At 41.1% G+C, this 60,948-nt stretch overlaps 2 protein-coding genes and 1 long non-coding RNA gene across 3 annotated transcripts; all 3 read left to right on the top strand.

Annotated features, from left to right (window-relative positions):
• Nucleotides 1–2,292: 2,292 nt before the first annotated feature.
• On the top strand, nt 2,293–26,952 carry LOC308083713 (C-C chemokine receptor type 6-like). The gene is made up of 7 exons (XM_080426031.1): nt 2,293–2,332; nt 17,226–17,284; nt 17,728–17,924; nt 20,118–20,267; nt 21,899–22,186; nt 24,079–24,379; nt 25,039–26,952. Exons 2-7 carry the CDS (start codon nt 17,240–17,242, stop codon nt 25,282–25,284), a joined length of 1,227 nt encoding a protein of 408 aa, XP_080282157.1. The 5' UTR covers nt 2,293–2,332; nt 17,226–17,239; the 3' UTR covers nt 25,285–26,952.
• A 7,700-nt stretch (nt 26,953–34,652) lies between these two features.
• Nucleotides 34,653–35,572, top strand: LOC308084233. Its single transcript, XR_013933066.1, has 3 exons — nt 34,653–34,768; nt 34,870–35,020; nt 35,528–35,572. It is a non-coding gene; the product is annotated as an uncharacterized lncRNA (long non-coding RNA).
• Nucleotides 35,573–35,812: 240 nt separating this feature from the next.
• LOC308083434 (uromodulin-like) lies at nt 35,813–39,650 on the top strand (the record flags this gene model as incomplete). Its single annotated transcript, XM_080425749.1, has 8 exons — nt 35,813–35,900; nt 36,548–36,646; nt 37,128–37,324; nt 38,109–38,257; nt 38,658–38,900; nt 39,054–39,213; nt 39,313–39,388; nt 39,510–39,650. 8 exons carry the CDS (start codon nt 35,813–35,815, stop codon nt 39,527–39,529), a joined length of 1,032 nt encoding a protein of 343 aa, XP_080281875.1. The 3' UTR covers nt 39,530–39,650.
• Nucleotides 39,651–60,948: the final 21,298 nt, after the last annotated feature.

Here is a 60,948-nt window from a genome sequence, read left to right as displayed (position 1 = left end):
ACAACGTTATACGGTTATAGTTTTATGTTTTTCATTTGTCTATTTATATTTGTCATTCATGTTTATGTTTAAAAAAATCCACTTCAGTTTAAGTTCAGTTTAAATATCTCAGTTCCAGATTGAGATTCAGTTTGTTTTCAGAGTGGCTTTGCTCATTTCTAATTAGTTTTTGTTTAAAACAAATAGTTTTAGTTTCAGTATTTATGTTATATTATTATTATTATTATTATTATTATTATTATTATTATTATTATTACCCTTATTATTATTATCATTATTTTAAGGGCGTATTTGTCATGGGCAAGACTTGAAAGGGTTATTTCACTTATAAACAGTGGTGGAAAAAGTACTCACGTTTTTTACTTAAGTAAAAGTATCAATACTGCAATATTCAAAAACCTTAACAAGTAGTTTTTACATTTTGATCTTGTGTGTTCTATTTTTAGCTTGTATTTGCAATACTTTTGTATTATCTTAAGTTGTACTTGTAGCCCTACCATGCTGCAGTTTTCCCGACTTCGCTCACAGCGCATCACTTTGTGCCGCGTTGCAAGCTTGTAAATCTGCTATTTTGGAAAAAAAATTAACACAAATCTTCTCTTCTGGGGGTACCTGGCACAAGACATTTTCAGATGGGGGTTCCACGGTTAAATGCATATCATTTTGGGGGGGTCCTTGGCACGAAAAAGTTTGAGAACTACTGATTTAGAAGGCATTTTGTAGAATCGGCCTCAGGTCTTAATGGGTTAATTCAGTTCTCAGAGAACACAGTCATGTCATGTATTTGGTAGAAGCCACGGGCTATATGGAGTAATACATTCAAAGTCACCCCCCTCCACCTACGTCCCAGCAGAAGAGTGTTACTTACCAGCTATGAATGACAGTGTTTAGCAGTACAGTTCCCTAGAAAGGGGAACAGTTCCCTAAAAATGGGAAAAGCTCAAGCCTCAGAAAGGGGAACTATGAGTAAGCTGGAACAGGCAACCACAAGCAGGGCCCATGCCAATTGCAAGTGCAAATACAAATTCTGCAAGTTAAAAGATCAGTGATTATGAATTAACATATTGATCAGTGTAATAATGCGGAGACTTTGTTGTGGGAGTTTATAAGTGGGGGGTTTATCTGGCTACCCCAGATCAAAGTTGAGTGCGCCTCTCTGCTAGGGTGCACAAAATGTATTATTTACATATACATTTTTTCCAGTTTTCCTAACTTCTAATCCTTACTCCAACCAGGTATTACAACTGTTATGTTGCACTGCTTATTACCATTTTTTTTAAAAATTGTTAATACAACCCTAAGGGCAGGGGGTGATCCTGGGTCCATGTGAGACTGCCTCAGGGTCCCAATGTGAACCCCAACCAATCATATCAATTATTAGTCCAGGTGTGTTAGATGATATTTTTCAACCACAGCTAATGAGACGCAACATCATTAGAATGAGTTTGGGAACAGACGCCATGAGTCAAAACACATACAGTTAATTATGTTTTAATTATGTGGAATGGGAAGTGTATTTGTCTCATTATGCAGCAGTGGTGAATAAAGGGAACTTGGAAAGACATCTCATGACAACCCACAAATCATGTGACAATACAAACAAGAAATAAAGCAGGAACTGGAATATCAGCCATATACAGTACATGTTTAGCATGCATGAAACTGGATAAAGTGCTGTCATCAGTATTTTATTTGTCTCGTCAACAACAACTGCACAACGTTGGTGAAGAAATACACATTCGGACAAACCACAAATCATTTGACTAGGAACTGACAGTCTGGAGTCCAATAAATCATGTTTGCAGTATAGTTTGATGTGCATGACACTTTTTCATAATTTGTCCATGCCTTTATTTTTCATATTAAACTATTGACGAATTCTGTTAGCATTATTTTATATATTGACATCTAGAATGAGCCTTCGAGGGTTCACTATTGCTCTGGGACACAAGTAGTTGCTTATATTTTACCTGTTCATAAAATATAGCTCTATTATATGGGCTCTTTTTGGTTAAGCTTCTGTAATTCAGGGTCATGCTCTGGAACAGTAGGTCTCAATTGGCCCAGTTTTCTAGAGGACCCCCCTGACCTTTGGGCCCTCGTGGGTTTTAGTTGTAATCTTTACATTTTATAGACATTTTAATGTTTAAAATAGAACTTCACACAAGTGAGGGAACGGTGTCAGGATAGGTCGAGGAGTTAGAGGGAGGTACAAAGGAAGTCATAATGGGCAGAACTTAAATCTGTCCTTAAAACACCTCCTACTTTCAAGTTGTATTCAGGCGAGGAGAAGTGTGATCAACTTAACATCATCCGCTCCAAAAGACAACAGGTAAAAGGATAAGGGAAGCAAAGGAGAGTATTTAGAGCTTACTTTTATTTGAATGCATTACTGGAACTTTTAATATTGTCTTACTTACTACTTTAGATCTTTCAGTGGGACTTTTTAATCAGTAATATTTGAATGTTGTTAACAATTTGACTGTTTAATTATTATATTGATTATGTAATAAATGTATACAGTATACATATATACTGAATACATACTTTATATTGATGCACTGTTGTTTGATACTTTTTTTGTTACCTTTCCTGCATGAATTGTTCTTTGACACCTAAAGAAATAATGTACCTGCTCCTGCTTTTTTCCCCTGCATGCTAATATTTTAAAATGACAACGTTCTAAATATCTCGTATATCAGTACTAGTATAGAGGCTTTAAGTGTATAGATAAGAAGATATTTCTTGAGGGACTCCGCTCAACAACATAATGGGTTTTAAGTGGTTAAACATCGGTATACTGCTGTTGCCTCCCACACCCCAAAAAGTAGAAATAAAAAGTAGGTGAGGAGTAAATCATATTAAAATAACCCATTAAGACCTGAGGCTGGTTCTACAAATGCCTTCTATATCAGTAGTTCTCAACATCTTTCGTGCCATTTAAGGACCCCCAAATTGATATATATTTGTCCGCGAATCCCCATCTGAAAATGTTTTGTGTCAGGGACCACCAGAAGAGAACATTTTTACACTTTAAAGATTTGACAAAAATGTTCAAAAATAGCAGCTGTACAAGCTCGCAGTGTAGCACAAAGCTTGTATAGCTTGTAGATATGCTATGTTAATAGCTAAGGCTAAAATCGAAAATGATACAGATACTTACCCGGTTTTAATGGGTTAAAGTGAGTGATAATAAGCATGATATTAAAACAGAAGCCTATCACAGAATGTTTGGTCCATGTTTATGAAAGGACACATCACCATGTTGGTGACATGACATTAAAAGTAGAGAGATAAGAGAGCTACTAAAGTGTTATGTGACATGTTACCTTTTGCGGTAAAATCCTCAGTGTTCATTTATTACACACCTGTAACTCTGAGAGTGTAAAACATCAAGCGAGTTAAATGAGCACTCTGGATTTACTTTGTATCTGCTCTTACGTAATCTGGGAACCCATCCCATAATTTTGTTTTTGCCTCTGGGGGCGCCACCTCCTTTTTTGAGTAGAAACAGGAACTCGGTTTGGCTCCTCCCCCTTCTTAGTCCACTTGTGTTTGTTCCTACTAACAACAACACAACATGTTTAGGGCAGTGGTGCCGTCTGTCTTGAGAGATGAGCTCTTACCTGACCTTATCCCTCCTCAACCCCAGTATGCGTTTAGTGTGTTGTCTGGTCCTCTTGCTGGGTGGGTTGCAGCTGGCCTGTGCTCTGCTCAAGGTGGGAGCCTGGAACATTGAAACATTTGGACCTACGAAGGCCAAAGACGCCACCATCATGGGTCACATCGCCAAGGTACACTTCCGGTTTCACACTATTTCTCTGGGCAACAACTACATGTGGCAAAATAATTGACCTGACACAAATAGCCTGGGTTCTTAGAATGTTAATTTACAACTAGAAATATTGTTCCTGAAGAAACAATGTGGGCTTGCTTTAAAGCCAAAAAACTGTAGTTATAAAAAGTACAAATTCAGTTTGACTTGGTATCTCTGTCTTTGTGTTGTGTGTGGGTGCAGACTTGCCTCCGGTTGATCAGATCGGGAGCACCGGTCATCATTCTCCTAATTGTCATCAGTTAAACACCTGCTTGAATAGCTGATGGTAGTAAGGGGATGGAGGGGTATAGGGGGCAGGAGTGATGGATGCGGGGTGCTTCCCCCTGGCTCCAGTGAGCTTGTAGATTAGCTATTTCTGATGGTTTACAGTGTGTGTGTGTGTGTGCGCGCGCGCGCGTGCGTGTGTGTGTGTGTGAGAGAGAGAGAGAGGGGGGTATGGGGTGTGGGGGTGGGGGAGTTATGTTGACCAATACACGCCTTTAGAGTTGAATTGGAGCTTGAAATTTACAAGATTATTGCTATCAAAATCTCACCCTTTTACACACACTGATGGTGGAGGAAACCATGCAAGGCACCAACCTGCTCATCGGGAGCAATTAGGGGTTCAGCGTCTTGCTCAATGACACTTCGACACTAATTCTGGGGGAGCCCGGGATTGAACTGGGAACTTTGTAGTTGCCATCCAGCCACTCTACCGGCAACTCTACCCCTGAGCCACTGCCACCCCCTGTACTCACACTTTCAAAAGACTGTCAAGGTTTTTCCAAAATAGCAGATCTACAAGCTCACAACGCATCACATTGTAGATCGGCTTTTTCCAAATAGTCAAAGTATGACAGAGGGAGGGGTGTCATGTGGTGTGGCTGGTGGGGGGGAGCGGTGGAGTATGGGGTGTGTGTGGGGGGGTGGTAGTTTTGGAGCTTGAAATACACACGTTTTAGCATCAAAATATACTTTGAGTACCAAAGTAAAAGTACTTACATTTTCAGAAAATAGCAGATCTACAAGCTCATCACGCATCACATTGTAGATCGGCTTTTCTTTTGTATAGTTTGTATGACAGAGGGGGGTCATGTGGTGTGGGGTGGAGTATGGGGTGTATGTGTGTCTGTGTGTGTGTGTGTGTGTGGCGGGGCGGGGCGGGGCGGGGGGGGGGGGGGGGAGTTTGGAGCTTACAGTGTACCAACGTTTTAGCATCAAAATATACTTTGAGTACGGTAGCGCTGTCGCCTCACAGCTAGAAGGTCCTGGGTTCGATTCCCGCCGGGGACGCTGTGGTCTTCTCCTCCGTGTCATCAGCGCCCATACCCTAGGTGGGGTTGGCGAAAGGGCCTACTCTGTGTGGAGTTTGCATGTTCTCCCCGTGTCTCCTAGGGTAGTTAATACCCTCACAAAAACATGTAGTAATCCTGGTCGCTATACCGCCTCCCCCATGACAGCCGGGGCGCCTGATGGAGGGGAAGGGAACTGGTTGGAATAACGTGTTCCTTCCACGCGCTACGTCCTACCGGGGAAACTCTCCCCTGTCAGGTGACAAGAAGGTCAGTTGGCTCTCATGTAGTGAAGGAAGCATGAGCTCGGCCCTGGCCTCCCTGGCTGTGGGGGACTGGTGTAGCGCTGGTGTAGGGCTGGTGTAGCGCTGGTGTAGCGCCCAGGATCACTTAGGAAATTGGCACCGGGTGAAAAAAATGAGTTACAAAAATCGCGGGATTAAAAAAAAAAATATATATATATATATATACTTTGAGTACCAAAGTGAAAGTACTCAAATTTTCAGAAAATAGCCGATCTACAAGCTCATAACGCGTCACATTGTAGATCGTCTGTATGTGGTTACTGTAGGTTTTGTATTAATAATAAAATCTGCAAAGTAACAAGTAACTAAAGCTGTCAAATGCTGTCATTGTAGTAGCAAGTAGTAGCAAACTGAAAGTAGCAAAAATGGAAAGGAAAGTAAAGGACCTCAAAATTAAACTGTGCATGGTAAGCACTTGCATAGTACTTGAGTAAATATGCTTAGTTTGCAGCACCACTGCCTGACAGCCAATGACTGACATATAAAGTAGCACCAGCTGCAATGATTGCTAGAGTGTTTAGGTCCGGGTGCACCTCTCTATTCATAAACACCGCCATTCCTACCATTGACTTCTATTATTCGGAATGGCAGTGTTTTCCATTTTGTTATAAAACATTGCTATTCCGAAATGAAAGACACCGCCATTCCTATCATTGACTTCTATTATTCGAAATGGGGGTGTTTTCCAGTGTTCTATAAGGCCCTGCCATTCCGAAAATATTATTTTTTCATATTTGGTCCCTGAGTCCTATGAGACTATAGACAGCTCCATAATCCCCAACCAACATCAAGGTTTTTGACTCAAATCCCCGAAGGCAATTACAGATGCGCCCGTTGCGCACAATGTAATTTCACCGAAAAGTTTACGCACCCACTAACGGGGGGAAATGTTTTGATATCAAGGGCACTATAACATGCACAACCAAAAATATTAAATACCTGCTAAAATGCCCATGCGGTCGAGGATATGTTGGTAAGACCGACAGGGCGCTAAAGACACGCATTTCCGAACAACACACACACACACACACACACACACACACACACACACACACACACACACACACACACACACACACACACACACACAAAACATATAACATTGTGGTTCTCTACGGCAGCATTAGCCTACATAATTGCAGGCCATATTAATCATATAATTTACATTTATCACTCACACTTCTGAGACCCAAGCGGAGTGGCCATAATGTTGATTATTTTTTCTTTATTTTAATTTTATTTATTTTTTGGTCGTAAATGGCGTGGCGACGACTCCTGCACTTCTGTTATTACAATAACTCTGCAACATAAATTACCTTTATTTATTTATATGTTGAAAAGTTGTCTGCTTTTCATGTGTTTAATGTAAAATAAAGAGTCTCCTTTATACATTGTAATGGTTGTAACGTGTCACAAGCCTAGTCTAGTGCACCTGACGTCAGTAGACAGCAGCAAGACAAGACAGCAGCTGACAACAAGCTGCGTACATGCACTAGTGAAGTTAAACAGTCATCTGATTGAGGTGATTGAGATGACATCATGATTTCTCCATGAGTCTTTCAACAACTTTGCTTTCGAGGAAAAAAAACAAACAATTAAATAGGTGTTGATTGCTTCAGTCAATGAATCAACAGCGGTCGTTAACTCCCCACTGGGAGATCAGACACACTTGATGGCCCATTCGCGCACACAGAAAAGGTGATTAGGATCAAAGGCACTTAGTTTGTAGACAGACGCACAAGGCATGAATGGATGCCAGTGATCGTAGGTTTCGGTGACTGTCGGGAGGTTTGTAGCGAGCTGTGTGCGGCCGGGGAATGAGCGGCCATTAAATTATGATTATTATGATTATTATTATTATTATTATTGTCATAAAATAGCTAAACAATCCATTTTACGCACAGCAGCCCAAATACATGTCATGGTCCAGGTCCGGACAGTTCATTCTTCAAATAGGCCAGTAACATTAGTATTTATCTGATGAAGGTAAATACTATAAGAACTATACAGTTCTTATAGGCTATTAAATAAGGTGTTTAGGCTATTTCAATGGCATTCGTCCTGGGTTGTCAAACAGAATGATCACAACACCGTCACCAAATCTAAGACAAGTGGAGTTTACTGGCGAGCTCAATAACAGACATATAGCATATTCCTTCTGTAAATGGGGTGTGGTTGGTTGGTCAAAGACGCACACAGGAATGAGTAGGAAAGTTGGCAGTGTTAAAAGTTCATGTCAGTCCAGTCGCTATATAGTTCTTATACCATAAGAAGCGCACACCTCTCTCTCTCTCATATGACAGTGATTAGGTAAAAAATAACGGGTGCGCAAGGCGCACTGTGCCGCGAGCTTGACCCAGTTGATCCAGTTGTCACTGTGCCTGCTATGTTATTTGTTATATGATGGTTGCAGTCACGCGTAATTGCGCATGACACATGCGTGCTGGACAGAAAGATATATTCAGATGTGCCGTGCATGCTGCGTGCAGATACATAGATGGACGGACAGACAGACAGACAGACAGACAGACAGACAGACAGACAGACAGACAGACAGACAGACAGACAGACAGACAGACCGCTTACCCGCTTGCCTCAAACGTTAACTAGGTGTCCGGAGTATTTGTGCAATATATTAGGTCATATTTTCAATAAGTATTCAAGTCAGAAGTTCCCAATTGGCGGTAGTGACGGGGCGCATCCGGTGAAAGCCGGAATTACACTCAATGTAAACAGGAATGAAACGAGGAGGGAAAATGGCGTTCGTCCACAGACGGGATTAAAACACTTCTTTATTGAAAGATATGGACTAATACATTGCACAAATACTCCGGACACCTATTTAACATTTGAGGCAAGCGGGTAAGCACCTTATATTTTGCATTTGTACATGTTTGGAGAAAAAATAATCACATTTAAAAAACGATTACTCGATTTTTAAAAAAAAGTTCGAATCTTGTGCCATCGAACGAAGCTTCGAATATTCAAGTTATTTGGGTCAGCCCTAAACGGATTACAATAATATAACATTCCCTGTAATCAGTAACATGTAGGTGAACATGAGGGCTCATCAATTCATTCGGTGAGACGGTTATTTTTATGTTCTGTTCAGTTGTGATTCTATTTGTCTGTTTGATTACTTATTGGACCAGGCTGTATGCTATTTGGATTGTTATCTATTTGTGCTTGAAGGGGGTGGATTTTGGGCCTATGGGGGAAGTACAGTTTAGCAGCAATCTTTTTCTGTCACTCTTGGGACAATTAGCAGCATTTTTTCTCAAAACGATTCAAGTAGTTGTCTATACAAAAAAAGGCTCAGATTTGTATCTATAAAACAACAAGGACTGCTTATCAATAATAATTAAAAAAAAATGTCTTCAACAACACACTGTCCGATAATCTGTGATCCGCACCAAAGAATAAAACGTCAGCACTATTGGACAGCGAATGAGGATCTGCTGGGTACAGCACTTGAGTAAATGTACTCAGGGCATGTTTAGAGACATTTTAACTCATTCACTGCCACTGACGTAAAAAACGTAATTTGTCCCGTTTACCAATCCTGCCACTGACGTAAAAAACGTAATTTTTTTTTTTTGAAAAAAAATAATTTTTTTTTTTTTTTTTTTTTTTTAGTTTTTTTTTCAAATTTGACCCAAAGACCAAGGAGATATGATTGTTTAAAGATCTACACTCCCATCCACTTCCTTGTTAACTTAAAACTTAAAAATTCTGTATCTCGGCTCCTGAGTACTTTTTTTTTTAAATGAAAAATCTCTGGCAGTGGGCAAACGCGGCCAGCAATAATTGTGGCAGTGAATTAACTTGGATTATGCAACATAATAGCCTATGTGCATTCATCATGTTCTTTATTATGGTGGAGAAATTGATGCTAGTCAAGGATTATTATTATTTTAATAATAATATCATTATTCGTTGTGCACCGGTCCAATACAATACAAACCAATGCGCTGCAGTGCCTAAACACACACACAGCCTGGCACACAACATTCTATCTTCTAATTCTCCAGGAATGTCTGATTATAATTTTCCTATTATCAGCAGATGTGAGAGTGTCAATTCCTTGTGTCAATTGTGTTTATATAAGATGATAGTCTATTCAAAGAAGACAATTTGTGCTGCGCAATGCCATTCGCTCAAAATGACACACTTCAGTTTTATTCATCGATTATGCAGGAAATAAGGAACTGATTACAATAATATAAAATACTCACAAATCAGTAACAGGTGATTCATATGTCCATCAAATATGGTTTTATTGAAAGGCAATCCAAGGTTATAGAGCGAGGAAACCAACCTTTGAGGAATGTCAGATGGTTATTATTATTACATCCCCAACCACAGCCCTATAAACGTTGGCTATTTGAAAATAGCAGATCTACAAGCACACAATGAGTCACAATATGAGGCGTTGTGAGCTTGTAGACCGGCTATTTTCAGAATAAATAAATATTATTATACATTTAGACATAATGATGATAACTTGTGAAACGGGACACTCTGCATAACAAGTACTTTTACTTTTGGTAGCCTACTTTAAGTATATATTGATGCCAATACTTTTTGTACAATGTAGACTCAAGTACATTTTTAATTTTAGGCCAGCGGTATACATTGCTGTCACCTTAGCGCATATAAAGACAGTGAACTGATAGTCTTGTATGAGTTACAATATATATAATGATTTGTATATTTACACGAGTAATGATATGACAGACTGATGAAGACATGACACTGCTTACCTTATGTAAATGGAACAATTAACATCGGGAGGTTCCCAGCGCGCGTAATGACGCACATAATACATTAGTGGATTTCAAGTGCAAGCTGTAGGCTAACATTACATAGCCTACAATACACAACATACTGTAGCCTACTGCAGCCTATATTAATTAATTAAAGCTCGCCCAAGCACTGTCTATTGCGCTGCTTTCTGCGTGTTACCAATGCGCTCTGAAAAAGCTGCTGGTGGGAATGGTTCTGATATCTCCACAAAATAATGCACGAACACTCATCTGTGTTGTTCGGTGAGTCAGAAGCTATGGGTATATATGCCTACAGACTAACGGGACTAACGGGAGGTCGACCTTTGAAACTAGCACATGTAGGCCCTACAAGGTCACAATGAATCACATTGAGTATTGTATTGTGTACTTGTAGATCGGCTATTTTCAAATAGCCAACTTATAGGGGTGAAGTGGTTAGGGATGTAATGATATAAATCTACATTGTAACTAACGTTTTCAAATAATTGTCATGGATTAAAAGTAGCTACAATATCTCTAGCCTCTGAGATGTAGTAGAGAAGTAAAAGTATAGAAAAATGGTAATACTAATAAGGTCTATTATTGCAATGGTAAGGTCTATAATAATAATGCATACACACATATATATATATATATATATATATATATATATATATATATATATATATATATATATATATATATATATATATATATATATATACATATACATACATACATATATACATACATACATACATACATATATATATATATATATATATATATATATATATATATATATATATATATATATATATATATATATATATATATATACATACATACATACATACATACATATATATATATATATATATATATATATATATATATATATATATATATATATATATATATATATATATATATTTAATAATAATAAATAATTATAATATATAGCTGCAATATTTAACACATTGAAGAACAATCAACTATAGCTATGTGAAACATGCCATTCTGTACAGAGTTTCACTGGTGATGCTTTTGCTTTTGAATGGAGTTTTCGATATAGCCTTCAGTTGATACATAAGCCTTTATTTATAATCTATTGCCATTCCATCGTCACTGTCTGTATACAGACTATCAGTGGATGTATAGTGATTGTAATGTGCAATAGTCTGTACACAGCTACAGATTTACCAAGCAGATTATGTTAATAACAGTGTACATGGTCCTGGATGCACCTTGACACACCAGCTCATTGTAGAGGGGTGGGAGGGTTCATCAGGATATATCTTCCTCCCGTCTGCAATCACCTCCAGATTGTCAAAGTTAAACTCCAGGTACAATTAGTCTTCATCCCCAGCTTCTTCAGTTACTGATAACAATGTCAAGACATCTTACACCTCTGGTAAATAGTCAACCACAACAAAACCTTCCTTCCATGCAGTTGTGATACTTTATGCTTAGATTTGTTGGAATAGTAGATCTAACACAAGTCATTCCTACTCACTGTACATGCTGACATACTCAAACCTTGTATGATAGTACCACATTTGATACTGCAATTAAAAGGCAATACAAACCAAAGCAGGCACAGAGGCAGGATCAAAATCACAATGTACTTTATTGTATTAGATTACCAGACACATATTTAGCTCAGAAAGGCATTCATCACACTGCATTTCAGTCAGAGAGCTATCACACTGTATATCACACTGTATTTCAGAAAGCCATTCATCAAAACGTATGTCTATCAGAAAGGCATTAATCAGATGGTATTTATGTCAGAAAGTGCAGTCACCAGACTGCTATTTCTATCAGAAAGCCATTCAGCACACTCTTTCTTTCAGAAAGCTACGAATCACAGTGTATTTCTGACAGAAAGCTATTTATCACACGGTAACACTTTATCATAACTATCCGTTGTAAGTAGTTAATAGATCATTCATAAACTGTTGGTTAATGAGTTGTTAATGACTTATTAAGCATTTGGTAGTAGCTAGTAAAGAATTCATAACGATGCCTTATAACTAGTTAATAGATAATTTATAAATCATTAGTAAATTAGTTATTCATGTTTTCTAAAATATATATTAATATATAATAAAACAGTTAAGGAGTTATAACTATGCTTTATATGTAGTTAATAGATTCTTCATAAACTAAATATGTTTTATAACATACATCACTGTCAAAATATTAGTAAACTGACTTATCAACTGTATGCTAATCCTTTGAAGAGTTATAAGGCTGTTATAAATCATTAGCATACAGTTAATACGTTGGTTTACTAATAGTTTGTGAGTGATCAATTGGCTATCTACAAGGTATATTTATAAATCCTTAAGAAGCTAAAATAGTTTAAAGATGGGGTGCGTGATTTTCAGTGCTCCCCCCCCCCCCCAAAACATAATCATCAGGTATGGTTATACTAGGAGGACGATTGTTTTAAAAAAAAAGTGTACAGAAATTGTTAAAATTACGTTTTTATGTGGACACGCCTCCAGTTCTTTAAAGGGTGGTGCCATGGTTTTGCACTTTTTCTGTTTTTCATGTGTCTATGAGGTTGATAGAACTTTATTAAGCCCCCTGGTGGTGTTTTTATGGTGTTTTATGTCTTCTCTGACTACTTTGAGTTTCTTCCTGGAGGCTGAAACCTTGAGGGTCAAACGTGCCAATAGAAAAACACCCTATGTCACTAAAGGACAATTTTTCTATTGGCACGTTTGACCCTTAAAGTCTTACTGTGCAAATTTCAAAATAACGACTTTTAGCAGCCTCTGCTGGTCATTACCGTCACTGCAGGCCGAAAGTGAAAGTGGGTAAAGTTGGGTGGGGGTGGCTGGAGGTTGGGAAAGTGGTGAATGTGGGTGGAGGTGGGTTGAGGTGGGTGAAAGTGGGTAAAGTTGGGTGGGGGTGGGTGGAGGTTGGGAAAGTGGTGAATGTGGGTGGAGGTGGGTGGAGGTGGGTGGAGGTGGGTGAAAGTGGGTAGAGCTGGGTGGGGGTGCGTGGAGGTTGGGAAAGTGGTGAATGTGGGTGGAGGTGGATGGAGGTGGGTGAAAGTGGGTAGAGGTGGGTGGGGGTGGGTGGAGGTTGGGAAAGTGGTGAATGTGGGTGGAGGTGGGTGAAAGTGGGTAGAGGTGGGTGGAGGTTGGGAAAGTGGTGAATGTGGGTGGAGGTGGGTGAAAGTGGGTAAAGTTGGGTGGGGGTGGCTGGAGGTTGGGAAAGTGGTGAATGTGGGTGGAGGTGGGTTGAGGTGGGTGAAAGTGGGTAAAGTTGGGTGGGGGTGGGTGGAGGTTGGGAAAGTGGTGAATGTGGGTGGAGGTGGGTGAAAGTGGGTAGAGCTGGGTGGGGGTGCGTGGAGGTTGGGAAAGTGGTGAATGTGGGTGGAGGTGGATGGAGGTGGGTGAAAGTGGGTAGAGGTGGGTGGGTGGAGGTTGGGAAAGTGGTGAATGTGGGTGGAGGTGGGTGAAAGTGGGTAGAGGTGGGTGGGGGTGGAGGTTGGGAAAGTGGTGAATGTGGGTGGAGGTGGGTGAAAATGGGTAGAGGTGGGTGGGGGGTATAAGTGGGTGGAGGTGGGTGAAAGTGGGTAAAGTTGGGTGGGGGTGGCTGGAGGTTGGGAAAGTGGTGAATGTGGGTGGAGGTGGGTGGAGGGGGGTGAAAGTGGGTAGAGGTGGGTGGGGGGGTAAAAGTGGGTGGAGGTGGGTGGAGGTTGGGAAAGTGGTGAATGTGGGTGGAGGTGGGTGGAGGTGGGTGGAGGTGGGTGGAGGTGGGTGAAAGTGGGTAGAGCTGGGTGGGGGTGCGTGGAGGTTTGGGAAAGTGGTGAATGTGGGTGGAGGTGGATGGAGGTGGGTGAAAGTGGGTAGAGGTGGGTGGGGGTGGGTGGAGGTTGGGAAAGTGGTGAATGTGGGTGGGGGTGGGTGAAAATGGGTAGAGGTGGGTGGGGGGTATAAGTGGGTGGAGGTGGGTGAAAGTGGGTAGAGCTGGGTGGGGGTGCGTGGAGGTTGGGAAAGTGGTGAATGTGGGTGGAGGTGGATGGAGGTGGGTGGAGGTGGGTGGAGGTGGGTGGAGGTGGGTGGGTGGAGGTGGCTGAGAGTTTATTTTTCGGAACGGTGGTGTTTCGGAATGGTGAGGACCCACCATTCCGAAACCCCACCGTTCCGAAAAATACATTTCGGAATGGTGGTGTTTCGGAATGGTGGTGTTTCGGAATGGGGGGGTTTCGGAATGGGGGTGTTTCGGAATGGAGAACTGTCCCCTTTAGGGGTATGGGTTTATATTAATGGTCTTAACTAAAAATGTGTACATCACACAGCTTAGATCTTTGAATTAAATCAGAGAGCAGACCTGTGCGCACTTGGTGATGTAAAATAAATATCTATAGTGAAAAAAATGTGGCCATAGTGACTTTACGAAAACATGGGGCATTTCTCCTCTGTCCTTCTCTCTCCCCTCTAGCAAAACCCATTGGAAATGCATTTGCTTAAAGTTAAATATTTCAAAAACTACAAATTATTTCAAAAAGAAAAGTGCAAGCACATGTGTCCACAGTAAGCTGGATTTTTTAAAGTTTGAATGGAGTTTCTAAGTGAAAGTATGTGGGAGTAGTTAGGTGCCATACTTTTGGGGGAGAATAAAGAAATAGTGAAGATATCTATTTTAAAGAAAACATTTTAGACGAGTCGATATGTATCTTTCCCATTAAGAAAAACAAAACCATGTGAATGTGTATTCTCTGACCTTCAGCACGCTGCAGGATCTGCAGATCCATTTGTACATTTTAGAGTTAAACATGTAGTAGTTGTGGATCTGTTTCACTGCATTTTCAAGAATGAGGAACCGCATGGATTGTAGCCTTTATCAGCATATCTGACAGGAAGTACCATCTACTTCAGTGGTTCTTAACCTGTGGGTCAGGGGGGTTCCCAACCACAGGTTTTTAATACCACCAGGTTTTTAATTCAACCACAGGTTGGGTTTTTAATACCACATGTTTTTAATTCAACCACAGGTTGGGTTTTTAATACCACCAGGTTTTTAATTCAACCAACCACAGGTTGGGTTTTTAATACCACAGGTTTTTAATTCAACCAACCACAGGTTGGGTTTTTGATACCACAGGTTTTTAATTCAACCACAGGTTGGGTTTTTAATACCACAGGTTTTTAATTCAACCACAGGTTGAGTTTTTAATACCACAGGTTTTTAATTCAACCACAGGTTGGGTTTTTAATACCACAGGTTTTTAATTCAACCACAGGTTGGGTTTTTAATACCACAGGTTTTTAATTCAACTACAGGTTGGGTTTTTAATACCACAGGTTTTTAATACCACAGGTTTTTAATTCAACCACAGGTTGAGTTTTTATTACCACAGGGTTTTAATACCTCAAAAAAATAAAAGAGGAGAAAGAGAAGGAAAAAAAAGACCATTAGGGTGCGGTCACACCGCAATTTTGTTTTACCTGGAATCTGCCAATGCTTTTTCAATGAGAATCGCGTGGATTGATGGTCTTGCGCATCTTTCCGCGTGTCACCCTCGTTTATGCGCTCTATGCTGCTTTCCCCCTCTGTCCAATCGGGTGAGTCGAAGGCGGACCGTCCCAAGACTCAGGAAGCGACATGGTGCTTGCGATAGAGCAACTGGTTGTAGCTGTTGCATGGGAGGGTCCTGAATGTGAGTGACAGGTGCGGGCACAGTTTAACAGCGGGCAACCATATTTTGGTGTGACCGCACCCTTACTGCATCAAAAGTAATCAACAAACTATACTATAAAAACTGGTCAAACATTGGCCAAATTGTCAAATAATAAGAAAGAGGCAAAGATTTTGAAAATATTGCTAGGCGTTGTGACCTTGTAGATCAGCTATTTTCTGTATCTGTGGAACCGAGTCAAACTAAATGAAATGCCTCAACTCCTACAATTCCAAGTGCTTGTCAGTGTGGATGGTCCCCAGTTCAAATAAGATTATTTTGGGGGGGTGGGGGTCCCAGTTAAAATATGATTATTTTGGGGGGGTCCCAGTTAAAATATGATTATTTTGGGGGGTCCCAGTTCAAATATGATTATTTTGGGGGGTCGCAGCCTGAAAAAGTTGAGAACCACTGATCTACTTCACCAAAATAAGAAGAGAGGTGATGGACCCTATAGCTCTGCTACACTGCTCCACTCACCCCCAGGTCAGTGGTTCTCAAAGTGGGGTCCGGGGACCACAAGGGGTAATTGAATGGGTTCCAGGGGGTCCCCAGCAAAATGAGTTAATATACCATAGACCAATTATTTGTTTACTAACACTGAGACTGGACGCACAGGTGATTGTTTCACGCAATCAATTCCCAACCTGTTGTTTCGGAGTGCGCTGGTTTCAGCGCACCCCAAACCCCTCTTGTGTGTTGGCTAGTGAGGCGTGTCCTACGGAGACCTGATAGAATGGGTTTCATTGCGCGCATACTGGTTGCACGCATACTGGTTGCGCGCATACTGGTTCTTGTGTGACGTCGTCTGTTAAGGGGTCTATAGAAATCAGTTTAACCACTTTAACCCTATATACATTGGCTATTTGGAAATAGCCGATCTACAAGCTCACGACGTGTCACGATGTGACGTGTTGCGAGCTTGTACTATTTTCACCCCAAAACGGGTTTGCAAGAGGGAAAAGTGGGTGTGCCATTATTCCGCCAAGGAGTGGTTTTGATGCTAAATTAATACTTGGAATGGATTCAGAATAATGAAAAACCCCCAAACGGGATAGTTCACTCAAAAAAAAAAAATTTGTCCTATCGATTAGTCGCCATGGAGACTTGAATTCATTGATATTTTTTTGGTTTTTGTCACATTCCTAAGCCAATAAGCAAACTGGGGGTCCTTGAAATTAAAATGGTTGAGAATCACTGCTAAAGCCGTAAAAATCTTCTCTTATGGGAGTCCCTGGCATATCTTTTCAAATGGGGGTCCACGGGCTAATAAGTGTCAATGAGAACCACTGCAATAAAGTATTCAATCAATCAATCAATCAATCAATCTCTCTCCCTCCACAGCTACAAGGGACATAATGTTCAGCCTATCAGGGGCCAGCGGCTCCAACATCAGCATGGAGGTAGGGCGACTACAACCATTATGACATTTTACTTGACAATTGATTGTCGCACGAATAATTACGATTAACAATTTAATTGTGTTTTTGTCGTTGAACACTGGAGCATAAGAATAAAAATTACATTTCTGTACATTTGTATTTCTGCTTTTAGCCTTTGAAGTTGTACAGGGCCGATATGACAAATAACCTAAATATACAAATAAGTAACTGGCATAATTATTTAATAACATCAAACAAAGAAAAGAAAAAAAAATGCCGATCTACAAGCTCGCAACGCGTCGCGAGCTTGCAAGATCTGCTATTTCCGATTTTTTTTTGCAAGTTTGGAACTATATGGACGTTTTTCAACATGGAAACGATTACGACGATTATACAAAGAATAATTGCGATTATCTCAAATAATTGCGATTAATCAGACGATTATTGCTTAATAATTGTGACAGGCCTACACGGAGGACTACAGACCTGACTACGAATCTACCGACTATCCCGACGATCCCGTATACGATTACGAGGAGCCGTGCGAGATGAGCGCCAACCGTGGGGTGGAGGTGGTGGTGGGACCCTACATCCACTCCGTCATCTGCGTCCTGGGTCTGATCGGAAACTGTCTGGTCATCGTCACCTACGCCTTCTACAAGTAGGGCTTGTCACGATTACAACATTTAACCACTTAAACCCCATATGGAGAGCTGGAGTCCCTCAGGGCTCCATTCTTCTGCCTACACATACGTCATGTCCTAGTATAAGCGAATAGGGGAAGGGGATCAATGTCACTTGATGCCTTTGTTTAGCCCAAAAAAAAGTCAGCTGTCCCGAAATCAGGCCAAACAAAGGTGCTTATTGGTCAAAAACCCGGATGTGTGTCTCAGAGAATACTAGTGTATTTTCTGTTTTCTCATCGGCTGAAAATAGCCAATCGAGAAGCTCACAACGCAACGCAAGTCGCGTTTTGAGCTTGTCGATCTGCTATTTTCAGCGAAAGCTTTCCCCACAACACCGGTGCTGGGGTTTAAGTGGTTTAGTTGATGAGTTTTGGGCATTGCATTATTTTTTTTAGACTTCAAAAATCACAAATGGCACAGGGGGAGTTATTATGACAAATAACTTAAATATAATTAGAAATTACTGACATTCAATCTTTTTTTTTAAAAGTGGGGTGTCGCTGGCCTAGTGGTTAAGGCTCATACCGCATGTAGGCTCTAATGCTTCACGAGCCTGACGACCGCTGCTGCTTGTCACTCCCTGTCTTTCTCTCCTGTTTCCTGTCTCTCTCTCCTGTTTCCTGTCTCTCTCTCTCCTGTGCTGTTTCCTGTCTCTCTCTACTGTGCTAATAAAACATCAACTGATGCACAAACTTGGACACATCATCAGTGTTGTTTCCTGGAGTCACTGGGTGTTTGGGGTCTTGCAACAGACACCCTCCTCCAGGCGACCCCACCGAGGCTGATCAGACCCCGGCCTGTGTCCAAGTGTCATGCTACTGCCCCCACTGTCTCTTGGGGGTTAGAGACAGACAGTGCTAATTAGGGGGTTAGGGTTAGCCTGGCACAAGCCAGACCAACAACACGGATCCACTCACACATGGCAGTTTGTGAGTGAATCCACGCCATCAGTCCGTCCGATGCCAGGCCAGGTTAGTTGAGATGTTGCAGCTGGTGTTGGCGACACTAGGAGGCTATAGGCGCTGTGGGTTGCCTCCGGGCCTGGCTCCTCCTTCGTCTGACCAGAAGTCGGGATTCTCTGTGCGTTGCGTCGTCGTTGCTGCTGGGCAAAAACATCTCATTCTGCCTTGATGGATTAAACCCTCCCTGCAGGTTTCACCGCAGCCTGTAGCTTTTGGTTTTTCCTCACGGAAGAAGTGGTTTGGGGGGCCAACCCTCTCCACCCCGGCCATCCTCTGTCTCTCCATGTGTCTGTCTCTCCTCTGTGTACTATCATTAAACGCAGAAAAGCCCCCGAAAATATATATATATTTTAACTCTTTGACTGCGGACGACGCGATAACGCGTCAAGTGCTACTTTGTCCAGTTGGCTGTCGACGCGCTCGACGCGCTGGACGCGCGTTCATTGTTTAATCTCTGATTGCGCTATGCTGCTTAATATTCAATGTTATTCTCGAGTTCCACTTACTTCACGGACATCTGCATCCGGTTTCATGACCTGGATTCCGTTTCCGGTTTTTGATTCTTTTCCCCAGTCATTTTCGTCCAAAATAGGTAAATAAACGGTCTTTCACACGGTATGACGGACAAACGGACAGTTTCTCTTCTTTAATCTATGGTCTGGGTGACGATCAGTCATCGCCGTCGTGTATCACGACGGCATTTTGGCGATCAAAACAATCTGGGACGACGTCACTTCCGTTTTCATGTTTTTCCCTGTCTAATCTATCAAGAAGGCTGAGAGAGACCCAACGACCTGATCAAGCAGTCATGTGCTGCACTCTAGTGGCGGATTTGTGCTGGGTCTTTACATTATGTCCCCTTAAATTATTTTCATGAGAAAAATTCAAAATATAAAAATAAAAAAACACGAAAATTGCTGGCACTGGGGGAGTACTTTATGAAAATACTCTGGCAGTCAAAGAGTTCAAATAACTAATTATCTACAAGCTTATAACACGTCTTTGACAGTTAAAAGTTATAGTATAACTGTATTTAACAAGTTATAGGCTTGTTAAGCTAGTTACGCTATGTTTTGGAAAATGTGAACATGCAAGAACATTTTTCTACACGTAAAAGATTATGACGATTATGCAAAAATAATTACGATTATTTCAAATAATTTTGAATTTGTAATAATCATGGCGAGCCTCTACTACATCTACCAGGCGTTCCAAGTCCATGACGGACGTGTACCTGCTCAACGTAGCGCTTGCAGATCTGCTGTTTGTGGCGGCACTGCCCCTCATCATCTACAACGAGGCGTGGGATTGGACCATGGGCCCTGTGGCCTGCAAGCTGCTCCACGGCGTCTACAGGTTTTTAAATTGTTTTTTTACTATTTAAACAACGGCTAAAACAATTTTTTTTTTGCTGCTGCCTTTTATTGAGATTTTAGTTTTATCACGTCTTCTGCAATGTAATTTGTTTCTCTTATATCCTGTTATGTTTTAACGTGGTTTTTCTTTTACTGAATTCAAATGCCCTTTTACCCTTTTATAATTTGCTTAGCAACTTAGCGTTGCCCTAGCGTCCCTAAAATAGAAAGACCGACAAGCCCTATGACATGATGCAATGCAATAGCTCCTCTGTGAGCTTGTTGATCAGCTATTTTCAATAATGAAGAATGTTGGTGTAGAGGGGAAAAAGTACAGGGCCTAGTACAGACCTCTGGGGGACACCGGTCAACAAAGTATACAGGGGTCTTAGTGGTTAAACAACAAAGTATACAGGGGTCTTAGTGGTTAAAGTTTGATGTGAAGCATGTTGTTAGTGTCTGGGTAGCTCAGTCGGTAGAGCACTCGCCTTTGGACCAGTGTTGATTTTGACAGCTAATTTTGATTTAGTTTTAGTCATACTCTTTTTTTTTTTTTTTTTTTTTTTTTTTTTTTTTTTTTTTTATTTAAATTTTTATCCCACGATTTTGTAACCCTATTTTTTACACCCAGTGTCAATTGTCTATGTAATCCTGGGCACTACCTTCCCTCTGCCAACCTAGGGAGGCCAGGGCCGAGCTCATGCCTCCTTCAATGCATGAGAGCCTACTGACCTTCTTGTCACCTGACAGGGGAGAGTTTCCCTGGTAGGACGTAGCGCGTGGAAGGAACACGTTATTCCAACCAGTTCCTTTCCCCTCCATCAGGCGCCCCGGCTGGCCAGGGGGAGGCAGTATAGTGACCAGGATTACTGCATGTTTTTGTGAGGGTACCTACCCTAGGAGACACGGGGAGAACATGCAAACTCCACACAGAAAGGCCCTTTCGCCAACCCCACCTAGGGTATGGGCACTGATGATGCGGAGGAGAGAACACACCCCCAGCGCCCACAGCGTCCCCTGCGGGAATCGAACCCAGGAACTTCTAGCTGTGAGGCGACAGCACTACCGACTGTGCCACCGTGCCCCTTTAGTCATACTCTTTTGAATAAAATTCTATTTTGTTTTAATAATGTTTTAGTCATCTGAAATGTTTTAGTTTTTGTCTAGTTTTAGTCGACTAAATATTATAAGATTATAGTCGACTAAATCTACAGTTGATTTAGTCAACTAAAATGTATTTTGGGGCGGTGCCTTGATGGCGTCGTAATGGCTGATTTTAAACTTAGTTTCATGCTGAAAATTGCCGATCTACAAGCTCACAACGTGTCGCGCTGCGATGCGTTGTGAGCTTGTAGATCTGCTATTTTCAAAGCGCAACACCCGAGTGCAACCAAACATAAAATGACTTGTCTTTTAGTTCTACTGGATCTCTTCTCCAATAGTCCCTCCCTATTTAGTCTAGTTGTTATTTGTTGGCAAAATTGTCAATATATTTAGTCCTGGTTTTAGTCGGTGTAGCTTAGCTTTTATTTCGTTTTCATTTCGTTTTCGTGAGTGAAAAAAGGTAGTCGACGGACATTTCTCGTCATAGTTTTAGTCGATGAAATCAACACTGCTTTATGCCTTCCACAGCGTCAACCTGTACTGCGGCATGCTGCTGCTGGCCTGCATCAGCACCGACCGCTACGTGGCCATCGTCCAGGCCAGGCGGAGCTTCCGGCTGCGCTCCGTGTTCTACGGCCGGGTGGTCTGCGGCGTGGTGTGGCTCCTGGCCCTCGCCCTGTCCTTCCCCACCTTCTACTACTACGACACCTACCAGCCCTCGCACCTGGAGGAGTACCATTTCCAATTCGTGGTGCCCGAGGACTACAACACGACGACGGCGGGAACCGGCGCGCCGACGGCGTCCGACGAAGTAGGGTACGTGCGGTGTCGGGAAAACGCTCAAAAACGATCTTATCGCAGAGATTTCGTATTTATCGTGAAACTGTCCTTTGTCGTCATACACTGGGATCAGTTCACTTTTGCTGAGCACCATCCGGTCTAGAGAGAAATTAAACAGCGCATATGTAACTGGTCTGGTGCATGCATGTAGACTACTGTGTAGTGTGTGGAAATTACGAGCGCACGTGCGCACACACACACACACACACACACACACACACACACACACACACACACACACACACACACACACACACACACACACACACACATACTGTACATATCAGTATAAACTAGAAAAAGTGCTCCTCGGAGCACAGTTCTCCGCCAGGTCAGGTAGGTTATTGTGGCCTCCTGGTGGCGCTATAATAGGCCAATGTTTAAAGGGTACCATTTGTTCTTAGGCCTTGCACGGCAATCGGACACTGCATTCATGGTTTGAGGCATTTTGTGCATTTTTTTTGTGCTAAATTAGACCTGCTGGTGGCGCTATAACAGGCCAATGTTAAAAGGGTGGCATTTGTTCCTCAACATAGTGTGAATGTGCGTGCAAAGTTTGACCGCAATCGGACGGTGCGTTCATGATTTGCGGAATTTTGTTCAAAACAAGCCACTACTGCAAACTTTAGATGTCAATCTTAGCCAATGAGGATGGAATATGAAAAATCAAACACATCCGTCGTGATCACATGACTATGGTATCATGTGTACCGATTTGCGTGAAATTTGGATAAAATCGGAAGGAGTAATATAAAGAAATGTGTTTTACATAAGTCGGCCTCCTGGTGGCGCTATAAAAGGCAGATGGGAAAAATGCAGGGCAAAGGTTTTTCCTTGACCTCTAGGGAGTGCACATACAAAGTTTTACACAGATCGGTGCAGTTATAGGTAAAAACATGAATCGGCCTGTTATAGCGCCACCATGAGGCTGATTTGAAAATTTTCAAGTGGCATTTCTTTCTCGGCATAGTGGAAATATGCGTGCAAAATTTCACGGAAATTGCATGCTGTGTTCATGATTTGAGGCATTTTGTTGAAAATGGAGCACTCCTGCAAACTTTGGAAGCCATTTTTAGCCAATCAGGATGGAATATGAAAAATCTGAAAGAAAAGTTTTGTTTAATGACTATAGAGATACTGTGTACCGATTTGCGAGATTTTTGGACAAAATCTGTAGGAGTACTGTCAAAAAATATGTTTTGCACAAATCGGCCTCCTGGTGGCGCTATAAAAGGCCCATGTGAAAAATTTGGGGCAGAAGTTTGGAATTGGCATCCAGGGAGTGTGTGTGCACAGTTTCGCTGCGATCAAGCCAACGGTGGCGGAGATTAGCTGGTGACAGACGGACACACACACACACACACGGACGGACGGACACAGACGGACGGACGGACACACGGACGGACAGACGGAGGGTAAAACATACTCTCTCGCCATGCCTTTCGGCCTGGCGGAGACAACAATGTTCACAAATTATATCCTATTCCTAAAGGACAACTTCACCCATTGTTTATTTTATTTTTTTAATGCAAGAACAATGGCTTCCATTATAGCATGCTAACTTTCCAGGAATAGAAAGCCTGCAGTTTCTATTAGTTTGGATTCCCCATCGATGATGTCACTGGTAGGCAGGTTTCTGAACTGTCCACTGCCCTCTTCTGGGACACAGACAGAGTAGACACAAATGGTGTCATGAGCATTAGTGAGGACCAATTATATGAAGATAGGTTTTGAAATGGGTGAAGTTGGCCTTTAACAAAAGTGGCATTTTAAGAGCTTTAAGCATATTTTAACCATTGTGGTAATATCGTTAATCACAATTACAGTATTTTGGCCCCAATAACATATGGTCCCCGTCCCTCCTATAGGTACGTGTGCGAATTTATTTTCCGGGACAACGTGACGGCTCGGCAGATGAAGGTCCTGGTGCCCAGCACCCAGATGGCGGTGGGCTTTTTCCTCCCCCTGCTGGTGATGGTGGTGTGCTACAGCAGCGTCATCGTCACCCTGCTGCGGACCAAGAACTTCCAGAGGCACAAGGCGGTGCGGGTGGTGCTGGCGGTGGTGGCCGTGTTCATCCTGTGCCACCTGCCCTACAACCTGTCCCTGCTGGTGGAAACCGCCACCAAGTTCTCCACGCAGGATTGCGGCGTCACGGACACTGTGCAGGTAGGTTCTGTCACACTTGTCAAAGGGATAGTTCACCCCCAAAATGACCTATTTTTTTCACCCCATGGAGACTTGAATTCATGGATATTTTTTTGTTCTTGTCGCATTCCTAAGCCAATAATTTGATGACCGGCAGCGGTTCCGGTATAGGAGACACAAAGAGTCTCCTTTGTGTCTCCTACCGGAACCGCTGGTAGTGCTAGTGAAGTTTCATATAGTAGATCAGCAGGTACACATGAAGGGGGATGTCATTGTTCATGTTTTGTCATTATACATAACAGTAAAATAAATGCTGTCAGTTTGCGCTCTCTCTCTCTCGTACTCTCTGTAGTGCCCGGTCAAAGTGGTTAATCCTCAACTAATATTTCACGGTGACAACTAGGGCTGTGAATCGTCTGCTGTTTCCCCGATTAAATTCGATTCCGATTCTTGGGGTCACGATTCGATTAAAAATCCCAATCAGTTTAATCCAGTTTCATATCACAAACACCATAGAGTAAAAACTCATGTAACTTTAACCAGCAAAAAAAGAAAAAAAAATCTAAAATCGATTTTTGGAAATTGTGAATCGATTTTGAATCGCTGATAATAAGAATTGCGATTCTTACACAAATCGTTTTTTTTCCCAACACCCCTAATGGCGACCCCTCTACGTGCAGGTGGCCAAGACGGTGACCAAGACCCTGGCGTACCTCCACTGCTGCCTGAACCCCGTGCTGTACGCCTTCGTGGGCGTGAAGTTCAGGAACCACTTCAGGAAGATCGTGGAGGACCTGTGGTGCCTGGGGAAGAGGTGCATGTCCCCCTGCCGCTTCTCCAGGGTCACCTCCGACTTCTACGTGTCCACCATGCGGCGCTCCATGGACAGATCCAGCGACGGCAACAGCTCCTCCTTCACCATGTGAGGACGGGAAGGAAGAGCTTTGTTTTTTTTGGTGTGCGTTGTCGTTGCCAATTAATGCCTCCCCCCAAACACACTTCGGGCCTTATGCCTAAACTTTTTTGGCATTTCTTTATATTTTGAAAAACATTTTAAAAGAGTGACAATAGATGGGTTTCCGCGCGACGTCATCACAGAGCAGAGTGCGCAATCTGCGCATGCGTGGGGTAGAACGAACCGGAAGCGCCATTCACTCTGTTGTTATTTTCGGGATTTAGATAGGCATAATGCTGCTATTATAGGCATAATAGGCATAATGCTGCTATTATATACAAACAGATCCAACTTCCGACAAATCATTTTTATTGAGTAAAGAAGATATTACAAACTGAATCATTTAATCTACTTTCATTAAACCCGGTGAAGACCATTGCTTTTATGAATGTACATTTGACTAGAGCTGCTGCGGGTAATAGCGCCCTCTACTGCTCAACCCTCCACTGCGCGCGCATCATCCTCTCATGTTTACAAACAGGAAACCCATCTATAGGGGTGCCCGCTGGCCAGGCGCATACTACATGCGCTGGTAATCCAGCTTGACAGCGTGTCGCCGGTTCGACTCCCGATTCCCGACGACCTTTGCGGTGTGTCACTCCCCCGTTTCTCTCCCCGTTTCCTGTCAGCCTACTGTCCTGTCAATAAAGGCATACAAGCCCCCAAAATATATCGTTAAAAAAAAAGCCGATCTACATCGACACGTTGTGAGCTTGCAGAATGGCTATTTTAACTATTTTAAATTCTTTTCAAAATAGTAAAAAAATGCTTAACAAGTTAAGATAGTCTTTGTGTGTTGTATCCTTCTGACTCACGTGCCAGTGAGGAGCCCCCATCGGGAGGACGTCGTAGAGCCTTCGTCCTAATCCTCCCGCCCAACAAATGACGTAGGAATGTGTGCGGTGACAAATATCACCCTCCCCCGTCCGCGACTTCCCTCCCCCCGAACGCCAATTGTGTTTCGTATAGACGCTCGAACAAAGCCGGATGCACCGCCGCGGTGGATTTGAACCCACAACCTCCGTGGTGATGGTAGGCAGGCACTTTTACCACTGTGCTACCCCCGCGTGGCTTGGAAGATTTTGGTTTGATACCATGAGGCTGTCTGAGGCTGACATGAAACCGTCCGGTCGGTTCGCTTCGTACGAAGATGTGGGAAAAGTTTTCGCTGTTATAAAAATGGGGGTTCCAGTCAGGTGTTTAAGCCAAACAAAAGACCAAGAAGGCAAAATGAATGCTTGCACACTAACATAATATAACATAACGTAACATAACATAACAAAGGGAATGTCCAACAGAAGTTTGGCTTCTGCCTCCTAAATCAGTGTAGTTCTCACACTTTCAAAAATAACAGATGTACAAAGCTAGCAGTGCGGCACGAAGTGAGGCACTGTGAGCTTGTATATCTGCTATTTTTTTAAAAGACAACTCACAAATCTGAATGGGTTCAAATTGCATTTTGGGTAGACCGTGGGTGGGCGTCAACAGATGTAACACGCCCATATGGGGATAAATGTCAATATATGGGTGATACACCCAAAGAGTCTCCTTTGTATCTCCTACCGGAACCACTGCCTACCGGTCCGCTGGTCATCAAATTATTGGCTTAGCAATGCGAGAAAAAAAAACAAAACATGAATTCAAGTCTCCATGGGATGGCTATCGATAGATTTTTTTTTTTTTTTTCGGTGAACTATCCCCAACATTGGGTGCCAAAACCGTATATATACGGTTTTGGCCATACTAACGTTGAATACTCAGGTATTGAGTGTTTTTTTTTTTTTTTTATTATTTTTTTTTTTTTCCTTCACAGCAACAGGAAATATCACTCCTACAAGATTTAGACTCCAATCCACCTCCTGGTTAACTTATGACTTCAAAAACCTGTATCTCGGCTCCTGTGCACTTTTTTTTTTTACAATGTTAATTTAACTATTTTCAACTGGCTGCAACTATGGAATGGATTTCCGAATGTTTAAAAATTTTCCCCCCCGATTGTACGAGACCTGTATGTGTGTAATGAGGGGATCACCGTGTGGACAGTGATAACTGAAAATATTTTGTGACTACTTGAAAAAGGTTCAAAATTAAAAAAAAATCCTGGCACTCAAAGTATAATATTTTAATAAACCTCTGGCACCTTAACTGATGAACTCCTGGACAGCCAAAGCATAATGTATTGTGATCTGCTTTTTTAAAATAATTTTTATACATTTATTTTTACGTTAAGTAGGGCACTTCGCATATTTAATTATTCTATCGGTTTACTTGATCACTGTATAATTAAAGTTTTTTTTTTTTCATACATTGAAGTGTTTATTTTGTATGTATTTGTTTGCTTATTAAGTTAAATGTTGTAAAATAGAAACTTCAAATCTTGTTTTTTCAAATTGATTAGAACAGTGGATCTCAACCTTTTCAGGACGCAACCCCCCAAAATGATCATATTTAAACTGGGGACCCCTACCCCGATAAGCACTTGGAATTGTAGGAGTTGAGGCATTACATAATTCGGTTCCACAGATAAATCTTGTGAAAATAGCATATCTACAAGCTTACAACGCCTCGCTTTTGCGAGGGGTTGTGAGCTTGTAGATCTGCTATTTTCACAATTTTTGCACCCAAAAGACGAGATTTGTGTTAAAATTATTCAAAATACTTCCAAGATTTTCAAAAATGTTCACTTCGTCCGGCACTGCGAGCTTATACATCTGCTAATTTTGAGAATCATTGTTACCAGGAGTTTTCAACAGGTGGTCCGCGGATGTATTGCAGCTGGCCCCTGGCCATGCATTCAGAAAATCTGACTTTTATTTATTTTACTTTTACTTTTATTTGCTACTCTTGTTTCTTGTTGGTGAATAATGAACTTAAGTCGAATCAACATTTCAAAAAAATCAAGTGACCTCTTACGATGTAAACATCCGGTCGCTGCTAATGCGCACAGAATTGGTTTCCAGCGTACACGCGTGCGTGTACAACGTATTCATTGATTTTGCAAGTTTAGACTGTGGTATTGTACTTGGAGGTGAACTTGCAACTTGCTACTGAAGTTGATCCTGGAGTCGGCCTGCAGTGAACCACCATGGATCGTTTCGTAATCGTAACAAGAAAAAAGCCGGTTAATAGAGAGGCCGTGGTTTACTGATAATAAAATGCTTTGGAAACTTTATAGTGTGATTAGAAAAAAACGAATCTTGACCCATGGAATGGTGCATGAACCCCCCCCCCCCGCCACCACTATTGTGTGGGGTGGGTCTATGATGGACACACCCGACACAAACCCGACAAAACATGGGGTGGTCCCCATGTTGCTCTTAGTCAGGATGTTGGTCCCTGGGTCAAACTCAGTTGAAAACCCCCGTTTTAAACCACTGTTCTAAATCAAAAGTTTTCTGAAAAACGTATGTTGCTATACTGAATAGCTAAAATCTAAGATGACACAAATGCTTTCGTTTTAATGGGTTAACTTAATATGTATTAGGGTTAAAGTGGCTAAACATAGTTTTATGCTAGATGAACACATTTTGCTGGGGACCCCACTCAAGGACCCTGCTACTCAAAAGTAGCAGATCTACAAGCTCAAAGCGTGTCACGAATTCACGCCACGTTTTGAGCTTGCGGATCTGCTACTTTTGTGTGACGCTGTAGTGTGATCAAGTAGAGGCCTTAATTTACAACAAAAAAACTAAACACAAAAAGTTAGGATATGGAGATTTCTGTCCGACAGCAACCAAGCGGTTGTTCCTGTTCATTATGGCCATTTTAACCCAGTCAATCCTGGAACGAATACTGTGTCATTTTAGATTTTTATCTATAACCGTTATTTTATACTTTGGGCTATTCAAAAATAGATCTACAAGCTCATAGCGCAGCACAGAGTGCTTGTAGATTGGGTGAAAATGTGTGCAAATCTTTGAAAACATATATATTTTTAAGCGAGCACATCTTTGCTTCTGGGGATTCTACAAATACCTAATTTTTTTTTTTTTTAAATAAAACTTATGTTGCTATAATATCAGTGGCTCTCAAACTTTTCATGTCAAGGACCACCAAAATGATATGTATTTGTATTTTAGCTCCGCATTCTACATTCTGTTTTCTTTTGCAGATCCACAAGCTCGAAACGTGTCGCACCACATTTGTAGCTTGTGGATCTGCTACTTTTGAATTTGCATCCTGAAAAGTAACAGTTTTGGACATATGAGGTTTCCACCCGACAGAGACGTTATGCTTATGAGCATCAGGCAGTACTACTTTGTCCAGCAGACCTGAAGGTCAGACCAAAATCTCAGGAGACCTGGGTTCAAATCTAGGGTAGAAGGGGACAGTTACATACTCTACCACACACATTGGTTAAAATTACTTTTTATTTGTTAAGATACGTTCAAGATTGAAGTTTTTAACCTTGAAAACAATCAGGTTCCCACTCTCAAACTAGCCTGGTAAACCCTCCCTCCAGAAATCTCATTTCCATTTGATTCCAGGAATCAAATGGAAATTTCCGGAGGGAGGGTTTACCAGGCTACTCTCAAACTAGAGGCCTTAGAAATCTTTAACTTTTTAAGTAGTAATAATAATGACTAATTACTACTAATAATAAGTCATTGGCAGGGTTGGATTTGTAAAAAATATAACATTGAAATTCATATTAATGTGTGTTTATTCATGAGCTTGTCCAGCCAGTTCTCATTGACTTCAATGCATTCCATCGAACATTCAGACCAACCCTGTTTAATAAGAAAAATATATTTCGTCAACATCTCTCGTTTTTGACTATCTGTCTGTCTATAGGACCCCTAGCAGAGGAGAGGACACACATGTCTGTGAGTCCGTCTGTGTTGAAAGTTTATTTTCAAGTCCACAGTACAACTGTACAGAGATAAATAAGTCTGTCTGTCTGTCTGTCTGTCTGTCTGTCTGTCTGTCTGTCTGTCTCTGTGTGTGTGTGTGTGTGTGTGTGTGTGTGTGTGTGTGTGTGTGTGTGTGTGTGTGTGTGTATGTGTATGTGTATGTGTGTGTGTGTGTGTGTGTGTGTGTGTGTGTGTGTGTGCGCGTGCGTGCGTGCGTGCGTGCGTGTATATGTGTGTGTGGATGGGGGGGGATCTCAGGCCACGTCCTCCATGTAGTCAGCTCCATGGGTCTGACTCAGCTGGGACACACTCAGGTCCTGGGTGGTCTCATCAAACTGGACGAGAGAGAGAGAGAGAGAGAGAGAGAGAGAGAGAGAGAGAGAGAGAGAGAGAGAGAGAGAGAGAGAGAGAGAGAGAGAGAGAGAGAGAGAGAGAGAGAGAGAGAGAGAGAGAGAGAGAGAGAGAGAGAGAGAGAGAGAGAGAGAGAGAGAGAGACAGACAGACAGACAGACAGACAGACAGACAGACAGACAGACAGACAGACAGACAGACAGACAGACAGACAGACAGACAGACAGACAGACAGACAGACAGACAGACAGACAGACAGACAGACAGACAGACAGACAGACAGACAGACAGACAGACAGACAGACAGACAGACAGACAGACAGAGAGACACAGACACAGAGAGAGACACAGACACAGAGAGACACAGACACAGACACAGAGAGAGACACAGACACAGAGAGAGACAGACACAGAGAGAGACAGACACAGACACAGAGAGAGACAGACACAGACACAGAGAGAGACAGACACAGACACAGAGAGAGACAGACACAGAGAGAGACAGACACAGACACAGAGAGAGACAGACACAGACAGAGGGACAGGGAGAGACAGAGGGAGAGGGAGAGACACAGACAGAGACAGGCAGAGAGACAGACAGACAGAGACACAGACACAGACACAGACACAGACACAGAGACAGAGAGATGGACACACGGACACACACACACACACACGGACACACATGGACGGACGGACGGACGGACAAGGGGTAAAACATACTCTCTCGCCATGCCTTTCGGCCTGGCGGAGACAATGAGTGTGTCTCTAGTGATGAGTAAGGACCTGTGGGTCCTGTTATTTGGACTGTTTATCACCACTTTGGGACTGGTTTCTGCTAATGATCATTTTCAAAGGACATTCTCCATTCCAGCACAGTCTTTCACTCACAGGTAAATCATTTACCTGTGGCTGAAACACATTTACTACGGGATTTGTCAATGAACGTGTACCATTTACTCTGAGTAACAAAGAACAATAAGAACACATAAGAAAGTGAGCCCAATGTTCTTTTTAAATCAATAAATCAAGATAAGAAGTGTCAGATCTCTCAATGACATTACATCACCTCCACTTGTTTCCAGGTTTGTGATATAATGTACTCACCATTCATTCACATTTAGAAAGAATCTTATGAAAGCCTATATGACAATTGCTACTTGCCCTTTGCAAATGCCCTTATTACACGGCTACTTAATACATTAATTAATAAATTGACCGAAGAGTACCAACAAAACAAAGTATTTCCTTGCTTACTTAAGTCCTGAATTGTACACACATAGTATGAACCTTTGATCTTAGCTCAATAACCCACACCTCACGCATGAGTTACGACACCTACTTCATATGAGAGAGAATGATCCATGCATGGGGTCATGAAAGAATACTGTTTACTGATAGTCACGTGTTATAGCCTACTCTATGAACACAACAAAGGCTTATAAATGGTCTCCTCTGCAATGAAGTTCTCCACTGGAAGTGGTGAGGTGTGAGATGTTCTACCTCTGCATTGAACCAGTCATTTAATGAGCTAGTGATTGTAGATTTCGTTACGGTGTTGTAGTCTGTCTAAAAATAGTGTTTGTATATTTTCAACAGGTTGGTGTAAGATCAGCCAGGATGTGGACCATGGTGAGAGTGTCAGCTGTTCTGTTGGTTCTGTTCGTACAGAATGCTACCGGAAAACGCACAGGTAAACTACTTCCAATGTCTAGTTATTAACACTAATATTAGATGGGTGTCCTGGTTGGTAGGCTATGCCTACCGTAAACAGACATAATTTATTTTGTCAATGGTTCAAGTGTGTCTTTTAACATTTGTCATTTACCGCTTTTTTCTTAATTTCTTCGTTTTAATATTAGTTATTACTATTAGCATACTTACTTAAAAATGTTGTACTAGTACAGTATACTTTATCAGTACTCTCACATTGAAGCAATGCATACAAGCTCATACCATGTTATACCAAGCCAGAATACTTGACAGTAACCTTGACCTTTAGAGATTATCCTTACTTTTCATATTTTAATATAACTGTTTTTATATTCTCAAACATTTTCCTGAACACCCAAATCGTATATGTATTTGTGTGCTATGACCCCTATAAGAGATATTGACCTTTTCAAAATGATTCCAAAATCTTTTTCTAGATTTTTCATAATCTTTCAAAAATAGCTAATATCTACAAGCTCAACATGTGGCATCACTACGCACTGTGAGCTTGTAGACTGGCTATTTTTTCACATAAAATAGGGTTAAAATAGTAGTTCAATGATGCTGCTGGTCCCTCTGTTTCTCGTGGCGAGGCTGTGTTGCTCCCCGACAGGGCCGCTTGGCCTCCGTCTTCCCAGCCAATTAACCAGTGGAAACAGCCTCAAATGTATAACCGACGACAGACACGTTTTCAGGCCAAAAGTGGTCTTTACTTCCATGTAACCGCAGACAGATTGCCATGCCTTTGTTGTAATCTTGTGGTAGAGTTTGTGGGGTACAGTTTGTAATCTTGTGGCAGATACAGTAGCCACATGGAATAAGTCAGATGCCAGACCTGGCACGGCAGAGGCTGCCTCCCTGAAAGTTTGTGGGGACTGATTTACAGTATCCTGTAGAACAGGTCAGTCGTCTATATTGGTCAGTGGGGCCGCACCTAAAGACTGGCCCTATATTATGCAGGGCAGCTTGTCATGCATGAAATATGACTTTCTACCTGAGATTGAGACATTTATATTTTTGTATGTTTTTGATGGCCTCCAGACACCAAATGTGCTGCATGTGCACGTCCTGTCTTTGACACACGTTAAAATATGAACACATAGTATCAAGACATGTGTAAACCTTTAATAGAAACAGCAGAAAGCTAAAGAATTACACGATTCCTTTCTTCTCCTACATCTTTTAACAGAGTGTCCTGGGGCGGCAGCAGACATTGCATTCTTGCTGGATGGCTCAGCCAGTGTTTCCCTCAGTGATTTCCCCATAATGAAGACCTTTGTTAAAAGCATGATTCGCTCACTACTGGATCAGGGACAAGATACACAGGTGGGTCTAGCAAAGTCAAATGATAACTTAAAAAGGATTAGATGTGAAGTGACATTGTGTCATCAGGGATAACCATCCATCTTATCTGAAAAAAAAGCAAACTAGTTCTAATATTATTGCTTAATGTTTATGCATTCATCTGCATAGCTTAGTTGAGGAGTTGACTTTGATCTTGATTGTAACTTTTACCTTTTTTAACCAGTTAATCATCTTCGGGCAGACTACTGCTTATTCCCATCTAGTTTCACAACATTTATTTTGTATTATTTTGTTCACATATAGCCTACAGTAGGAGTGATTACAATAACCTGCCATGGGCAGGGTAATACGCATCTACTATGGTACCATTCTGGAAGGCAATTCTTAATGTTGCCTCTATGGAATGGGTAACAGGATAGGTGGGCACTATGGACATCTGGGTACCTCAGTGTAAAATTGACTATGTTGTCCAAAATGTTATACAATAAAATATTAGAAAAATGTAGTTACATTACATTAGAAGTAATGTAAAGTAGACATGATGTGAACATGCACGGTACATCAATATCAGACTTAATTTTATCCTTCAACTTCAAAATGATGTCCACGTTTTGTAGCAATTGTAGAAATATTAGACCTTAATTGTCAAATGTTTAAGCATGTTCTAATCATGTATACTACTTTACTTAAGAACATTTTCCAAATATTTAATTATTTAACATTTTGGTAAAAATAGCCAATTTAACACTGAGGTGCCCAGATGTCCCTAGTTTCCACCTATCCATGGAATGCACTGCTTCCTGCAGCTGCTACTGTAAATAAAGTTGAACAAACGTAAGCCTACAATACGTACTTTCAACACCATGCTCATGCAGACGTTTGCTAGACAAACTTGAAAAGGGCCCAGTTTGAGGGAGAAAAATGGGAATGTCATTTAACTGATACGATGAATGATTGATGAAATTTAAAATAGAATTGATTATACGGCTGTTTTTACGACTTGATTCTCAACCACTTCAATAGCTTGACTGTAATTGCAGAATTCTGTATAATTCAGTGACTTCAGTGTTTTTCTATCTGTTTACAGTTCTCAGTTGCCCAATACTCAGGAAGCCCCACCATCCACTATTATTTCGATAATTTTGCCACCTCAGGATCTTGGGAATCTCAAATTGATCGTATCAGTCAACTAGGTGGAGGTACTTCTACAGCTAAAGCAATTCGACATGTTGTGTAAGACTAAGTGCCTTTATCTTGACAACATACCACAAATGTCAAACATTTTAGAGTTTGCAGAGTTTGCAAGTAGTTTTTTTCCCTCTTTATTCCAACAGCCAAGATGTTTTTGTAGGAAATAGAGGATCAAGACCAAACGTGAACAAGTTCCTGATAGTCATTACTGATGGAGCGTCTCAGGATCAAAGCGACTTACCTAATGCTGCTGCCCTAGCTGCAAGGAAGGGCATTATTCGATTTGCCATTGGGGTAAGTTGTCAGACTCACTCACCATTTTGAAAAGGGAAAGAATGAAAACCATAAATTAATTAATTATACTGTAGTTTTTTTTTTACATACCTGTAGCTAATACAACAGAGAGTACTGTCCACTGATGAAGCTGTTGTTGATGAAGCAGAGAGGGCCACACAGTGGCCTGTGTGTGTGTGTGTGTGTGTGTGTGTGTGTGTGTGTGTGTGTGTGTGTGTGTGTGTGTGTGTGTGTGTGTGTGTGTGTGTGTGTGTGTGTGTGTGTGTGTGTGTGTGTGTGTGTTCGCGTGCATGCTTGTTTCTTACTAATACTATATTTAATGCTTCTACAATGTGTACAACAACATAATTGTACTCTTCTGTACAATATTTAAAATACATTAACCTCGACCTTGAGGATTAATTACCATATCTTTTGAATATACAATAAGAGTATCACTGTCAAGAGGAGCCTAGAATTATACACCAATAATAACCTATACTTTATGCTGTGTCTTGGTATCCTTAGGTTGGAAGAGCTTTTAATAATGCTGATACAAGAGCAGAGTTGGACATCATTGCTACCGATCCATCGAAGCACGTGTTTCAAGTGACCAACTTTGGAGCTCTTGATGAAATCAAGGAAACTTTGGAGGACAACATCTGTATAGGTATATTTCAAAAGCCCACAAAAAGTCTGGCTTTGGAGTGTTTGTTGTTGGTTTATTTTGCATTGTTATGTATGTCAAGTCCACAAGATGGTCCCATATTATGTCAGGTCACCAATTTCACTGTAACATGGCCATGATGGAGGATGGATGAGGCGAGGAGGCAGAAATTAGAGTTTTGGGATCTGACTAATGAAGACTATGGCACCGCCTGCTTGGACCAGGCCTGTACAAGTACAAAAGTATTGGCATCAAAATGTACTTACATTAAAGTACCAAAAGTAAAAGTACTAGTTGTGCAGAATGTCCCGTCTAAAATGTGTAAAGGGCTTTTGAAAATAGCAGATCTACAAACTGACAACATGTCACCATGTGACGCGTTGTGAGCTTGTAGATCGGCTATTTTCAAATAGCCAAAGTTTACATAGGGATGAAGTGGTTAATGTTTGTTTTGTAATAATACTCAAAATCTACAAAGTAACTAGTAACTAAAGTTGTCAAATAATTGTAGAGGAGTAAAAGTACAATATTTGTCTCTGAGATGTAGTGGAGTAGAAGTAAAAGTACTGAAAACTGGAAATACTCCAGTAAAGTAAAAATTCCTCCAAATTGTACTTAAGTAAAGTACTTGAGTACATGTACTTTGTTACTTTCCTCCACTGAATGTTGCGGAGGTGGGGGAAAAAGGCTGTTTTGGACAGCTGCTCATGGTCTAGTGTATACGTAAACATACAGTAGCCTACAGTAGAGACATCTGCTAAATAGTTATATTTTTGGCATTATACAGTGTCTTTCTTTATTCTAGTCATTCACATCATTCTGTAATTGTAGTGGTTTGTTTGTTAGCGTTGAAGTTCTGAGTGTTATTTTCCACTTTACAGTAACAACAACTGCAGCACCAACGACTACAACACCTAGAACTACTACTGCACCTACAACAACGACTACTACACCTAGAACGACCACACCTCCCAATGAAGGTAAACATGAATATATTATCCATTATGAACCACTGTGTACCTATGGACTAGTGAAAATGTTGTATTTAATTGCATTAAGTCCTGTACTTGTAAATGTACTTTTACTGTACCACATTTACCTTAGAATAAAATATTTAAAATAAAGCTGTAATACACAGTAGGGTATACATTTGATAGCTTTTAGATTCATACATTTAATAATTTAGAATTATACATTTAGCTAAAATGTAGTGGAATTATTATATTAGTTACTTTAGTTTTAAAAAGTATTGCATATTTGTTTATGTGTATTAAAAACAATTAGCATAATTAAAATAATAATGTTACTTGTGTATTTTCAAATCCTTACATTTTGAATCTAAATCCAATACCTAAACATAATTATAGAATTATACATATATATTAGGTCTGCTTTGTTTCATGTCTTTGACCCATTACCTTCCTACTGTATGTTTCTCCTCTTTAATCCATCACCCTCCAGATCCTGAACTCATTTGTGGTCAGAGTCAAATCCAAATTGGCCTGCATCTATTCAGCCTGCAATCCTCTGGTTTGAATGGAACCTCTGGTCACCTGGCCGACCCGCAGAGGCCGCAGTGCTCATCTTTCACAGAGCGTGATGGAACAGTGTGGTACCAAGTGGAACGTCAGGCTGACACCTGTGGGAACATATTGACGGTGAGGATTTGTCTGATAACTTGTTGTTACATGATTGTCTTTGTTTGCTGTGAAGCATATTTTTCTCACAAAAAAAGGTCTTGTCTTGTCCTCTTCTCCTGCGATTTGTTATGTGTCTAGTTATACTGTAGTTAAGATGGCTGTTCCACATGATGATGTTGGCCACAATACATTACATATTTGGAAACCAAACACATTTTGTGGTTGGTCAAAGATTATGAACAGGAGTCAAACACAATGCATGCAATGCGTTTTTAGTCTTGTTATTAGCAAGGCTGTAATGATAGCAATGTCATAGAACTGGAACTCTCTTTGTAGCCAAGGAGTCACCTCCTTCTGGCTTTTTGATAGAATGCAGATACTAGCACACTTTAGCATTGGTACTCTGTGAATGACCCCATGACCTTTCCTCTAGTTCCACCCTTAGGCCTAAATGTTAACATTGCACACAAGATAGTATCTTGTAATATAATAAGCAGACACATCAGGATAAACCATACTGATGTTGGTGGACTTTCCTCTAGCGCCACCCTTAGTCCAAAATGTTCACACAACATCATTTCAATATCGAATGGGTAGTTTGCCATGACAAGATACCTCAAGAACTGCTACCTATGGTATTAATACTATGGAATGCTAGTGTGGCTTTTAGATTCCTAGGCGTATTACAGTACCTTCTTATGTATGACTTTATATATTTACTGTTTAATTATGTGTATACTGGTACTTTGTTTCCAGCTGGCTGGATAATTCACTGACCATTCAGTTAACCTCTGTCTTTCAGACCAACAACACCCATGCCATCTACTCCAACAGTGTATTTATCTACAAATCTCCTCCTGATTTCTCTCTTCCTGAGAGGTTTCCATTCTCCTGTGTCTATCCTCTGGACACAGAGAGCAGCCTAGATGTGGCTATCAGACCAAACCTTGAGTAAATAAACTATTTTCAAAGTCGCTATTGGCAAACACACACACACACACACACACACACACACACACACACACACACACACACACACACACACACACACACACACACACACACACACACACACACACACACACACACACACACACACACCAAAATGTGCAGAATTGTCTAACATAAGACAAAAGTGTCAAAGTATGTTTTAAATGTCCATTCTGTACTAGTTCATATTTGTTGTAATGGCCTCTAGTTGCTGCCATAGCTGAATGGGTAGAGAGCCCGCCTAGAAAGTACAAGGTCTCAGGTTCAATTCCCAACCTCGGCTATGTGTTAAAGTGTCCCTGAGCAAGACACTTAACTGTAAGACAGATGTTGTTTGAACCCTTAATTGTTTTCTTAACAGGCTTGAAGGTGCCATGATAGGTGAGGGTTTACCAACCAACGTCTCCATGTCCTTGTTCCAAAACTCCAACTACACAGAGCCTTACCCAGCAGGCCCAGTCACCCTGCCAGTGGGCTCTGCCCTGTATGTAGGAGTATCTGTAGGGGAAACAGATCCAAGGTTTGTGGTCGTTCTGGACGACTGCTACGCCACTCACTCTTCCAACCCTGATGAACTCATGAGACACTTCCTCATTCAAAACAAGTATGTTTCATTCTTCAGCCTCAGCAGATTGTTTGTGTCACAATAAACAAGCAATGAAAGAGAGAGTTTGGTAGAAGTTGGGTGTGAGCGGGGTAAGGGTTTGTGTGGTAAATATCCAATATGAATACCCTACGTGACCCTTCTTTTCTCCAGATGTTCTACCAACCATCGTCAAGTGAAAGTGGATGAGAGCGGTTCTTCCCTCCAGGCTCGTTTCTCTGCCCTGCTCTTCCTGTTCCATGGAGACTACAGAGATATCTACCTTCACTGCAGCCTCCACCTGTGTGACCAGAGAGCCTCCTCATGTTCTCCTGTAAGTTTCACACTTTCTTTCCACACTCTGCTGTTTCACACCAGACAGTTAAGTCAGTAGCAAACTGTATGCTTACTGCTATTCCTTCACCATTCACAGGTTTGCTCAGGGAGGCGTCGTCGCTCCGTTTCCACATCTGTACCCTTCAAACCCATCACCATTGGACCAATCACCTGTGAGTATCAAGAACAACAATAAGAAAGACAGTATTTTATGAAATACAATGATCTGAAGTGTGGTAACTAAACGTTAAAGTGGATTACATTTGTTTTTTTCTCTTTGCTTTGGATCTTCAGGGGACAAGCTATTGGAGTGAACCAGCGGACATCTTTAGCTGACTCCAATATATTCCAATTCTCTAATCGTATGATTGTATGGTTTCATAAATTAAAGTTTCTTTTTGGTGCGTATGTTTCAGAAATATGCTATGTTATGATTAATCTAATCGACCTAATCATTAACAATTTTTGCATTTCTCTTCTGAAAAAAATAAACAAATACTGCAAATCAATTATAATGATAACAATTAAATGGTGATTTGATGCATTAAAGGGACTACACCATGAATTTGAATTTGAATTTGTTTTTGGTCTCCCCTACCTCTCTTCTATCCCCCAAAAATACCCCAGTTTGAGCACTCAGGCTTTCACAGCATATATGAGGTTTTATGTAAATTCATTGGTCTGAAAACAGGCCAAACTGATTTGACCCCGCACGTGACGTCACAAACGATACAATCCCTCCTGTTTTTCAGTTCCAACATTAAAAAAAAAAAATCATACAAACTGCCTCAATAGCGCCACGTGCCAAATCAGGACAATGTGGTGAAATTGCAGGTGAAAGTGCTTTATAAGCCAGAGAGAAGTTAGTTGGAATGAGTAGCCTATATCTGAGGCTTGATTTAGGCTCAAACCTTTTGAAAAACGTTTGAGGGACATAAACAATATGATATTAAATATATATTATATATATATTTTTTTTAAAATAAATTCATGGTGTAGATCCTTTAAATAAAATGCATGAAATGGCAAATCTGTGTCTGCTTCTTCAAGGTTCAAGTCCCAAATAAAACATGAGTCATGTAGTAAATATATAAATATGTGAATGATCAACAATGAAGTATATTCATACAAAAATAATATGTATGTAGCCTCAATGTTCATAAAAGTGCCCTACAAATAGCCTATAATCTTGAGTTTTGTAAGAAAACACACTGATCATTTAAAAACATTTCATATCCTTCTTGACATGAAGTGTGTGTCACAACTAATGTAACTCAATAATCAAAAAACAAGGTGATACTGACAAGCACTTCTATTTAAACATCAACTGTACATGAATCCTCCCTGTGTACACACCAGTAGATTATTCCAGTGGTGTGATCTAGTTTTTTTCGGAGGGTATACAATAATTATTCCCTGCACGACATGCGCGATACGCTATCGCGTTTTCAATGGATGAAATGGTTATTAGACTGTATACGCTTTCCCCCCAAAAAATCTGCACTGTATACGCCGTATACACCGCACCACGGTAGAACACATCACTGGATTATTCACAATACACACAATTATAAAACACAATATCCTTCTCAGTAGGATGAACATCGTATGATTGGGCCATAATATACAGTACAATACCTCTAATTAGTTAACATTAGCCAATCAAATACCACTCACCTTTTTCTTGATCAACCAATGAAATATCACAATCCTTCTGGTCTCGTTGGTTTAGGAGTTTTTCAGAGTGAATTCTTGCACTGGTGTCTGTGGACCAAGGGTGACGTCATCTCTTATTTAGTCTTAGCTTTGATTAGTATTATTATTTCCAGCTTTTACATTATTGTCTCCGCCAGAGGTGGAGAGTATGTTTTCGTTCTTGTCCTTCCGTGTGTCCCCCCCGTCTCAGCCAAGCTAACATTGGTCAAACTTCACGTGACACGTGACAATATGTTGTCACCAATGCTTTTGATTGGCTAGCGAGACGCATGACGAAATAAAAACCTATAAATAGGTGTGTCACTTCAAAAAATCTTTTATATTTTTTCAGATAAGCCAGAGAGAAGTTAGTTTATATTTTTTGAAGTGAGCTTCCATCAGCCAAGCTAACATTGGTCAAGTGACACGTGACAATATGTAATATAAATAGGTAAGACAGGATTAATCAGGAACAGTACTGAGCACATTTTCTAGTTAAGTTGTGTTTTTGTTGTTGTTGTTGTTGCTGCTGTCTTTTGTTCTGAGCCAACAACAGAGGTGCAGATAGTAACGATTACTTACTCTCATTCACTCATTGTGTGGCAAAACATCTCTAAATACTTATCTAAATCATACTTTTAGCTCATAAACTACTAGTGCAAACAAGGTGAACTATTTATTGTCATTTTCTGGTAATGCCCATCCATACCTCCAGCATAGCTGCCTTCATCTTGGGTTGTTACACCAATACTAGTAACCTAAGTTTGATTTGATTTGGACATAATTTACAAATCGTCTCTGTCGAGTGGAAACCTCATATATCCAAAACTGTTACTTTTCAGGTTTCAAATTCAAATTAAAGTAGCAGATCTACAAGCTCAAAACTCGTCTAGGCGGGGACGTGTGCAGGGCTACACTATATATTATTTTACATCTCACATTTTGTATGTTGCCAGGAAGCAGATTATGTCTTACTTTGTACATTATTTGTGCAGTTTTAAAATCGGTATGAGTGTTATGAGTCAACGCTCTCAAATAAGCATGTCACTTTGAATGAGGCACAACGACAGAAGGAACAGACTGTTGGTGTGAAGTCTGGTTTCAAAATCAATTAAAAATTTGATTCAGTTTTAGTCAGTCTTTTGAATCAAATTCCATTTAGTTTTGGTCATATTTTAGTCATCTGAAATGTTTATTTTTAGTCTAGTTTTAGTTGACTAATATATTAAGATTTTAGTCAACTAAAGCTTTAGTCAGCTACAGGATTTTTCAATCTTAAACGATTTTGAAATCTGGTAGCATCACACTACCGGATAATCTTACTGTATGTGTTTTATTTTAAAGGCATCACACGCTACAGGATTCTATCCAGATTCTCTGGCTTGCCCAAACACAGCAATAATACATTATATAATAAATAAAACATATCACCGGCCACATTGGCCGGCTGCCTTGCTCCGCGATGTTATTATAAGTATTAGTAGCCTATATTTATAAAGTGAACAACATTACAATACGTACATGTTCAATCATTAAAATCATATTTAAAGTTTTTTATGAACATACACTGACTGGCGATTGTGCTGTGTTTTTTTTTTGGCAACCATGCTGCCCTCCTGAGCTGCGCCTCGCAATAAACACACGCACACACACACACACACACACACACACACACACACACACACACACACACACACACACACACACACACACACACACACACACACACACACTGTGAGCTTGTAGATCTGCTATTTTCAAAAATATATATACATTTGAAAACTTGAAATGAGACATTCTGCATAATGAGTACTTTTACTTTAAGTACATTTTGATGACAATACTTTTGTACTTTTACTCAAGTAAATTTTGAATTCCGGACTTTTACTTGTAAGGGCGCGCTCCCACCAAAACATGGTTGGCTGCTGTTAAACGCAGGTTGTGCCACAGGTTTTTGCAGCCAGTGGATTCTAAAAACTTGTCGTGCCTTATAGTTCTTATGTGTGTGTGTGTGTGTGTGTGTGTGTGTGTGTGTGTGTGTGTGTGTGTGTGTGTGTGTGTGTGCGCGGAGGCAGCTGGCTGTCGAAATAAACACTGAATTGATTCACCACAATCGCCAGTCAGTCTAGCTCATAAAAACAAATTGACGTGAATTAATTGAAATGGATGTTTTTATAATCAACTTAAAGCAACTTAAGCCCCCGCTAGATCCTCTATATAGGCCTACACTTCAGGAGGCCGCGGAGAGACCATGCGCCCATCCTCATCGACGGTGCTGCAGTGGAAAGGGTCAGCGAGTTCAAGTTCCTCGGAGTACACATCGAGGAGGACCTCAAATGGGAGACGCACTCCACACACGTGAGGAAAAAGGCTCAGCAGCGTGAAGAAGCTCGGAGTAGGACATCGCATCCTCAGGCTGTACTACAACAGTTCTGTTGAAGGCATCCTAACAGGCTGTGTCACGGCCTGGTACGGGAACTGCACTGCCCGAGAAAAGATCAGCCTACAACGAGTAGTGCGATCGGCAGAGCGGATAATGGGACTCGAGCTCCCAGCGCTCCAGGAACTGTACAAAAAGCGGTGCGTGGTCAAAGCCAAGCGCATCATCAAGGACAAGCACCACCCAAGTCACAGACTGTTCAACCCCCTACAACGACCGCGACCGGGCAAGGGGCTCTACCGCAGTATCAAGAGTTCCACCACCAGATTCTGGTGTAGTTTCAATCCGGCTGCTGTCAGAATGCTGAATGGGGCATAAGCCTGAATGAGGCATAGGCCTTGTTCAGCAGCCTGACAACAGGCGGCGCAGACTTTTCTGGCTCTTCCTGAACACACCTGTGGATTATACCAGGGACAATGACTTGGACTTTAGCCCCCCCTCGGACACACCTGTGGACTACACCAGGTACAAATGACTTTTTGTTGCACTCCCTCATGGAGCTACCTGCGGATTATACTAGGGTCAGTCCACTCTAGGTGGACACGCACTGACCTTTTGCACCTTAATCCCGTATAACGCACTGACTTTTTTTTATTTATTTTTATTGTGCTCCTTTTCCTCTAAGCACCTTAACGTCCATTGTCTATCATGCACAGTATAAGTATAACATGCACAGTATACAATACATTGCTGCTATGCTCAGGCACCTTAGTTTAGTTTTTTTTTAGTTTTTTATTATCTCAGGTAATTTGTAAATATGTAGATAACTTGTCTGGCCTTCTGTTGCTCTCTTGTTTTGATCTCCTTCCCACTTGCCCCCCACCCTCTTCTTCTCCCCCCCCCCTCTTCTTTCTATGGAAACTAACGTTGCGATGGGAACGATGTACAAAAAAGAATTTCACCCACTTTTTTACCTTGTAAACCTGTGATGTGACAATAAAACTGATTCTGATTCTGATTCTGATTCTGATTCTACAGTGGTTCTCAAAGTGATGTCTGGGGACCCCCAGTGGTCCTTGGGGGAGGGTTCCATGGGGTCTCCAGCTAAATAAGTTAATATAGCATCAAAATTTGTTTGATTAACCCTATATTATATGGGCTATTTGAAAATATGTGATTACAAATTTAAAAAAATCCAAAACATCTTGAAGACATTTGAAAATGTTTGAATATTTTTATATATATATAATATAATAATTTATGTCTGCAAAGTAACTAGTAACTAATGTTTTCAAATAAATGTAGTGGAGTAAAAGTACAATAATTGCCTCTGAGATGTAGTGGAGTAAAAGTACTGAAAATTGGAAATACTCCAGCAAAGTAAAAATACCAAAAAATTGTACTTGAGTACAGTACTTGAGTATATGTACTTAGGTATTTTACACCACTGATTAATGCTAAACCTTATTTTTTTTGTATCCCTTCACCTCTGACCCCAAGTCTGTCTGTCTTTCTCAGGCTCTGCGGTTGAGATCCATGGAGAGGTTGGTGGGAATGTGACCTTTCACTGCCTGCCATCTGACAAACAGAAGACACTGTATACTGTATGATCAGTTTACAGATAGAGGAGCCTAATAAGGAGGCTATAATAGTAAATGGGTACTACAGATCAAAACCCATACCCTTATACTGAGTAACAGAAACGCAGCCTGGTGGATCACACCAGAAGAACCATAGTCACGTGGGATCTGAAAGGTTCCGACAGTGGGACGTACAAGTGTCACATGCTGTACGATGAATCGATGGCACAGGGTCCTGAAACCACAATCACGCTTGTGGTCAAACGTAAGACATTACATTTCATGTGGCCTGTTGTTTGATTGACATTACGTATTACATATTAATTTATACGTTTCTTTTTTGTTTGTTTTTTTCACCGTACTCACTTTGGGTAGAGCGGGTAGAAAATGAGGTTTCAAAACGCATACTATAGATACAGTTTAGCAAGGTCCTATTCAGTCTTAATGGCATTAACAAAAGTATATTTGTATTCAAATGGCAACGTTGAGTATCGTGAAAAGCAATATAATAAAAAGTACACACAGTACTATATGTGAGTACTGATTAAAACAACCACAGGCTACACAGTGAACACACAATAAATAAATAAACACCTGTTCGTGGATATAATTTTAAAAGAATATAAACTAGAGGGACAGGACTGCTGGTGTTTTGCTGCTGCTGCGCTGTCAACTGCTGCAAGATGATGTGCTCCAAGAAAGCTGTCCATAAGCGCCAGACAGCTCTCTTATAATGTTAATGTGAATGGGCTCCTCATAATATGGGTATAATAAAATTATTTCATTGCATTGTAGTGACTTGGTCTTGGACTCGAGTGGACTCGGTGGGGGTAGAGTCCCGAGTCCGAGTCAAGACCGAGTCAAATTATGGGCGAGACCGAGTCAAGACCGAGTCAAACTATGGGTGAGACCGAGACAAGACCGAGTAAATCAAAAAGCGGTCTCGAGACCGGTCTCGAGACCGAGACCGGTCTCGAGTACTACAGCCCTAGTGAGTAGCCTACACTTATGCGTGGTGACTTCTCCTACCACTGCCGATGAGGGGAAATTAATAGTTCATATTTTATACTAACTGTGTTATGTCACGTGTGTCAATAGTAATACTGATAAACATTATGCCAGTAATAAGGTAACAGTTTTCTGGTTAATATTGTCTCTTATGTCTGCTTAGGTCCTGACCAAGAGCCTGACCCATCTACAGTGTCAACTCAAGTTGCTCCTGCAACTGCTGGTGAGGGAACGTTTGTTTAAATTTACTTTTTAGTGTAGGCTAAACTAAAACGTTTTGATTGACTATTAAACATTAATGTCCCATCATACTTGCCTGTTATACCTGTAGAGAGAAACCAAAGTGAACCCGAAGTCAAGGGGAATGCCACAAACATTTAGCAGTTTTTTGAGAAAAGCATAACACTTCTAGCATAGTTAGTAATTAGTATATAAGCCATTATGTTTAGGTAGCACTTTAAATTAATCTTTGTTGTACATGAGATTCAGGGTTGAACACATCATCGATATGACATTTTTTACATTTAGACCTTACAGCCCCTTCTCCCAACGGTAAGAAGTGCTACACTTGCCAAGGTGACGACTGCTCCCACATTCTACCATGTACTGGTGATGAGGATCACTGCCTCTCAGGAACCGGTAATAAGCCTATGAATGTATATGATGCTTCTCCTGTTTACCCAGATATTTTACATTCCTCTGTTCAGAAGGATGTTTAATGATTTTTCTAGACTTGGAGCATTACAATAAGTAGAGAAAGTAATGTTATGACCCCGTACATTGTGTGTGTGTGTGTGTGTGTGTGTGTGTGTGTGTGTGTGTGTGTGTGTGTGTGTGTGTGTGCAGGGCCGCATTAAGACCCCTCAGGGCCCTGGAACAACACAAAATCAAAGGCCCCCCCTCAACATTAATTGGACAATATCGGGTGCGTTCGCGCGCCCAGTGAATGAACGCGCACGCACCGCACGTGCGTCGCCGTTCGGTGCACGTGCCACCGCCACCAGCACGAGCAGCGCTGCCGCTGACAGTCACACTGCACAGACACAGGGGGGCACTGCACAGCCTTTCCAACAGTCTGTTTCTGCTAGAACTACAGTGTCTAAACTGTCTATCATTTTACAAAATTACATGCATTATTAAGGAAGTTACTTCATGGTTATTACAGTCGTATGCTACAATAAGTCAATAAATGTGGTGATGATGGGGAAAAAACGAAGCAGTTCAATTTTATAACAGATGTTTCACATTTATTTTCTTATTCTTCATAAGAATAACACCACATTGACAAAACAATAGGCTACTCAGGCGGCCAAAGTGCGGCTTTCATAAATCGTAGCGTAGGCTATAGCCTATACAATTCTTTTCAAGCCTATACAATTCTGACTCAAGAAAAGAAAATACAATTCGACAACAAGTCGATTTAAAGAGCTAAATGAGTGATGAGTGGGTGTCATTCTACAGATGCACTTTTTGATGAGCAACACATTAGCCTAATTATGTAAAAGAAAAAAAGAAGAAAAAGGAAAATATTTGCTATGGAAGTCCTGTCACCCAGTTGTTCTCAAAGTGCAGTGTCCACCACAGCAAAATTAGATAACAGCATTTAATAGCAGTCAGTTTAACCACGTTAACCCTATAAATCAGACATTCGAAAATAGCTGGGCTGAATTGATAGGCCTACATACCTACTATCTGTCACGATGTGCAAAATCGGACCGAAATGTCCAGATAATAACCATGGTCCACTCCATAGTTAATAAACACAGTAGAGAGTAAATAATAAAATAGTGCGTCATGCGCTTAGCCAGAACAACTCTCAAAGTGCAAGATCAGACCGAAAGGCCCAGATAAACCTTAGTTAACAAACAGAGTAAATGAAATACAGTGGTATAGGGTAAATTATAAAATACAGTGAGTCATGCGCTTTTCCAGAACAACTCACAAGTGCAAGGACAGACCAAAAGGCCCAGATATCCTCCTAAGCTTAGTTAACAAACAGAGTAAATAATGCAATTATACAGTGCATCATGCACTTATCCAGAACAGCGGCCCAGATAAGAACCTTAGTTAACAAACACAGAGTAAATAATAAAATACAGTGCGTCATGCAGTTATCCAGAACAATGGCCCATAAGAAGCTTAGTTAACAAACACAGAGTAAATAATAAAATACAGACTGAGTCATGCACATGATGCACTTATTCAGGACCTAAAAGGTCTTCTTCCTTGCTTTGCGTAATGAGAAATCTTTTACAATATCTGCAAAATCAAGCTTTCTAACAATATCAGACTCAAGGGACATGCGAGAGAGGTTGCATAATCTATCCTGTCCCATAGTTGACCTTAAACGATTCTTGATCAGTGCTAATTTAGAAAAAGAACGCTCTCCTGATGCATTGGTGCTATGTCAACATTTGGAAATACTGATTGCAAGCCCCTCTGACGAATAAGTTTAAGAAACTGCTTTGACGACATGGTTTCCTCCTTTTTGCAAAAGCTTTTGAAATGCACAATTTCGTCAGGAAAATCAAGGTGCAAATCATTTGGATATCTTTCTTGCAATTGCATAGCTGCTGACCGTATTTGTTGTACAGAAAGTTTTTGGATGTTATTCAAGAAAGAAAAGAGCTCACTCACATCCTTATAGGATTTAAATCTTCGGTCAAGTTCTGCTATAAGCCGGTCATTAATGACATTAAATACATCCACAACAAATTTTTGCCTGCCTGCCATAGATAACTCTGACTCACTAGTTGTAGTTTCATCAGCATGTTTTTTACGCACGCGCTTTCTTTGAGTGTCATGCTTATATGTCTTGGACACAGGAGACATATTAAAGGTTTAATGACATTCACTTTTACACCACATTCAAAGTCTTTGTCCTGGTCCTTCAAAAGTTTTAAGTGAAAATTCCATTCCAGTGATCCACTGTAGGTGTTTTTGTCTCACATTTCTAAAGCCTTTTCAACTGCAATGTCAAAAGAAATCTTTGCCTGCGGGTGTCGCTGGTGAGGGATTTTGCCTGTCAATCATCGCCTCTGCTCCGCCCCCCCCCCAAAGGAAAGGATAGGGGAGGGGAGGGGCGAGGAGGAGAGTGGGCGGGATTAATCGGCTGTGACCTCACTGTCGAAGGGCCAAGCTCAGATTACTTTTCAGCCTAATTATTCAGAAAACCCCAGACCACAGAAAATCCACTGAACGTTCAAAGTTCAGATTTTTTGGGTGTAATTGAGGTCATAAAACCCCCAAAAAAACATAAAAGATAAAAAAAGTGAAAATGACTGTCATGATACCTTTAAGAGCTGCAGTTTCAAATCGCTTAAAGTCGTCTCTCAGCGTAGCAATAAAGTCTCTTAAGGAGGAAATCAAATCAACTGCATTCACGAGATCTAGATCTACAGCTTGCAACATGACACTTACTCTATCAATCCTCTGCAACACACAATTCCAAAATTGGCACAAGACCGCCATCTCCAATTTTGCCATGTTATTTGCAAGGACCTTTGCTTCATTTCGGGTTGCTACATTTTGCGTTTCATCTTCTGACAATTGCACTAATGATTGGTGGATGTTTTCATAGTTGAGAGACAAAGCCTTTGTAGCTGCTGCATGCGCTGACCATCTAGTATCTGATAGAGATTTAAGGTGTTCAATTCTCTTATTGTCATTTCATGTCTAGGTTACTGGTGATAATTTGCCAACGCGATGTTGATCCGGAACAGAAATTATACAGGGACTGCACAAGACTGAAGAACTGACCTGTTTCTAAACAGCAATTTACAGTTCTGACTCCCACCAAGTTTAGAGTATGTGCTGCGCAAGGAACCCACGCTGCAAGGGGATTTATTGCACGGATGCGAGACTGTACACCCTTGTATACACCAGACATATTACTTGCATTATCGTAGCACTGACCACGACAGTTTTGTATATCAATGCCCAGTTCACCCAACACTCCCATCACGTCATTGAAAAGTGATTCACCTACATGACTGGTTATTGGGAGGAAGTCTAGGAAGCGTTCTTCGATTGTACCGTCTGGAGACACGTAACGCATAATAAATGACAGCTGATCAACATGAGACACATCTGGTGTAGAGTCTACACTGATCGAAAAGTATTTAGCAAGTTTAATTTGATCAACAATCTCTGATAAAACCTTTTCACCCATTAGCTGAACGAACTCCTCACATAATTGTGCTGGACAAATAGGACGGGGTCCCCCTCCCACTGTTTCCAAAGCGGACAATATGTTCCCTCAAAAAGGGATCAAAACAAGCGATCAGCTCAAGAAGACCCATATAATTGCCATTGTGCGGCGAGCCAAACGTGCCCGTGCCTCCTCTGAAGGACAGACCACGTTCTGACATAAATGTCACAGTGGCAACTACTCTTTTTAGAACTTCCTCCCAATACCGACACTCTGAATTGAACTGTTCTTTTAAGCTCAAATCAATCTGACCCTTTTCGGATTGTCTAGACAACCACGTTACCATGCACTGTCTGTGATGTTCTGATTGCTCATGCATTTCGATGGTTCTCTTGGCATGGTTCCAGTCACTAAAGCCATCACTCCCAGAAAATGTAGTTGCGACCCTCCCAAATAGCTTACATGCAAAACAAAAAGCTGACGCCTTTACAGGAGAATATAGAAGCCACTCTCGTGGTACAGTCTCACCATTGGCCAGGGTTCTGTTGAAGAAACTCTTTGAAAAGCTCCGCTTCTGGTGTTTATACCGTTTTTCATTTGCCTTAAAGTCACTGTCTCTGTTCTGGCATGGCACTGGTCCAGAACTAATCCAGTAACGTCGGGCGTCCTCATTAACAACACTAGGCCAGCATCCAGGGTCTTTGTTGTACTTTTAGATCGCCCCATTATTATCTTTATCCGATGAAACTGCTGCACCTGGTGGCACTGGTTCCTCAAAGTCTTGAGTGTCTCTTTCCGGCGGTCCTGCTGTGACCGTGGCCGCTGAGACCCCTGGCCCTGGTTCCTCGTTATTGTTGTCGCCAATCACACCCTCATTTTCTGTCAGACAACAACAAAATGTAGGCTAGTAAGTCTCAAATAACGTTTTTTAAACCTTAAATATGACGTTAAGTTATTGGCTAACATAAGATACAATCTTGGTTACCTGAGGCTGGGGAATGGGTGATCTCTGTGCGGTATGTGGCCCCTCGCTCTCGTGCTGGTGCTGCCGGACATCGTTGCAATGCAAAAAGCAGTTGCAAAGCAGACGCAGTCGCTTTTGGCGAGGCTGGAGAGGATATATAAAGATTTAATTATGCAATAGTTTTATATACTTACAGTCAAATGGACATATTTGATCGAATACTTTCGTGTTGTGTGTGAGTTCAATACAGGGTCTGCTAAGAGGATTTTAAACCTAAGAAAGCCTATGGCTTGTTTCCATTGGGGTCCTTTGTACTCAATTCATAGAAAAAAACATAAATTGAACCTCATTATTACCTGCGGCTGGGGAACGGGTAACATCAATCAGTGGTGACCGTGGTGGCCCGGCCTCTGTTACTCGTCCTCCTAATTGAACACTTGCTGCAGCAGGAGGAGGTGATTGTGAAGCTGTGAGATTATACAAAGAGTTTAATCAATATAATTTGGTTATTCATACATTTGGCAGTCAGATGGTCCTGGACATCTAAATAAAATTGCACTTACCTTGGGCGATATCTGACCGGGGCCCGACCTCTCCTTCTAGTTGAGCACTTGTTGCAGGTGACGGCGAAGCTGTAATAATATAAAGAGTTTGAATCAATACCGTTTCGTTATTCATACATTTTGCAGACACTCAGATGGACATCTAAATAAAATCAGGCTTACCTGGGGCGATATCTGACCAGGGCCCGACCTCTCGTTCTGGGTGAACACTTGCTGCAGGCAACGGCGATGCTGTGGAGGGTGATACAAAGATTTTATATCAATATAGCTAGCTAGTTTTGTATTGTGCTGTTTAATGAACATCTAATGGTGGGCATTTTACTTACTTGGCGATCGGGGGAGTTGGATATCTGTCTGGACGACGACCGTCTCAGACTCCGCCTCGCCGCCGGCCTCAGCACCACCGCCGGCGGCTAGAAGTTCTGTTGTTTTGCGGGTAAAATATGATGTAAGTCTGGGTATACTTTCTTTAAGCTCCTGTTCTCTTTTAAGTTTTTCAGCCCTTTGCTTCCTTTTTGCATGGCCACTGTCGCCTTTCTTGTACATTTTGTAGTGACTAGTCTAGCGAAACAACAACAGTGTGCCAAAAATAAAAAGCCGACTCTGCGACTCATTCTCCCCCGACCCCCGTCGTGTTTGTTTGTTAACCGGCGCTAACCTACACAGCTGCTGAGGTCTTAACTACTTAAGGACTCTCTATGCGTCATGACGTCACTGACTTCAGAAAAGACGAAGGAATGTATTGGACCTAAATAAACAACCCTAATCGTCTCATTGTCCCTTTTTTAATAGCGTATCGCAACACATGAGCAACGATATAAAATATTTTAAAAAAAAACATATATATATATAAAATTATTATATTGAAATACAAATTTTAAAATATTAAAAAAATAAATAATAATACACAATTCTCACAGGGCCCTGCAGGCTCCAGGCCGTGGAACACAAGTTCCACTAAGTTCCACGGTTAATGCGGCCCTGTGTGTGTGTGTGTGTGTGTGTGTGTGTGTGTGTGTCAGTTTTCTATGTCACTGGTTCTCAAACCTTCTTTAATAGAGTATTAAGATTGTATTTTGTTTTGTCACAGACACAGACAGCAAACATAATCATCAGGTATTATGGTTATACTAGGAGGAAGATTTTTTTCAAAAAAGTGAACAGAAAGTGTTAAAATTATTTAAATTATATAAATTTATTTATGTGGACACACCTCCAGTTCATTAAGTATACCTGGTTCTCACTATGCACCTCCTCCACCACCTTAGCACCACCCACCTGTCCTAGTCCCTCCTCATGCCCACACCTGTTGTGTTATGATAATGAGGGGGAGGGTATATTTTTACTGTGTCATTAAATGGCTGTTTTTCTATTGGCGCGTTTGACCCTCATAGTCCATGAGCCAGAGCCCCAAAATTGAGCAAAAATTATCGAAAGAGTGGGCAAAACCAAACCTATATTAAATTGTTCATAGGGTCAATACGAGTAAATAAATATATGATAACCTTTCCACAGGAGCAGCTTTTTCATGGTTATCACACATTTTGTTATTTTCCCCATACGTACATGACAGGTGAAAAAATTACAAAATTTAAAAAAGAGTTATCATAATGAAACTTCCTGAGTTGATTACTTACATGAAGACAATGATTTATCGTATAACAAGTTTTCTGAAATTGTATATTTAAATATGCAAATTAGGCATAGGAAAATATGCCCAAATTTGCATAACTTTCCAGAATCAACATTGGACAAAGCCAGAGTCAACATACTTATTTCATTTTGTTAAGATGTTGGATTCAAAGGTTTTTAACAAGGGAATATTCAATATCTGCTCAATTTTGGGGCTCTGGCTCATGGACTAAATGCCTAATTTGCATATTTAAATATACAATTTCAGAAAACTTGTAATACGATAAATCATTGTCTTCATGTAAGTAATCAACTCAGGAAGTTTCATTATGATAACTCTTTTTTAAATTTTGTCATTTTTTCACCTGTCATGTACGTATGGGGAAAATAACAAAATGTGTGATAACCATGAAAAAGCTGCTCCTGTGGAGAGGTTATCATATATTTATTTACTCGTATTGACCCTATGAACAATTTAATATAGGTTTGGTTTTGCCCACTCTTTCGATAATTTTTGCTCAATTTTGGGGCTCTGGCTCATGGACTATCAAGGTTTCAGCCTCCAGGAAGAAACTCAAAATAGTCAGAGAAGACATAAAGCACCATAAAAACACCACCAGGGGGCTTAATGAAGTTCTATCAACCTCATAGACACATGAAAAACAGAAAAAGTGCAAAACCATGGCACCAACTCTTTAACGTTTTTGCAACCCCAGAGCGGGGGGTGGGAATTAATGGTTGTGTAGCTTGTCAATGAAAATCATCACACCCCTCCTACAGCATACCCTAATTTATCTAAACAAAAAATGGGATTGCTCTTCAAAAATGTTGATGCAAATTTGCCCGATATGCCCCCTATTCCTGCATGTCTGAGTTAATACCTCCAAAATGTTAGCGACACCCACAGTCACAAAACTAGAGGGAGCGTTAACAACGATCTCGTACCACCCACCCATAAAACATACATGGGCAAATTCTCCTTCTACAGCACAAAATTCACCTTTCAGGAGGCCAAAAAAGGAGGTAGTACTATTTTCCCGTTAGACAGACGACCCCCCCCCCTTTTTGTACAGCTTTATTATTCCCCCCCCCCCCCCCCCCCCGCCTTTTTTATTTTTGTTTGTACATAGTTAGTGTTATCTTTTTCTGTATTTTTGTATTGATATTTGAACTGTGGTGCCACTATATATGACTATGAATTGAATACCAAGGACCTTATTGGAAACAAGACCGCAAGGACTTTTTTGAACGGACCTTTTAGACAAAGTATTTTAAATGTAACTGTGCTGTTTTACATTCCTGCCTAAGAAAATGTGCAATCAATCAATCAATCTTTATCTACTTTATCTAGACAGCAGGGCTGAAACAGCGGTGAAACAAAGAGACTACAGGCCATTCATATGAACTCTTCCTACAGTATAGCCTCAATGTACAAGCCGGATGGTGGTTTTGCTTATTTGACTGCAGTTTGCATTGAGGAAAGTGGACCTAAACATGTGTACTGTCTTTACTGTCGCCTGTAATGTTCTCACATACTGTATATAGATTTAAAATACAGACTCTAGTCTAGACAGACAGACAGACAGACAGACAAGGTTCAAGATTGTGCTTTATTGTTACATCTTGTGTACAGGTACATAAAAGTAAAACTTATTTTTGTTTGGCTTCCTTCTGACAGACAGACAGACAGACAGACACACACACACACGCACGCACGCACGCACGCACGCACGCACGCACGCACGCACGCACGCACGCACGCACGCACACACACACACACACACACACACACACACACACACACACTATACTGTTTATGCTTGTATAAGCCGGTGTTGTAAAACATTGTTGGATGTGACCTTTGTGACCTTTGAGCACCTGCCTCTCCAGTGGTGTGTGCACGGCCCTGTTAATCATTGTCCGTAATCGATTGATCAAATAAAACCTAACGCTACCCTTGGGTTGGCTTCCAAAGTTTGCAGGATTGGTCCGTTTTGGTCCATAAAATTGCACACGCACATTCCCACTAGGCCGAGGAAGAAATGCCACTTGAAAATTTTCAAATCAGCCTCATGATGGCGCTATAACAGGCCGATTTGCATTTTTAACTATAACTGCACGGATCTACGTGAAACTTTGCAAGCATTCTCCCTAGAGGTAAAGGAAAAACCTTTGCCATGCATTTTTCACATCTGCCTTTTAGAGCGCCACCAGGAGGCTGACTTTTGGAAAACTATTTTTTTGCTATTACTCCTTCACATTCTGTCCAAAAATCACGCAAATCGGTACACAGTATCTCTATAGTCATGTGATCAAGATGGAAGTGTCCGATATTTCATATTCCATCCTAATTGGCCAACATTGGCTTCCAAAGTTTGCTGGACAGGTCCGTTTGAACAAAATGCCTCAAATCATGAACGCAACGTGCGATTTCTGTGAAATTTTGCACACACATTCCCACTAGGCCGAGGAAGATATGCCACCCTTTTCATATTGGCCTTTTATAGCGCCACCAGCAGGTCTAATTTAGCTAAACACAGTCCGATTGCCATGCAAGGCCTAAGAAGAAATGGCACCATTTTCACATTGCCTTATTATAGCGCCACCAGGAGGCCACAATAACCTACCTGACCTGGCGGAGACCTGTGCTTTTTCTAGTTGGCCTCTGCAGTTCATTGGAACGACCAGTATCACGGCCGCTATATTAGAGGGGGCAAGCTTCCTGACTCCTGGCCAATCACAGCGTGTCTCTTAATTCCGGGACTTGTCAGAAGTCTCGGAAAAGACACGCTGTGATTGGTCAGTAGTCAGGAAGCGTGCCCCCTCTAATATGGCGGCCGCGATACAGACGCCCCAGAGTCGGAGGAGGCGTCTACCTTTATATGTCTATGGTGGGGAGCCCCATATGGGCCATATCAATGAGTTTACTGTTTACCAGTGTTGCCATGTTTTCTTATAATAAGCAATTTGGGGCTTTTTAAAAAAGTGGAGTTGCTTAATTGGGCTTGCTTTCTAATGTTTTGTTTTGTTTTCATATCAAGGACCCTCAGATTAATATGTATTTGTTCACAGAGTCGCAGACAAATACATATTACTCCCAGAAAATATTTGGTGCCAGGGACCCCCATACAAGATTTGTGTTAAAAGGTTTAAAAAATGTTAATATTTTTTGAAAATAGCATCTACAAGCTCACAACGTGTGACACATTGTGAGCTTGTTGATCTGCTATTTTCAAATAGCCGATGTGAAGTGGTGAAACTGAGCCTAGTTGCTTCTTTTGGGCTTGTTTTCATAGACCTGGCTGCTTGTTCCTTTTCAAAATCTGGCAACACACTGATTACCTGCATTACTAGTAGCCTACTAGGGCGGAAGTGAACAGATATTGAATGAAGCAGCACACAGAGACAAACTCAATGCCACCCCCTGTAAGAGGCAATGGCGGTGCCCTGGAGAATGTCAGGAATTAGTTTTAGTCATAGTCTTTTCAATCCAATTCCATTTAGTTTTAGTCATATTTTAGTCATCTGAAATGTTTTAGAGCCATTCCTTTTTTGTATGCAAGGTTTTTGTTTTCTCCATGCATTGTCCCGTTCTCTCTTTTTCTTTTTTTACATTTTGGTCATAATGTTTAGTTGATGAAATTAACACTGGTAGCACCTACAGTACCAATAGATCAAGAGACATCTACTGTACAGTATATTCAATCCTCTGCTGGCAAGCCCATGCCTACTGCCTTGAATTACTTCTAGTCCTGAAGAGACACTTTCAAACTTCAAGCCTTCCAACTGTAAGAGGAATTCATCAAAGGCAGCTGGACCACATCATGTACTGACCTGTTAATAACCAAATGCTCCAAAAACAATGACATTCTAGAGATCAGGGAGTCATAAACTTCAAATAATAACTATAATAATTTACTGTGGGTAAAGAAACAACTGATAAAGATATTCCAACTCAGAAGAGATTGATGGATGTTTTACTTTAATTTCCACACTTTTCAACACTATCCTCAGTGAGGATAAATCAAACGGTGGCAAAATGATAAAAGGTTAAAGGGTATACACCATGAATTTAATTTTTTTGGGGGTTTTTAGTATTTTTTGGGCTCCCCAGTGTCTCTTGTACCCCAACAAATGTTTTTTTTGGGGTACAATCATTCATTCTCATTTCAGAGATTTTCAGAATGGGCGTGTCTGAACAGGCCATTTCAGAATGGCAATGCAAGTGACATCACTTGCATTGCCATTGCATTGATGCTGGCCAGACAGAATTGCTCAGTAGCCCCCCCCCCCTGCCCAAGAGGACGTTTTGGTATTGCAGCTGAAAGTGCTGTATAAGCCAGAGACAATTGACTTGGGATGAGTATATCTGAGTGATGATTTAGGCTCAAACCTTTTGAAAAAGGTTTGAGGGACATACACCATATGATATTAAATATCAAATATTTTTTTTAGATAGTAGATCTAGTAGGTAGATCCTTTAAACTAACACACTGCTCCTAATACACATGAATGATGGAATGTGTTTAATGTTTACATTAGTTTTATATTGTAACCTGACTGTCTTCTACCTGTTGTCTCAGGATCTACTTTGAGGTGTTACGCGTGCGACTCGGACCTGGGAGATACAGGAGAATGTACTGAAGAATGTCCTAATAGTTCCGATAAATGTGCTGCATACACATACAGACACTATCTGGGTATGTAACAGAAGTATAATCTCTGCGTTTTATTTGTGTGAGGTAAAACTCTGTCATAGATTACAGTATGATTAAGACAGACATTTGGCAGAGATGTAATATCTGGTTGTTTTTTAAGATCCAGTTCAGTCCAACTACAGGGATGCTACTGAGAAGAATTGCATGGCACATGATGAGTGTTTGAATGGCTCAATGCATTATAAAGAAGCAAATGTATTCGGCCAGTGTTGTAGCACTGACCTCTGCAACGTGATGAAACGTAAGTAACTACAATACAACATCTGTTGTCTGTTTTAATCTATGTTTGATAAACATTATAACACTGTACAGTATGAATGACAAACAAAATAACCACTGTACATATGAATGATAAACACTATTTATAACACTGTACATAAGAATGATAAACACTATTTATAACACTGTACATAATGATACACACTATTTATTACACCGTACATAAGAATGATACACACTATTTATAACACTGTACATATGAATGATAAACACTATTTATTACACCGTACATAAGAATGATACACACTATTTATAACACTGTACATATGAATGATACACACTGAAGGTCGTAACACACGGCAAGCGGTTCACGCGGGCGGTACCGCTCGGATCAGCGGTGATCGCGCGCAGTGCGGTGAAAACAAAATCTCACCACAATCCAGCTATTGCCGCCAGCGTGCAGAAACGAGCACGCGCGCGAGAATTTCACGGGCCACGCCCGCCTGCCTCACTGCCCCTCAACTTCTCCGCGCGTCCCAAATAATCGCCCGCCTCTCATTGAAAATGTATTACATAGGCGCGTTGGCCGCTTGCCGTGTGAAAGGACCTTAACACTGTACATATGAATGATAAACACAACATATGAATGAGGATGAGACATTTATGAAGACCTACTGTACCTCCAAGGTGTTTTTACATGATTGTAATAACTTTCAGCTGTGCTAGAGGACAACTACAATAACTTGTGTTTTAACTAACTACACAGTTCCTACATGTAAATATGTGACTGTTGTTTTGTTATACATGAGGTTAAAGGTTGAACACATCATCAATTTGACATTTTATACATTTAACCCTTACAGCTCCTGTCAACGCTACTCTCAACGGTAAGAGGTGCTTCACTTGCATAGACAACGACCGCTTCTACATTCTACCATGTACTGGAGATCAGGACCACTGCTTCTCAGGTAATAAACAGCGCCGGCTCCAGGCTATAATCAGCAGGGGGGGCATTAATTTTTTCCAAAGGGGGCACTTTATTTTTCAACACCCCCTATACTGCATATCGCAAGCCTCACCTATACAATAAACAACAACACAGTGAAAGTGCTGAAGGCTACAAGTATAGGCTACAATTATGCACCAACAACAACAAATACAACTAGACGCGTCGCAATTCTGGGAAATTGCAAAGTGTGGTTGCGCCGACGCCGACTCCGGTCGCGTGTCGCGGCCGCTGGGACGCGAGGAATACGCCGGGAGGAGTACCGTCGGAAGTTGCGCGACATGCGCTTCGAATTTGGTGCCGATCGGATCCCGCGTTAGCGATACGTGCCATTTTGATTTTAGGAAATAGGCCCCTCCCACTAAAGAAACAGGCCCCTCCCACAAATGTAGCGGGCCAATGACATCGTCATGTCACTCCTGAGATCCCTGGCTTTTCTTTTTGAGAGAACTGATCCCCCCAAAAATCATGTTTTTGCATCAAACGGTTACATTTTGTGCATTTGTGGCGCCCCCTATGGATCAAAGTGGAAATGCTTTGGGAGGAGATGCGGTTTGACGTTTTGTTTTCTTCATATTTTTATTCTATGACCTACGGTTCAAGAGTTATAGGCCAAAACGTAAAGGGGGCTGTTATAGCGCCACCATGAGGCCGACTGGTGTAATGTGTTTTTTTTAATAATTTCGGACTAAATCATGAACCTCCCCACCAAATCTGGTAACTCTAGCTCTTACGGTTTCAGAGCAAAAAATACTTGAATTTGAGTTTTTTCACTTTTCCATTAAAGTGGACGGGGAAATTTAATGCACTAATAAATCAATATAAATTAAACTATTGAACCAATCTCTTAGCGTCACATAACTCCTGAGATCACTTGCGTTTCATTTTGAGAGGATTGATCCCCCCAACATAAGGTTTTTGCATCAAACGGTTACATTTTGAGAATTTGTGGCGCCCCCTATGGATCAAAGTGGAAATGCTTTTGGGGATTTGCTGAGTAAACCACCCTTGACATGTGATTCAAATTTGGGATTGACTGGACGTTTTGTTCGTGATTTGTGGCCTTTTTTGTAAAACGGGCCCCTCCCTCTAACTTTGGAAGCCATTTATGGACGAACGGTATGGACTATCAAAATTCTGTTTCACTCCAGATTATTGCATGGGTCCAGAGATCATGTGTACCGATTTTTGTGAAATTTGGAGACAATATGTGGGAGGAGGAGCTAAAAGTGTGTTTTGAAGAAAATTCAAAATGGCGGAAAATCTATCCTGACGCAAATGGGCGTGGCCTATATGGGGAGTTGCGTCATGACCCAAGGAATCTAGGGAGATTTTTATTCTACGACCTACGGTTCAAGAGTTATAGGCCAAAACGTAAAGGGGGCTGTTATAGCGCCACCATGTGGCCGAATGATATAATTTTTCTTTTAATAATTTCTCACTAAATTATGAACCTCCCCTCCAAGTCTTGTAACTCTAGCTCTTACGGTTTTTGAGAAAAAAATACTTGAATTTGAGTTTTTTCACTTTTCCATCAAAGTGGATGGGGACATTTAATGCACTAATAAATCAATATCAATTAAACTATGTAACCAATCTCTTAGCAAAGTACAAGCGCACGATTCCCGGTGAGGCCGGTCATTTTGACATATGGCACTAAATTGGGAAAAATAAACTGTGGGAGGAGTAGCAGCCTGAAATAAAGTTTATCTAGTGGAATAAAGTCGGTAGAGTACTATAGTCTGGTTGCCCATTCGGGCAACCACACTAATTATAGCATTATAACGACTTAATGTATTGTCACCATCTCCACGGCGG

Source organism: Gymnoscopelus braueri (genome assembly GCF_963280865.1).
Source record: "Gymnoscopelus braueri genome assembly, chromosome: 4".
In the NCBI taxonomy this organism is placed as follows: domain Eukaryota; kingdom Metazoa; phylum Chordata; class Actinopteri; order Myctophiformes; family Myctophidae; genus Gymnoscopelus; species Gymnoscopelus braueri.
The sequence above is the reverse complement of the archived record's forward strand: the minus strand, read 5'-3'. Positions and strand labels throughout refer to the sequence as shown.

Bases quoted from the DNA above. Each gene is read 5' to 3' on its own strand.
- LOC308083713 (XM_080426031.1), top strand. From the start codon at position 17,240: ATGTTCAGCCTATCAGGGGCCAGCGGCTCCAACATCAGCATGGAG. The intron at 17,285-17,727 runs GTAGGGCGACTA...TAATTGTGACAG, and splicing joins GCTCCAACATCAGCATGGAG to GCCTACACGGAGGACTACAG. The intron at 24,380-25,038 runs GTAGGTTCTGTC...CTCTACGTGCAG, and splicing joins GCGTCACGGACACTGTGCAG to GTGGCCAAGACGGTGACCAA.